General features: G+C 45.0%; 4 protein-coding genes across 4 annotated transcripts; all 4 read left to right on the top strand.

Moving 5' to 3' along the window:
* The first annotated feature begins 23,189 nt into the window (after nt 1-23,189).
* LOC136477889 (BEACH domain-containing protein C2-like) lies at nt 23,190-41,152 on the top strand. Its single transcript, XM_066476146.1, is given in 31 exon segments — nt 23,190-25,120; nt 25,520-25,929; nt 25,931-26,308; nt 26,828-27,502; nt 27,804-27,833; nt 27,836-27,940; nt 28,331-28,435; nt 28,574-28,687; nt 28,859-28,935; nt 29,204-29,285; nt 30,212-30,544; nt 31,216-31,835; nt 32,462-32,546; nt 33,544-33,738; nt 34,264-34,812; nt 34,896-35,039; nt 35,248-35,703; nt 36,049-36,197; nt 36,401-36,470; nt 36,566-36,649; nt 36,727-36,783; nt 36,869-36,937; nt 37,023-37,109; nt 37,216-37,332; nt 37,544-37,693; nt 37,822-37,882; nt 37,959-38,079; nt 39,330-39,426; nt 39,503-39,616; nt 40,336-40,702; nt 41,000-41,152. Coding segments are annotated over 31 exon segments (7,593 nt in total). The 5' UTR covers nt 23,190-23,448; the 3' UTR covers nt 41,020-41,152.
* LOC136470474 (BEACH domain-containing protein C2-like) lies at nt 41,022-42,050 on the top strand. The gene has a single exon (XM_066468310.1). It carries the CDS (start codon nt 41,022-41,024, stop codon nt 42,048-42,050), a length of 1,029 nt encoding a protein of 342 aa, XP_066324407.1.
* Nucleotides 42,051-44,690: 2,640 nt separating this feature from the next.
* Nucleotides 44,691-49,642, top strand: LOC136474525 (putative glycerol-3-phosphate transporter 1). Its single transcript, XM_066472095.1, has 5 exons — nt 44,691-44,829; nt 46,670-46,966; nt 47,024-47,451; nt 47,910-48,218; nt 48,745-49,642. Exons 2-5 carry the CDS (start codon nt 46,787-46,789, stop codon nt 49,301-49,303), a joined length of 1,476 nt encoding a protein of 491 aa, XP_066328192.1. The 5' UTR covers nt 44,691-44,829; nt 46,670-46,786; the 3' UTR covers nt 49,304-49,642.
* Nucleotides 45,351-46,344, top strand: LOC136470473 (uncharacterized). Its single transcript, XM_066468309.1, has 2 exons — nt 45,351-46,128; nt 46,265-46,344. Exons 1-2 carry the CDS (start codon nt 45,351-45,353, stop codon nt 46,342-46,344), a joined length of 858 nt encoding a protein of 285 aa, XP_066324406.1.
* Nucleotides 49,643-58,350: the final 8,708 nt, after the last annotated feature.

The raw sequence follows: 58,350 nt of genomic DNA, 5'->3' as shown, positions 1-58,350 counted from the left end.
TGCAGTCTACGGACCAACGCAGGCGGGTTCACCATGAACCGTGCCTCACCTGCGCCCGTGGATCACGGCCCGTTAGTGGCCCAGTAAGACGACGTGGCCTCACCAGCACGCGCCACGTGGCGGGCCAAAGCCCAGCCCATATCCAGGCCCAACCGGTCTAGTGTGGACCCGGCCCGTATTGACCATTGACCGATCAACATTGACAGTTGACCGGGGCCACATGTCAGCGACCCAAGAGCCCTGGCCCCACCTATCGGAACGGATGACGTTGATGACGTCATGCTGACGTCAGCAGGACCCCACTTGTCAGCTCAGAGCCGAGCCGATGACGGCATGCTGACGTCACGCTGACGTCAGCAAGCCACATGGACCAGTCACAGCATGACACGTGTCAGCCCAGGATTAATTCAGCCTTTTTCCATTTTCAGAAATGGGTTTAATCTTCGGAAATCCATAACTAATTCATACGACCTCAGAAAGATATGAAACCAGGACCAAAATTCATCTAAAATCGAGCTCTACGCAATGAACCCATGTTTGAGTGCATTTGGCTCTTTTCAATTTCCATTGCTTCTTTGTGCTATTCTATAGACGTCGCTAACGTGACTGTAATACGATCGTTTGCAGACTCGGAGGAGAATTAGACGGACGAGGATCATGAGTACCGTGAGGAGTACGGAGACGACTACACTGAAGGTGCCACATCCCACACAATCTCGTAGCACCTATTACGTATGGCTAATATAGAACTGCTATTGCTTTACTTTACTGTTATAATCAGACTATGATAGGACTTGCATGGTAGTATGCTTACTTGATGGCCTTTACCTTGACGCAACCTTACCCCTGCATACCCTGCTATTAGGCTAGACACACGCATGCTGCTATATTTCATTACTTATACTTCTACTACGCTTATACTACATTAATGCGTGGTGGAAACTGGTGTTATCTGGACTATGGGGAGAGTGCTGTGTGTGTGACTTGGGTGTGTGGAGGGTGAGGGTTGTGTCGACCAAGTTGGAGTATACGACGAGCCTGGGGCAAGTCTTGCCATGGGGTGCTACTTGGGCACCCCTGGAATGGATACCTGTGGTGGGTAAATGGTATATGAGGTGGACCTGGGTGTGAACCTGTAATGGGTGGAGCCCGAGATGGAGGTGCTGTGGTGGCATGGTAAATGGAAACCCTGATGGAGACATTCTGGCTTGGTCATCCCTAAGGACTTACTAGTACTCACATTCACCGGGAAGCCTTACGTACCACTCGCCCTATATGGTGCGGGACGGCCGGACTACTTGGTAGGATTTTTGCCACTACTGCTAGGTTGATAGCGGACAGTGTAAGGAGGTACGGGGCGCGGAGGATTTCCCCCACACCCTTCCGAGACTTCATGGAGACCTTGTGGACCTAGCTCATGACTCACAGTTTCAGCCGCCCAAGACTAGACATGGGGTGTACCAGGGCTGAATGGTAGGGTGGCATTATCCTAGGCTAGCAAGCGGCCGGAATCAGCCTAGTTGACGACGGTCAGCGAAGAAGGCAGATCTTGTGATTATGTAAAACCTCTGCAGAGTGTATGTTTGATCGATCGATACATGTGCTGACTTGTTGGCTATGGACCTTTCCTGGGTTTCACTTAAACTAGATAGAGAGATGAGTCCTTCTCTTCTTCCCCCATAAGAGAGTGCCGAACGTAGCCAGGGGCTATGGGCCTTGAGACAGTGCCGAGAGGGAGTTGGCCTGTCGACTGAGCGATGGTATGGTGGTGATGAGGTGATGACAAGGTGTGGAGATGGTGGTATATCGATCCCTGGATCAAAACCTGGCTCAGGGAAAGGGAATGGGGTGGAATATGTGTGGGAATGGTGTTAAAACTTGACCAACTATTATTATATACTTGATATGCTAAAACATAGGAAACCACAGCCTGATAGGTTCCTTTTTATTATATCCAACTTGCATCCAATTTCCACAAAGCAATGCTCATAGGGTGGGAGTGGCCAGTACAAATCGTACTGATACATTTTGGCACACAGGTTCTGCTGAGGAGTATAGCTCCGAGGAGTTTGACGGTTGAGGGGTTCGTGCCTATGCTCGAGTTTGGCGATCTTATCTTCAAGCTGTTATGAATGAATGCTACTTTTGATTCTGCTAATGCAGCGAAGTAATAATTTATGTAATTCTGCACTTTATGTACTCTGATATTATCGTGGTATGGATGTGGTATTCGACTAGAATTTGGGTAATATGATCTACAACGGTCATAATACACTTCGACTCTGTGGATTTCCCTTCGCGAAAATTAGGTCGTTTTAGTTGGTATCAGAGCCATACTTGACCCTAGGACGAAACCCTCAGAAATAGACGATAGAATAGGACATGAACAGCCCTTCTTTCGATTATATACCGACCCTGCATTTACTTGTATGCAAGGCTTATCTATTATTGACCTGCTAACACATGTTCCTTAAAACATGCAGATGGCAACAAACGTCGACTAGCCGCCTCTAGGACCGCTACCTCTGGACCACGCTAAGCTTACCTTCGACCTACGTGAGCTCGGGGGTTTTGCACAAACCCTCTGCCGAGTTCTCGTCACGTTAGGAGTCCCCGACGAGCTTGTCAAGGTCACCTGCACCGGGAAGCTAGCTCAGGAAGGAGGAATCGAAGGACCGATTATCACCTCAGTTGAGTTCCCAGCTAGCACTACCTTACCTTCTGTCCCCGCTTTCACCGAGTTGACTATAGAGGACACAGTCGAGGAGGGACTGCGAGCTATCTCACATAAGGCACTTCGCAGAGTGATGAGGGACCACTACGAGCACCTGAAGATGACCGAGTTCCGTCTACTTCCCTAGGCTCTCGACCTCAGCCTTACCCCTAGTGAGCAGAGTTTCGTAGCCGGCAGAGTTATCTTTGACGAGGAGGACAGATGCCTTTGTGTCTCAGCTATCCACCTACTAGAGCAGGATAGGTACGTGACCCAGCTGGAGCAGAGGAGACGTCAGAACTAGGCCCTTCTGTGGGAGTACTAGGAGCGAGACTCGTAGGGAGCACAGGAGCGAGCTAGTCTACTTGAGACAGTTGCCAAGCTACAGGACAAGCTCAACCGTCGTGAAGAAGTCCACAGAACTGAGGTCGCAGACTTATAGGACAAGGCCGCCGACCTAGGCAACAGGAACTGCTACCTCGACAGCAAGGTCTTGGAGTTGCAGAGAGAATTGGATGACAAGAAGGCCGAGTTCAACCGTAGAGGAGACAGAGAGAGGTCCAAGGGGATTGATATGCTGAAAATCCAATCTCGGAACAAAACCATGACTCAGGATTTAGAGGAGTTCAGGAAGAAGGCCGTTCACAACTAGGGTCACCTGATCGAGGCCCTCAGGCAGAACAAGTACCTACAAGACAAGTGTGAGAGGACATGGCAGGCTTGGCAGAAGTCTGACAGGAAGCGCCCCAGGGAGATGAAGGGTATGTGGGATCAGCTACCCAAGGAGATTCGTAGCAAGACGAAGCCTAGGGTAGAGGAGTTTGAGTTAGCCCCGACTTGCCTCAACCTAGACGCCTGTCCTACCCTACCTGGAGCCAAGCCTACTAAGGAGCTCGCCGAGGCCTTGAAGTACGTGTCCCGACTTCACAAGTCTGACGAGGAGATCGAGATCGAGAACAGTCGTATCCCAGCTGCGGTGTACGAGTTAGAGTAGATGACCCTACGTGGTCATGAGTCATGTCAGTGGCTTCCATAAGTTGTACCCCATGATGTACCCCTTATGGGATGTAATATGAGACACTATGCGTAGTACGATTCTCGCGAGTCTCCAAGTGTAGCTACTAGAGATGATGCTATGTAATAAAACCCATGTAATGAATGTTTTGGATCTTATTGCATTTTATGGATCTTATTACTTCTTTGTAATGAGTGTCGGATAGTATAAATGTTTTTCTTTAAATCGTCAAAATCATGTAATCATACTAAATTATAAGCACTTATGGCACAAGCACTAAAATTCCCATGATCTATGTTGCAGATGCCGAACTGCCGATCTGATCGCCTAATGAACCGTGGACGTGCGCCCACCCCTAAACTAGTCGAACCAAATGGGGGGCGTGGTGGCAACAACCATGGCCGTGGCCATGGCCGTGGACATGGAGGGATACCCTTCAACCTAGAGAATACCCCGCCACCTGAAGAGAACCTTCTGCCACCACCACCACCGAACCTGGCAGAAGTGATGGCACAACAGACCCAACTTCTTGTAGCTCTGGTTAACGGAGCAAACCATCGCCAGGGAGGTCAACATAATGACTTCCAAAGAAAGCCAGAAGGATTTATGAAGCTAAAGCCACCTACCTATGATGGCACCGCCCCTAACCCGCTTGTAGCGGATGACTGGCTCAAGGAGATGGAGAAGAAGCTTGACCTCACTACTTTCACCGACGATGAGTGTGTTGGAGCAGCCGCACACCAGCTCACAGGTGTAGCACGTGCCTAGTGGGATAGTTTCAGTGATTCCCATGAGAACCCTGCCAACATCTCGTGGGATGAGTTCGCCGAAGCATTCACTGAGTATCACATTTCCAAGGGTATCATGGAGGCCAAAGCCAAGGAGTTCCGCAACATCAAGATGGGAAAGGACAGGGTGACTAAGTACACTACTCGTTTCACCAACCTTCTACGCTATGCACCTTCTTATGTTGTGAACTCTAAGAAGGAGAAGCTGTACTATTACCGCAAGGGACTTAACTCGCACATCAAGCTGAAGTTTGGAGGTATTGAGAGTAACACGTTGCGTGCGCTGGTGGATCACTGCATCTAGATTGAGAAAGACCGTGCTAAAGCTAGAGAGGAGTACAGGGAGAGGAAGCGTAAGCCTGAGGAGTCCTTTTGTGGCTGTGATCGCAAGAGGTTCCACAGAGATGCACCACCTAGGGAACGCTATCACCACAATAAGGATGACAACCCTGGATCAAGTAGGGGTAGTGGAGGCTACACCACAAAATACTCCCGCCCTGCTCAGGATCGTTATACCCAGGACCGTTATGCTCAGGACCACAACACTCAAGACCATTTCAACTGTTCCCGCTCTGTGAATGAACGCCCAGCACAGAACCGCTCCGCACCAAGCACTGGAAACTGGAAGGCAACCGCGCCAACCCCTATAGGCGGTATGCCTTTCACCTGCTTTGCTTGTGGCCAGCCAGGTCACAAAGCCACTGAGTGCCCACAGAACTCAGCTGCTCAGAAGTCTTAGTTCAAGGGATCTGCTACTCATGGACGTCTCAACCATCTAGACGCCGAGGAAACACAAGCTGCCCCTGACATTGTGTACGGTATGTTTTTAGTTAATGGCAATACTGCATCAGTTCTATTTGACTCTAGAGCAACTTGTTCATACATATCATCCAAGTTTGCACGAGAACATGACCTGCCTATAACCCCATGTGAAAAGCCTATCATTACCAGTTCCCCTTTAGGAGACCTAAAGTGCACCCACATCTATAAGGGAGTGAGTCTTACCATTGAAGGTCTTATCTTTAAAGCCGACCTAACCCTGTTACCTTCCACAAACCTAGATGTCATCTTAGGTATGGATTGGTTAACCATTCACCAAGGTATCATATCTTGCTCACCTAGATACGTCCAAGTGACCCACCCATTAGGCCAAGTTATTAGATGTGAACCCCAGTCTGGAAAGTCCACCTCTATCTTGTGTGCCCTTAAAGCCAGTTCAAAATCACAAAAAGAGGAGAAGACAGTTCATGATGTGCCTGTGGTCAGAGATTATCCCGATGTATTCCCTGAAGAATTACCGGGTATGCTGTAACAGAACCGACCAATTTATAAGAGCACAAGTATGAAAACAATCACCGGAGTGATCAAACCGTCATACTTGAACCCATATAAACCCGGTAGTCAACTGAAACCATGAAGGATTTTAAATCAACTTGCATACAACCAAGATCACAGTAATTCAACATAATAAGCCACATGTTACATCCATTTCACAAGTAGTTCATAAGTACCTCATACATCAGAGTACACATAGTTATTACAAAACGAGTTCACAAATAGCGGAAGCAAAGTATTTTGACACCATCACACACACTTAGTTCAAATACAAGCCAGTTCCATAGTCATATCTAGCAAAAGCAGTAAGATAAGATAACATAGATGATCATGCCCATGATCTAGTCTTCATCCCCCGCAGGGTGGAGACAATACTTGTAGTAGCCGTTATAGAGCACGTCATCTGCAATAAGGGGGAATAAACCCTGAGTATGAGAAGGTACTCAGCTAGACTTACTCGTCGTAAACCAGAAATAAATGACACCAAGGAGTATGCAAGGCTTTATTGGTGGATCTTGCTTGGCAACCATTTTGCATAAAAGCTTTAGTGATAAGAGAGCATAATTTGATTTATGAGTAAGCAGTAAGTTAACAATATTACCTATCAACTAGATGAGCACCTGTACTAGAGCAAGTAATTGATTAACTCCAAACATTAGTAACCATATCCGGTATAATGTTGTATCATCATCATCATCGATTTAACCATCAAGTTCAATTAAGTGCATCTACGTTGCCACTGCTCAGTCAAGTTCTCACTATCCGGGAGAGACGGCGATTTGAATCGATTCGTATCCAGCTGGAGGGGTATTCCTAACACAAACCTAGGCATACCGCGCGAAGGCAGCCTTAGGTCACCTTTGGTACATCTCAGGAATCATGGCTCCGAGCAGCGCCGCACCCTCAGGGAGTCCACTCTGCCAGGTGGTCAATCTCACCTCGGACTTACGCCAATAGCTCCCCGCACATCCTTACTACCGCCAGGGTGCGCACTTTCACTTCTCGGTCTTCCGGCCTGAGTTGAGCTACTCGGCTTCGTGGTCGGAATGAGTTATCTGGCCAACTAAGTGATAGGCATGCGTTCAACATGACATGAGGACGTACAGCGAATCAGTCCTTAACCGACATAGACGGGGATAGATCCACACCCAAGACCTCCTTGCCTTGTTGCTTCTCTATCGACATCCCGCCCGGTCATAATTCATTATTAACACATGGTTATTCTCCATGATAGCAAATATAGCCAACCGTGACCAGACATTCTCCTAACATGCAGGTGACAGGAAATCACCTGACTCTTACCGGTCTAAGCATGGCTAAGCTTTGATTCGCTGCTAGACCTAAATAGGATTCAGGGTACGTATACTGGCCAAAGAATAGATATATATGCAACAAGTGTTCGCATCCAATTCCTATCACTTAATGCATCAATAAATAAAGATACTTAAAGTAACCATTTTTAAAACATAGGAGACTTAGAATGCTCCGGGGCTTGCCTTTTAGAAAAGATGAAGGTTGATGATCGGGGCACTCAAGAACTTCTTTGTTGACTCCTTCTTCGGGGGCCTGCACCTCCTGCTCCTGAGCTTGCTGTGGCTCCTCCGGAAGTACTGGCTCGAATTCTAGAAGCGTAACTCCCTTCGGAACACCTATTGCATGCATATGCATAGTATAAGAATCATGCATGCACAAGAGATGTAAGATGATGATGAAATGTATAGCCATGTATGAATGGACGCATGAAAGACATAATGATACAAGATTAACATCGATTTTTATCGAGTAGGTGCATATCTCTTTTATAAAACAAGAACGGCACACTCACCAAGTTCTAATAACCTAAGATAAAGTTGTTTATCTTCAGTAAGAGGTCTAGCACTTGCAACTAACAATTTATCTTAATTAGCCTAGCATCTAAATCATCACATCAACTCATATAAAGCAAACAAGTCAGTCACTGCACTCAACAGTTTTCAGGCTGCAAACAGCAGCTACAAGTTCGATCCATAACTGGAGTTCTACAAATCCAAATACCATGATTTAAGACTTTCTGGAAAGCTTATAAAATTGTCTACAACTTTGTTATTGACCACTTTCCTAGCAAACTAATTTATCATGGGGAACTTTATAAAGTTCCTAGAATTGTCCAGAAAGACACAACGCAAGAAATAATTATTAACTTACGTTGTAAACATACAAACGGACAAGACCAACTTTACTGACTCATCATACATGTTGAAAGAACACCAGAAAACATAGTGTCCATTCATAAATAAATTATTCTCATGTCTTTAATAATTTATTTAGAAACTTAGGTTAAATAATAAACACATATCCAAAGTATACATAAAATTCCACAAAAATTATAGTAGCTTATATATGTCTCCAATAGGCTACAACATAAATTTCACATCAATTGAGCAAGTATCTCATCCCACACAAAAATGACAAGGCATAAAGGCTTAAAATGGCATAAATAGGAAACCTTAGTGAAAAATGTCAAGCAACAGATTTCATATTTTTCCTAGTATACTTAAAGTACTAGGATGCTACCCACCAAATTTCAGGGTCATAGGATTCCTAGATAATTTACAAAAATTCACACAAGTATCAACCAATGGTAAAAGAAAAATCTATAACTCAAACACCATACATGCAATGACTCTCAAATTTTTACCAGAGCTTCTACTAAGCAAGAATAGCTTACCCACAAAATTTCATAATTTTTGGATCACAGAAACTCAAGATATAATTTAAACAAGTTTGCATGCATTTAAAAACACATTTTAAGTTCCTATTTAATTCATCCAAAATTTCTACAACATGTGCTCATGTCCTATTTTTCTTAAATACTACACTTCATTGTGATTCTACCAAAATTTTCCTCACTCCATTTGGATCTACCACTTAGGAGATGCAAAATTTACAAAATAGCATAACAAATCTGCATTTAAAATCAATTCTAAAACTCTATGAGCTATTGACAGGCGAGTCCCGCGGGGGTCAATGGACCCACCGGCCAGTCGCAGCCGAAGCAGGGGAGGTCATTGACCGGCCACCGCTCGACGATGGCGAGGAGTCCGACGAAGGGGGTGGCACCAACGTGCTCAGCACGTCGTCCCGCACCGACGGGAGTAGAAAACGGACCCCCTAGCTACAAAGGAGGAGGTCGCCGGCGGCAATGGTGGTTGCGGCGGCGCTGCGCGAGGTACGCCGGCCAACTCAGGCCATGGCGGTCCGACCTAAGCTTGGCGTAAGCATCTAGAGTTCGTAGGGAAACCAAGGGAAGGGAGAGAAAGGAGGGAGAGAGCTCCTATGGTGGTTGGCCACGGCGGGCTCAACTCCGACTCCGGCGGCAATGGAGGAGCTCTGCGGAGAAGAAGAAAAACAGCATCCACCTTGACTCTCCAGCTCAGTGGCGAGGTGGACGAGCTCTGGAGGAAGAAGATGGAGTCATGGGCTAGCTGGAGTGAGCACTGACGCGACGGCGAGCGAGCTGGGTGATGGCGTGCTCTCGGTGGCAAAGCGGAGTGGCGCTGCGCTCGGTTCTGCGTGGACTGACGAGGCAAGACGCGCACGGCGAAGCAAATAGGCGAGCTGAGGGGCGCGTGGCGTCGTCGTGGCCGCGATGGCCTGACCTGCGGGGGCAACGCCGGCGTGTGGCCGCCACTTGGCGCGCATGGCCTGAGCTCGGTCGGCCATGACTGACCGGCCGAAGCACTGTAGACGCGATTCAGTGAAAAATCGATGGAGCCTGACAATGAGTTTTCGACGATCAATAATTCTTAAACGGTGCCGATCTAGCTCTAGGTTAAGTTGACAAAGTTGGAGATTGAGGTGAGAACTACAACTCTTCCAATTGGCACTCGAGCTGATTCGGTCAGGTTAGGGAGATACAAGGCTCCAAACAATGGTACATGAAACTAAAATTCAGCTCTTGGACTTAGAAAAAATCTAAGTGTAGAATTCAACCCCAAATCTAACTTGTGGGCCATGTTTGAGAATGTTCCACACATTTTCATGAGTTGGTCCTAAAATAACTTTTGTTCCTTATATAATTTGCTACAACTTTGCTTTAGGTTGCTCAGACATGCAAACACCCTAAGTTGTACTTTTTAAACAGTCAAAGATAAGAGCTCTAGGGTCAACACAAGTCAAGATATTACTTGGAAGTGTAATTTAGGCAATAAGGTCAACATGAACATTGTTGCTAATGACATTCTAAGTGTAGCTAAGTTGTTTAAGAGGACATTTGGCACACATTTGCATAGACCACACATGAGCACACACAATTGCTAGCATAAACCAAGCAGTTCAAATAGAAACACACATGAAATGATAACATTCATAATGATATGATGCTTATGAATGAGATGATGATGCTCATGCTCAAGTGATGCAAGTGTTTTAGTGCAACCATAACACTAGGGTGTTACATATGCCACCAGACCGTGATGTAGAGTTCATCATTGATCTTTTGCTGGGAACAAGACCCATTGCCAAGAGACCCTATCGCATGTCACTTGATGAACTGGCCGAGCTCAAGAAATAGCTTGATGAGCTCATCTCGAAGGGATATATCAGACCCAGTGCTTCACCCTAGGGATCCCCTATTCTGTTTGTTAAGAAGAAGGATGGCTCAATGAGAATGTGCATTGATTACCGGAACTTGAACGCAATCACCATCAAGAACAAGTACTCCCTGCCAAGAATCGATGATCTGCTTGATCAGCTTCGAGGTGCAAAGTATTTCTCCAAGATTGATCTCAGATCTGGTTATCATCAGATGAAGATTCAAGAGGGTGACATCCCGAAGACAACTTTTGTGACTAGGTATGGGCAGTTTGAGTTCATTGTGGTATCCTTTGGACTCATGAATGCTCTCACCTACTTCATGAACATGATGAATAAGGTTTTCATGGATGATCTGGATAAGTTCGTGGTAGTATTCATTGATGACATTCTTGTTTATTCACCCACCGCCGAAGAACATGAACATCATCTGAGAACCATGCTTGAGAAATTAGCACAACATCAGCTCTACGCAAAGTTCAGCAAATGCGAATTTTGGCTATAGGAAGTTGCCTTCCTAGGCCATGTACTGTTAGCTGAAGGTGTCGTAGTTGACCCAGCCAAGATTGAAGCCGTGAAAGAGTGGGATCAACCCCGTAATGTGACAGAAGTCAGAAGTTTCTTGGGATTGGCTGGATATTATCGTCGATTCATCAAGAACTTCTCCAAGATAGCCCGTCCAATGACCAACCTTCTGAAGAAGACTAAGGAGTTTGAATGGACGTCTGAGTGCGAACAAAGCTTCCAGAAACTGAAACAGAAACTTACCACAACTCCTGTGCTAGCATTGCCTGATATCAGCAAAGATTTCGTGGTCTATTGTGATGCATCCCGTCAAGGACTTGGTTGTGTATTGATGCAAGGTAGAAGAGTGATAGCATATGCTTCCTGACAGTTGAAAGAACACGAGAACCGTTACCCAACCCATGATCTTGAGTTAGCAGCAGTTGTGCATGCCTTAAAGATCTGGAGACACTACTTGATAGGCAACAAGTGTGATATCTATACGGATCACAAGAGCTTGAAGTACTTTTTCACTCAGGAAGATCTAAATATGAGGCAACGCCGATGGCTAGAGTTGATCAAGGACTATGATATGGAAATTCACTATCATCCGGGAAAAGCTAATGTAGTCGTAGATGCTCTCAGTCACAAGAGTTACTGTCACACTTTGATCACTGAATCCGTACCACCTGAGCTCAAAGAAGAGATTGATGATTTCCAACTTGAGATGCTACCGCATGGCTTGTTGAATGAGCTCTGTATACAGTATGATCTCATATATCGCATTCGTCAAGCTTAGAAAAATTGTGAAGAGATCGAATATCTCTATGGTCTGATGAAACTAGGCTACAAGACCAACCACCATGTAGATGAACAAGGAACCATTTGGTTCAAGGACAGAATCTGTGTCCCTTCTGATCTAGCACTACGAGAGGAAATTCTATCAGAAGCTCATGATTCCAAGTACTGTATTCACCCTAGAGGTCCAAAGATGTATCAAGACTTGAAGAAACACTTTTGGTGGAAAGGCATGAAGACAGACATTGCGGGACATGTGGCATGATGTGACACCTGTAATAGAGTCAAGGCTGAACGTCAAAGGCCTACAGGTTTGCTAAAGCCTCTGGATGTTCCCGAGTGGAAATGGGAGAGCATATCCATGGATTTCATAGTTGGATTGCCCGCTCACAGAAAGGCAATGATTCCATCTGGGTGATTATTGATCGTTTGACCAAGATTGCTCACTTTGTACCAGTTAGGACCAAGACCGATGCCAAAAAATTAGTAGATCTGTATGTTGGAGCTCCCTCTAGTATTGTATCTGATCATGGTCCTCAGTTTGTGTCCCGATTCTGGGAAGCCCTGCACAAGTCCATTGGAACCAAACTTGATTTCAGTACCGCTTACCACCCACAGATAGATGGACAAACTAAATGAGTAAATCAGATCTTAGAAGACATGCTTCGCGCTAGTATACTGAATTATGTCTCTGATTGGGAGAAATGCCTACCCTATGCGGAGTTCTCTTACAACAATAGCTACCAAGCCAGTATCAAGATGTCGCCATTTGAAGCTCTGTATGGCAGACCTTGTGAGACACCTTTGATGTGGTCCCAACTAGGAGAAAGATCATTCTTTGACTCCGCTAAGATTCAGGATGCAGAAGAAGGAGTTGCTCAAGTAAAGGAGAATTTGAGAATTGCCCAAAGTCGATACAAGAGCTATGCCGACAAAAGAAGAAGAGAACTTGAGTTCAATGTGGGAGACTTCGTCTATCTCAAGGTATCCCCGCTACGTGGAACTGTCAGATTCTACGTAAAAGGCAAGCTTGCCCCTAGATTTATTGGCCCATACAAAATACGCAAGAGGATTGGAAAACTCGCTTACAAACTTGAGCTACCTGAGGAATTGGCGGGCGTACATTCCGTATTCCATGTCTCACAGCTACGCAAATGTTTGAGGGTGCCCGATGAAGTGGTTCCAACTGATACACTTGACATTCAAGACACACTTGAGTATAAAGAACATCCTATCAAAATTCTGGGCAGAGATACCAAAGAGACCTAAAGCAAAATTATTCCTATGTGCAAGATCCAATGGAGCAATCATACTGAGAGAGAAGCAATATGGGAGAAAGAGTCTGACCTCCGGCTACGATACCCTTACCTCTTCGAAGAGTACATTACGCTTTAATCTCGGGGACGAGATTCTATTAAGGGGGTAAGACTGTAACAACCCAAAAATCCACACACCAAAAATCACAACTACAAATTTTTTGTTTTAGCCTTATGTGATGTTGAGTGACATATGTAGAAGCCTAACCCTAGTTTTGGATTGGATGTGACCCAACTAGGTTAAGATCATAAGCATAGTTTGGTTTTATGCCACATGTGTAATTAAATTCCTAAAATAAATAAATCATGCATGCATCCTTAATCCCACTTGTGATTTGGATTCTTTTGCCTTATGTGATGTTTAACTAACTTACTTAATATTTATGATAAACCCTAACCCTACTTAATATTTATGATAAACCCTAACCAAATTGGCAACAAATAAAAGAGAAAGGAGGGAAGAGGGAGCAGCAGCAGCCCAGGCCTGCTCGGCCTTGTGAACTAGCCTCGCCTACCCTTTCACGCGCGTAGCCCACGAAGTCGGCCTAGCATCGCCGCCCGCACGCGCACAGCCGCTAACAAGCCAAGCCCGCTCATCAGCCATCACGCGCAGCACGCAGCCACATTGCGCCAAGCGCCTGACGACCCGACCCCGCTTGTCAGCACAGTAGCATCTTCTTCCTCTCGTCCACACATTCTCCACCATGCGACCGGGAGCCGACCAGCATGGCAGGTGTGGGCCCAGGGTCACGCAAATTGCATGACCTTGTTCCCCTTGTGCCGCACTCATGCTACCGCACGTGAGCCGTTGGATGCGCCGCATGTATCACCACCGCCTGATCGCCATCCACCATTGGAGCCCTTAGAGCTCGGCTATAAAAGCCAACGTCCATGAGCCCTAACCCTCAGCCGTTTGCCGTCGCCGCTGGTGGCACAGCACCACACAGCGTCAAGCCAAGAGAGAGGGAGGAGGGAGAAGCAAGGTGGACAAGTAAGCCGCTGCGGGGAGGACCTCGCCGGAGCTAGGAGCGCCACCCCGATCAGCTACAGCGATGTAGCTGCTCGGCACGGCACTGCATTGCCTCATCACGGCCTTGCCTCACCACTGCACCGCCATCCTACCACCACAAACCCTGCGGTGAGCCATCTTGCTGAGACCACCTCCCTAGCCAAATGGAACATGCACCGCCGTGATCGAAACCCTGTTGAAGCTTTGAGCTCCAGCCTAGCCCAACTGGTTAGCTAGGGAGACCGCCATGGCCATGCTTGCCGAGACCCAGGACGTGCCTTGCGTGCTGCCATCAGCCAAAAGGAGGACCCCAGCCATGATGTTGTACATCAAGCAGGAGCGCACATGCACGGACACGCTCACCATGCCCGAGAGCACAACCATGGCTAGACCACCGCATCTTCTACGTTGCGGTAAAGGCGATGTTGACACCTCGATTGGTTCCGCCATGACGGGAGACACACTGCGCTCACCTTAACCGATGAAGGAGCCCATCGGAGCCCTGTGTTGTCGCACCGCACATCGTCGGAGCGCCACTGCCTCTGTTTTGCCCCCACCACCGTGGCCGGAACCACTGGGAGCATCAGGAGCTCCTTCAACACGCCTGCCATGGCCGTAGAAGCACCATGGAGCTCACTCGCTCCTCTAACTGGGTTCTCGCTACCACTGCAGCCCTGTCCATGCACGCCGACGAACCCACGCCACCGATCATCATGACCAGAGCCCTAGAAAGCCCTAGCCACCATTTTGACCCCACCACTGCACTCACCAAGGCTAGGTGACGCCTTTGCCTACCTTAATTATGCACCAGTACCACCCAAGAGGCTCGCCGGTGACCTCACCGCCGGCGAGAGCCCCGTCGAGGAAGAGCAGGGGAATTTCCCCTCGACGATCACGCCGACCATGACCTCACCAACCACGACCTCGTCGACCATGATCTCATCGACCACGACCTCACCGACCATGACCTCGCCGACCACGACCTCGCCGACCACGACCTCATCGACCACGACCATGCCAACCACACCGACCACGTCCTGAGCAGCTCCGTCGAACAGCTCCAACCATGACCACGTCGTGCACGTCAACCAAACCCTAGGAAGGAGTCAGTGGACCAAGTCCATCATAGACTGGCTCTGCAGTCTATGGACCAACGCAGGCGGGTTCACCATGAACCGTGCCTCACCTGCGCCCATGGATCACGGCCCGTTAGTGGCCCAGTAAGACGACATGGCCGCACCAGCACGCGCCACGTGGCGGGCCAAAGCCCAGCCCATATCCAGGCCCAACTGGTCCAGTGTGGACTCGGCCCGTATTGACCATTGACTGGTCAACATTGATAGTTGACCGGGGCCACATGTCAGCAACCCAAGAGCCCTGGCCCCACATGTTGGAACGGATGACGTTGATGACGTCATGCTGACGTCAAGCAGGACCCCACTTGTCAGCTCAAAGCCGAGCCGATGACGTCATGCTGATGTCAGCATGCCACGTGGACCAGTCACAGCGTGACACGTGTCAGCCCAGGATTAATTCAGCCTTTTTCCATTTTCAGAAATGGGTTTAATCTTTGGAAATCCATAACTAATTCATACGACCTCAGAAAGATATGAAACCAGGACCAAAATTCATCTAAAATCGAGCTCTACGCAATGAACCCATGTTTGAGTGCATTTGGCTCTTTTGAATTTCCATTGCTTCTTTGTGCTATTCTATAGACGTCGCTAACGCGACTGTAATGCGATTGTTTGCAGACTCGGAGGAGAATCAGACGGATGAGGATCGTGAGTACCATGAGGAGTATGGAGACGACTACACTGAAGGTGCCACATCCCACCTAATCTCGTAGCACCTATTACGCATGGCTAATATAGAACTGCTATTGCTTTACTTTACTGTTATAATCAGACTATGATAGGACTTGCATGGTAGTATGCTTACTTGATGGCCTTTACCTTGACGCAACCTTACCCCTGCATACCCTGCTATTAGGCTAGACACACGCATGCTGCTATATTTCATTACTTATACTTCTACTACGCTTATACTACATTAATGCGTGGTGGAAACTAGTGTTATCTGGACTATGGGGAGAGTGCTGTGTGTGTGACTTGGGTGTGTGGAGGGTGAGGGTTGTGTCGACCAAGTTGGAGTATACGACGAGCCTGGGACAAGTCTTGCCATGGGGTGCTACCTAGGCACCCCTGGAATGGATATCTGTGGTGGGTAAATGGTATATGAGGTGGACCTGGGTATGAACCTATGATGGGTGGAGCCCGGGATAGAGGTGTTGTGGTGACACGGTAAATGGAAACCCTGATGGAGACATTCTGGCTTGGTCATCCCTAAGGACTTACTAGTACTTAGATTCACCGGGAAGCCTTACGTACCACTCGCCCTATATGGTGCGGGACGGCCGGACTACTTGGTAGGATTTTTGCCACTACTGCTAGGTTGATAGCGGACAGTGTAAGGAGGTATGAGGCATGGAGGATTTCCCCCACACCCTTCTGAGACTTCATGGAGACCTTGTGGACCCAGCTCATGACTTATAGTTTCAGCCACCCTAGACTAGACATGGGGTGTACCAGGGTTGAATGGTAGGGTGGCATTATCCTAGGCTAGCAAGCGGCCGGAATCAGCCCAGTTGACGACGTTCAACGAAGAAGGCAGATCTTGTGGTTATGTAAAACCTCTGCAGAGTGTATGGTTGATCGATCGATACATGTGCCGACTTGTTGGCTATGGACCTTTCCTGGGTTTCGCTTAAACTAGATAGAGAGATGAGTCCTTCTCTTCTTCCCCCATAAGAGAGTGTCGGACGTAGCCAGGGGCTACGAGCCTTGAGACAGTGCCGAGAGGGAGTTGGCCTGTCGACTGAGCGATGGTATGGTGGTGATGAGGTGATGACATGGTGTGGAGATGGTGGTATATCGATCCCTGGATCGAAACCTGGCTCAGGGAAAGGGAATGGGGTGGAATGTGTGTGGGAATGGTGTTAAAACTTGACCAACTATTATTATATACTTGATATGCTAAAACATAGGAAACCACAGCCTGATAGGTTCCTTTTTATTATATCCAACTTGCATCCAATTTCCACAAAGCAATGCTCATAGGGTGGGAGTGGCCAGTACAAATCATACTGATACATTTTGGCACACAGGTTCTGCTGAGGAGTATAGCTCCGAGGAGTTTGACGGTTGAGGGGTTCGTGCCTACGCTCGAGTTTGGCGATCTTATCTTCAAGCTGTTCTGAATGAATGCTACTTTTGATTTCGCCAATGCGGCGAAGTAATAATTTATGTAATTTCGCACTTTATGTACTCTGATATTATCGTGGTATGGATGTGGTATTCGACTGGAATTTGGGTAATATGATCTACAACGGTCATAATACACTTCGACTCTGTGGATTTCCCTTCGCGGAAATCAGGTCATTTCAGTGGAGTGCCATAAAACTGAAAGGATCTAGATGGTTAGAGGAGAGGGTGTGAATAGCCTATAAAAAATTCTCTATAAACTTACAAACACTAGAGCAAGGTAGTTAGTAAAATAACAAATCATAATAGTCACTATTTGACTAGCTCTATCTCACCCAAGCAAGCCCCTACACAATTTTAACAATTGAATTCTATACTAATTCACTTCACCATACAAGAGCTATCTACTAGCTAAACAAGGATACTCTAACTAGCTAAACTAGCGAGCAACTAAACTAGCTACTCTCCTACTAAAGCTACAACTAACTAGAGGGCTACTACTAGTAACAAGCAACTACCAACAAGCAAAGAAAGAATGGAAATACAAGTGGAGACCAATACCGAATTGGGCAAGAGATGAACACAATCAATTTATCCCCGTGGTCTGACTGCTTGCGTGCCAGCACCAGCAACCTACGTCCACGTTGTTGCAAGTCTTAATGTGATGATTCGAGCGCTAATAACTAGCCGCTCAAGCTAGACCCACAACTTGGGTGCCTCAAGAATCAAGCACAAGAAGCACACCAACTAGCCATGAGCATTCCACTAGAGTATCCCTTAGAAACTCTATGATGTGGGATCAAAAGCTCCCACAAATCACTGATCGGAAATGGAGAACAATCACCAACACTCCCCTCAACAATCATCGCTACTCCAAGAAAACCGCAGCCCCAAACAATAAACTATTGTCACTAGATGAAAATCAACTAAGCAAATGCCTCTTCCAATCTCAATTTGGATCAATCAACAAACAAGAGATGAGTGTCAGGTGTTCTTGAAAGCTTGCATAAGTGTTGGAATGCTTAGAAGAATGCCAAGATAGCTCACCAGGAGCCAACCAACTAATATGATATAGATGGCTAGAGGGAGGTGAATAGCCTATAATAATTTATCTACGAAGAGCACAAGACTAGAGCAAGTTGTTAGTACAAAATATGGTCCTAATAGCCACTACTTGCACTAGCTCTAGTTCACCCAAGCAAGCCCCTGCACAATTCTAGTAGCAATTGAGTTCTACTCTATGTCCCAACACCAAACATGAGTTGCTAGCTACACTAGAGAGCTAAACAAGCTAAGTAACTAAAGCTAGCTACTCAACTACAACTACTCTAGTGGACTACAACTACAAACAACTACTACACAACCACAAGATATGAAAGTAATGCAAGTGAGTAATAGCAAACCACTAAGGGCAAGAGATGCACACAAGATTTATCCCCATGGTTATGTTGCTTGCCAGCAACCTATGTCCATGTTATGGCGAGTCTCAATGTGATGAACTACGCACAAACTAGCCACTCAAGCTAGACCCACAACTTGAGTGCCACAAGGATCAGTAAAAAACAACTAGCTATGAGCATTCCCCTAGAGTTGCTCTTTGCGATCTCCTATAGAGACGAGCACAAGAGCCCCTTATAATTGCTCGATTGGAGGTGGCAACAATCACCAACAACACCTCAACGATCTCCACTCCACCAAGCCATCTAGATGGCGGCAACCACCAAGAGTAACAAGAAAACCAAGGTTGAATCTATGTACTAGTGCCACTAGATGCAAATCAACAAAGCAAATGCACTATCTCTCTCTCAATCTCAATTTGGATCAATCACTAGCAAAGAGATGAGTGTGAGGTGTTCTTGGAGGCTTACACAAGTGTTGGAATGCTTAGAATGCCAAGAGGGCTCACCAAGTGCCGACCAATAAATATATAGAAGCCCCAAGAAACTAGCCATTGGGAGCATTCTGGTTGGTTGTCTACATAGGCACCAAATTAATCTAGTGCCCATTGGACCAGCACCACCTAAAGATGCATTACATGATCAAACAACCAGGATTTAATCTTAGATTTAAACTGGGGACCACATGCTCCGGTGCTTCATAAAGTACCAGCATCGGATCAATCTGATGGCTCCCCCGCGTGTTGCCTTAAGACCAAACTAGTTGTTGGAGCTCTCAACGGCTAGTAGAGCGCATGCTCCGATGTGCACTGAACAATGGACCACCGAACTAATTTGGTATCCCCCAGAGAGGTTCTAGAACTGATTTTCCCATTGGATTAGTCTGGTGCCTAGCACCGGGATATCTGGTGAACCTGTTTGTGAAAACCCCCTATGTGAATAGTGCCCACTATTATTCCGGGGTAGGTAGTGGCTGAGCACCGAATTTATAACCATAGCCTCGATTAAGTTAAAACATTGCACTGCATACTCCGGTGACTCCCCCTAGGCACTGGATTAATCCAGTGAGTGCAAAAACCCTGCACTTAGTCACAAACTTCGCAAGTGTTTCAAATCTGCTAACTCCAATATGTTTCAACATGAACATCCCTTAGGCACTGAATTGGCCTTTCCAAAAACATTTTTCACTTGCATCTCACCACATCACTAGATCCAATGCATATGCAAAGTTAGTTCACACCTAGTGGTACTTAGATAATCGAATAGGCATTAGAGTTCCCATCTTACTAGTGCAACTATCTATCCTCAACCTAACCACACACTCTATTGCGTCCTGGTCACGCGAAAACAAAATCCCTAATATTTACCTTTGCCCTCGGGTTTGTTTCCACCACCTCATCTTATGAGCTTGCTCCATTTGAATTGATCACCATTCATCCAACTCCTAGCTTAGCTCATCATCTTGGTGTGAACTTCACCTATCTTAATCAACACTTAGCAAAAGCTTAGTCCACTAGTTGTCTCAATTAACAAAACCAAACATGAGACTTCCGCCAAAACAAACATATAGAGCTCCACCTAAACTAGACATTGGAAAGCTTCCTGGTGGGCTGTCTACATAGACACAGGATAAGTCCGGTGCCCATCAAATATGCACCATCGTAACAAGCAGTAAAAGAACGAACAACTCAGATTTGATCCAGGCTTTAAACCTCACAACGCTTTATCCGATGTTTCAATAATGCCATACACCGGATAATTCTGGTGATGTCACTCGCGCTACAGTTAAGTCAAACTAGCCATTGGGCTGCAACGGCTAGTGGAGTGCATGCTCCAGTAAGGGGCACCGGATCATTCTGGTGACCCCAAAACCTCTGGGTAGTTACACGGAGAGCTCCTATAGCCATCACCAAAAAGTTCGGTGATAAGCATCGGGAGATCCGGTGACCGCGTTCAAATCTCCTTCTGAGTGAACAATTCGCCCTATTAATCCGATGCATTCAAATGGTAAACATTGGATAAATCCGGTACTTAACCTTAGTCATAGTGAACTCCCAACATTGTAATGCATTCTTCGGTAACCCCTCTTCAGGGGCACTGGAATTTCCGGTGAGTGTAGAAAATCTGCACTAAGTCACAAACTTCACAAGCATCTCAAATTTGCTGACTCCGATATGTTCCAATATGAACTTCTTCACCTTAGGCACTGAGTTAGCTTTTCAAAAACATTTTTTACTTGCATCTCACCACATCACTAGGTCCAATACATATGCAAAGTTAGTTCACACCTAGCGGCACTTAGATAATCGCTTAAGCATTAGAGTTCCCCTCTTAATAGTACGACTATCTATACTAAACTCGACCACACACTCTATTGCGTCTCAGCCATCAAAAACAAAACCCTTAACATATACCTTCGCCTTCAAGCTTGTTTTCACCTCTTCATCTTCTCTTGGAGCGTGAGCTTGCTCCATTTGAATTGATCACCATTCATCCATCTCAGCCTTGCTCACCACCTTAGTGTGGACTTCACCTAGCTTAAACAACACTTAGACAAAAGGTTAGTCCACTAGTTGTCACTCAATTACCAAAATATCTTCAATATGCTTCTCCTAGCTTGATCATCCCTTGATCATCTCATCTCCATCAACTCTTCACTAGTTGAGCATTCTCAACACATGCACATGTCATCTCTGCTCCATGGTCGTAATGTTATGTTCACGGCGGAGCCAGCATCTTGAAGTTGGGTATTCCCACTTCCAAAAAACATCCAATACATAGCAGCATAGGTTTTAATCCAATGCATATAGCTAGAAAGGAAAGGAGGCGACGAATAGTTAGTTGTGGGCTGAATTTGTACTCGAAAAATAGCGAATTAACACCAATATACATTATACATATGAGTATATACACATATATATATAAGTGTAGCAAAATAGTTGGGTATTCCCGGGAATACTGGGGAATACCCTTCCGCCCCTGTGTTCACCTAACTTGTGGAGTAATCACCTATTCATCTCACATGAAATCCATTAATCTATCTATGGTTGTCACTTAATTAACAAAACCAAATCGAGATTTTAATAGGCCTAATGGTATTAACTCATCATATTTTTAATGTGCAGCAATTATCAAGGACAGCATCATGTATTCAGAAATCAGGATTTTTTTTCTTCAAACGCCACGCATTCCTTAAGCTCTGTAGACCAAAGTACTAATGCGAAGATTCTTCCTATATTGTTGGTTCATGAAAGCAGGGAGTCGGCTCATGCATGTTCACTTATGTTCTTCCACAAATCTAGCAGAATAATTGAATTATGTCTTTAAGTTCTTTAGAAAAAAATTAAAATATCTCAGTTTTGTTTTGTGCTAAAGTGAATGTGACTTTTTACAACTAGACTTCAACTTAAAATTTCTTCTGAAGTCACCCAGCAACGCTTAGGGAATTTTATTAGCTAATCAAGAAAATATAGGCAAGCAGCAACATGCAAACAAGCTGTCTTGTTACGGTGATAACAAGAGAGAATGCCATTTTTATATGTTTTATTTGTATTCTCTAACAATTTTTTTATATTTTGTACGTCTTTGTTCTTTATCTTTGGCTAGCGAGAAATTTAAAATATATTTAGATATCCAATTAAAGAGGCCTTTGAAAGATGTTTTTTTAATTTAAATCTCTATTTCTGTAAACAAGAAAAGATATAAAAGGCAAGTTTGGTTGCCTGCACCACCCCTCAGCCAGGCTCTCTCCATGCCGGAACAGAAGCTTATTTGGTTGGCGTATCCGTCGCCAGGCACTGTGCGTGCACGGAGACCCCGCGGCCAGGCTTCACGTGAACGCAGAAATCGGTACGCATGAGATTGGTACGGACAGATATATTTAAGTGTCAACCATGTCGGATAGGATATGATTGATATCGATATCGTAAATATATAATTTGAATATTCGGATACAAATACGACATCAGATATTGAATATTCAGACTCGGATACACCGATCTAAACTTCACTAAACAAATTCGGTCTTAAATTCGGTCTTAAACACCATGCAAATAAATAAATAAATATGCGTACCGTTTCCGGCCCTCGAAACCGGCCGTTTCCGCAGGCCAGGCGCGCGCGGTGCTCAATCTCCGTGTCCGACACCTCCTCTAGTCATCTTCTTGGATGGTGTGCACCTCTGGGAGATGCCCTTAAAACACTGTTCTGATTTGTTTCGAAAAAGGAAAACAGTACTTATATCAGTCCAGTAGCACGGCCAAAGCATTGTGGGCGGGGAGACAAACATGCTTACACAGAGGGGTGCAGTCCAAAATGCTCGCTAATCCTGCCACGTCAAGATTCAAGAAACCACTGACAGGCAGGCCTAGCTAAAAGAGATCTCTAGCTAAAAAGTGGCCGCGACCAGTGAACCCGCACCCGCAGCGACGCCATTTCTTCGCCTTCCCCGCTCGGCCGCTTCCTCTTTCTCTCTTCCTCCGCCACTCCCACGCCATGCACCGCGCCACCACCATTATTCTCGGACGAGCATTTCCCCAAAACACCGACCGTTTCTCACCGGCCTCATACCCAAATCGCAAAATTTTCGACCAAAAGAATCGCATAATTTTCCCCCCAATTTCGTCGTCGTCTCCAGAACCCCAATTTTTTTCGCCATTGTGGTTGATCCTTCCTCATTTCTCCAGTGACTCTCAAATACCTCACATTTTTCTCAAACTTTATGGAGTAAGCTTTTGAGATGGGGGAGGAGGACACCGGCGAGATGTCCGATGCCTCGCCGCCCGCGCCGTGGGAGCACGGCGTCGACGAGCGGTTCGCCGACGAATCGCTCGGCTCCTTCGACGAGGAGGCGTACACCGTCGAAGAGGAGGAGGTGTCGGACACGGAGATGAGCGCCGGTTCCCCGGCAGCCCCCTCGGATCCCTCCCCGCCGCTGCGGAGGCGCCTGGCACCGGTAGTGCCGTCGGACGTGCCCGAGGAGGTGGTGCGCGCCGTGGACGCGGTGATCATGGGCGGCGGGGTCGACCGCCTCCGTGAGATGGTCTCCGAGGAGAATGGCGAGGTCTCGCATTTCATCGTGGACGTGCTGATGGTCACCATGGGCGGCGTGGATGGACTCGACGAGGGCGCTGGCGACGGCATCGGCGCGGCCACCGGATTGCCACCCAGCATCATGTCCAGTTCGCGAGCTGCAGCGATAGCGGCCGAGCTGGTGCCATACCTCCCCTTCGGCGTCGAGCCGTCGCCGCGCACCCGCATGACCCGTGGCCTCCTTGCCACTCTCAGTGCCTGCACACGCAACCGAACCATGTGCGCCGCTTCGGGCCTCCTCGCAGTCCTCCTGGACGTCGCAGAGAAGCTGTTCGTCGGAATGGGTCAGGGCAGCAAGTGGGACGGGACGCCGCTTGTGCAGTGCATTCAGGTGTTGGGTGGGCACTCTGTCAGTGTCAGGGACTTGCATTCCTGGCTCCTTTTGATCAAGAAGGCGCTCGGCACGCGGTGGGCCACGCCGCTGACTATAGCGTTGGAAAACGCCGTGGCTAGCAGTGAGGCTAAAGGTCCAGCGGTGACCTTCGAGTTTGACGGGGAGAGCTCCGGCTTGCTGGCCCCGGGGGAGAACCGGTGGCCATTCTCGAATGGTTTTGGGTTTGCCACATGGATATACGTAGAGTCCTTCTCAGCCTCACTTGACACAGCTACGGCCGCTGCAGCATCTGCATCTGGGAAGTCATCACCTTCAGCAGCAGCGGCTGCTGCCTGCACGCTTGCAGGAGAAGGGACAAAGCACATGCCCAGGATTTTCAGTTTCCTTACTTCGGATAACCATGGTATTGAGGCCTATTTCAATGACCAGTTTCTAGTTGTGGAGAGTGGGGCTGGGAAGGGGAAGAAGGCTTCTCTCCATTTCACTTATGAATTCAAACCACGGTGCTGGTACTTTGTTGGTCTGGAGCACTCTAGCAAACAAGCTTTGCTTGGTAAGGCTGACAATGAATTGCGGTTGTATGTGGATGGGGACCTTCATGAAAGCTGTCCATTTGAGCCCCCACGCATCGTGAAACCACTGACTTTTTGTTGCATTGGGACCAATCCATCACCAACTATCGCCGGCCTTCAGCGGCGGCGGCGGCAGTGTCCATTGTTTGCAGAGATGGGACCTATTTATATATTTACCGAGCCTATTGGGCCAGAGAGAATGAGTCGACTGGCTTCCAGGGGAGGAGATGCAGTTCCCAGCTTCGGCAACGGCGCTGGTTTTCCTTGGAAAGCTACAAGTAACCACATTAGGGAAACTGCAGAGGATGGTTATACACTTGATATTGAGATCGGTGGAAGCTTACATCTTCTTTATCATCCCATCCTGCTCAATGGCCGGTTTTGTTCTGATGCTTCACCTTCTGGCTCAACAGGTCTGTGTTCAAGATGTTCCTTTTTTCTTTTCTTATGTTCACGTTGCTTTCATTGCCCATCCTGATAAATGATAGTTGAGACTCATGAACTCTTTGATTTTTGGGGAGCTTGATTATTACTTGGTCATCCTGATGCATTGTTTCTGAAATTCTGAGCTTACCATATTATTTTTCTTGGGCTATTACCTATCACACTGTAAATAAAATTCTCTTCCACAGTCCTGCATTAATCATGCCCATGTTAATTAAAAGAAAAGGTGTTTTAATAACATGGTGTTAGCCCCTTATGACCAGGGTATTCTAATGGGTGCCAAAACATATGTTGTGCAATGATAACAAACAAGTGCTTGGGCTGGTTTAAAAGTATTACTACTGATGGTACCTTACGTTGAATCTTAGGTACTCACCGAAGACCTGCAGAAGTTCTTGGCATGGTTCATATTTCTAATCGTGTGCGTCCAGCTGAATCTTTATGGGCATTGGCTTATGGGGGTCCAATGGCATTATTACCAGTGATTGTGAGCAATGTCAAGATGGATAACCTGGAACCTATACTTGGTGATTTGTCATCGTCTCTTGCTACTGCGTCTCTTTCTGTTCCTATTTTTAGGATCATTTCTGTGGCTGTTCAACATCCTGGAAATAAAGAAGAGTTATACCGTACTCATGGACCAGAGCTTCTATCTCAAGTTTTACATTACGTATTGGACACACTATCCAAACTTGAAAGTGGGAAGAAAGAGATACTGAGTGATGAAGAGCTTGTTACTGCAATTGTATCTTTGTGTCAGTCTCAAAGAAACGATCAGTGGTCAAAAGGTGCAGCTCTTTAGCACTTTGCTGTTGGACCTGAAGATGTGGAGTTCATGCAACTATATTTTGCAGAAAAAGCTTATCTCTTCACTTGCAGACATGGTTTTTGCAGAATCTACTTGCATGCGTGATGCAAATGCACTGCAAATGCTTCTTGATGGATGCAGAAGGTGTTACTGGGTAATTCATGAAGCAGATTCAATTGATACCTTCACACTTACTGGAAACAAGAGACCTTTAGGAAATGTGAATGCTCTGGTCGATGAGCTTTTGGTTGTTATTGAACTGTTGATAGGAGCAGCACCTTCTACATTGGCTTCTGATGATGTTCGTTGTTTGGTTGGATTTGTTGTTGACTGCCCACAACCTAACCAGGTAACTGCACTTGGAACTGGCAGTCTAGCACAATATTACTTGCCACATGTAAGGTAGAAATTACTCTTATCCGAGAAAAAGGCAGAAACTACTCTTGTGAAAGTTTTGCCAACACCTTTTCATGTTCGTCTTGATGTTTACGCATGGAAATACTTGGTTCTCCCACACCCAAGTTTTGGATCTTCATAGTTTCATACACACATTTCATGTCTCAGACATTTGGAGTACGTCACACTCAGACGTGCTGTCTTAGTAAATAGTATAAAGTTCTAAGGAGGAATTTGTGGTGCCTTAATTGAACCTTTGCCTGATTTTGATCTACAATATGCCCTTCAGATGCAAAAATAATTTGTTTCTAAAGCCTTTTGATATTTATGGTTTGACAATATACAATGTGTTATCATTTAGTTTTTGAGATGTGCGCTGAGCCCATGCTCTTAATCACATTGTATACATTCTTTAAGTATAAGTTAAGTAAGATATGGTTCTTATGATTTTAGTAATGTTCTACATTGGCAGGTTGCTAGGGTATTGCTTCTCATCTACAGATTGATTGTGCACCCGAACACTTCTAGAGCCAACACGTTTGCTCAGTCCTTCATTTCTCGTGGAGTAGTAGAAGCATTACTTGTTCTTTTGCAGAGGGAAGCTAAATCTGGTGATAACAATATTGTCCATAGCTGTAATGTGTCACATGATTCTGCTTCGTGGAATGAATCTTCTAAGCTTACCAATAAGGATTCAAAATTTAAAAATGCTAGTGGTGAAACAAACTGCCAGGATCATCAGATTCAATCAGTGCAGCATCATGAACCCACCTCTCATGAAACTGGAGTTGGACTTGAATCTACTAGCAAATGGTGCCTATTAAAGGGTCAGTTTCTAAAGAATTTGGGTGGCATGGATGTCCCAAATATCTCTGACAATGTGCAAAATATTGATAATGGTGATGGAGTTCTTGTTGGGATAGTCCATGTTTTGGGTGCTTTAGTTGCTTCAGGCCACCTGACTTCTACCTCGCTTGCTGTAAGACCGAAGTTACCAAGTGGTTTTCTGACTACCTCTAATGGAGAAGGAAATACCATGTTTGAAGACAGAGTATCTCTACTGCTCTTTGCATTGCAGAAAGCTTTCCAAGCAGCCCCAAGGAGGCTTATGACCAGAAATGTCTACAGGGCGTTAATTTCTTCAGTGGTATGGGTGTTTTTCAGGTGCATTATGTAGTTATGTGTAAAGGATATGTACGAGCACTGTAGTAGTGGGTCTGTATGATTGCCTTTTTTCCTTATCTTGGAATACTTGAATAAGTAAAACATCCTAGAACCTTTTTTAAAAAGCATGACTTTTAAGTGCAACTATATTCACGTATGAATTTAACTCCATCACCATTACTAATAAGTATTCAGTTATTTAACTCCGATTCACGCTATGAATTTTAAGTGCAACTGCTTTAGCTCCGGACTTCCTAAATTTATGTTTGTGTTCTTGAATGCAGATCAATGTTTCTTCATCAAAAGATAACCTAAAAATTTGCATGATTCTGGATACCATTTTAAGCACACTCCACTTTTGGTAGTCCTACTTCGTTCTCTTCCATATGCATCAAGGTCATTCCAAGCTCGTGTTATTCAGGTATATTTATTGATTTGTTAAGACTGTATTCTGTCTTAATATTTTTTCTGCATGTTTTTTTTGTGAATTTAATGTTTTATTGACATTAATAACTTGACTTTATTACATGTAATATGCTTGTATAGCTTTGTTTCTTTATCGCATTATAAACCAGATATCTTTATTTGGGTCACACTACACTAGACTAAGATCAATATCACAGCTACTCCTAACACATATGCCCCTTGATGGGAGTTATGCACAAAGTGCAACAGAAAAATCACGCATATGTTATTTCGCCTTCTGTTAATTAAAACTTGATGGTACTTTTTTTACATCAATATGTTTTTATGGCATCCCTTATTCCTCCTCCTGTTTGATCACTCATGGTGCCCTTCTACCTTATTTCAGGATCTTCTATATTTGGTTTGCAGTCACGCCAAGAACAGAAGTACAATGACTTCCATCAGCGAGTGGCCAGAATGGATATTGGAAGTTTTGATTTCTAATCATGAGGTAATATTTTTCTTTGATGAAAAATTAAAGTTTTTTTTTTGTAATGGTCATACTTTAAGAGCTCACAGATGTACTCTCTACTTTCTCCATTTTTGTCTGTTCACTTCTGTAGATTCTGATGTATAAACTGGTGTGCAGATGGGGGACAACAAGGATTCAGATGCTATAAGCATATGTGAGGTTGAAGACCTAGTACACAATTTTCTACTTGTTGTGTTGCAGCATTCAATGCGAAAAAAAGATGGGTGGAAGGTGAGATATTTTGATATCTTGTTTCTATTCAGAAGTAACATATTTTATGGATCCAAACTTCCTTTTTTACGGTAGTCTTCTGCTTGGGATTGCTCATTCATTCGCCAGACTCTTATTTGAGATGGATACTTTGTTGTAGCCTTATACCTTTGTAATGTGGCAATATTTCAGGATGTAGAGGCAACAATACATTGTGCAGAATGGCTTTCAATGGTTGGAGGAACTAGCACCGGTGACCAAAGAATTAGGTAAACAATAAGATGCTTACCAAGTTTTCCAGTTAATTATGTAGTTTCTGCATCCTGCGCTTTTTCTTTAATCTTCTAGGCATGTAGTTTTTGTGGTTCATTGGTTATCACATTCTTTTTGCTCCCCCAAGAGTACACATGTACTTTTCCCTGAGATCAAATTCAAGCTGATATCTTTTTTATTGATTTTCATATTCCTGTTCTGTTAAGAAATATGTAATGCTAATACCACCTTAGTGATATCTTGTGCTATTTTGTTCTTTTTAAGGCGCGAAGAATCATTACCAATTTTCAAAAGGAGATTACTGGGTAGTCTGCTTAATTTTTCTGCCCAGGAGCTTCAAGTTCAGGTGTTACTTCTTTTGCGAATGTTATTGAATATTCATACATGCAATTGAAATTTATTATATTTTATATGTAGTGTTCCACCAAGGAATTTGTGTGGTTGTGGTGGTATATTTTGCTGTTGCTGGATCCTACCTTTTTGACTCTTCTTTTTTTTCATCTAATGAATCTGTATAGAGTTATTGTTCCTTTTTTGGTAGGATCCTGTTAAAATTGGGAAATAATAAAGCATAGTCCTAGCCTCCTAGGTTTTATCTTGTTGGTGTATCTCATCCAGTTTGCTGTGCACATATGTGAAACAAGCTAACTCTTGAAGTTAGTACAAGAGGTTACACATTAGTTGAGCCTTGTAAGCCCTTGCAACCTTGTAGGCTGGCCCTTTTTTGTTATAAAATGGAAGGATCACTGCTTATGCAATTAAGATAAAAAGGTTAATTGTACCGGCTAGGATCAAGCAGCAGTTGCAGATGACACAACCTCTTAGACATTCTAAATCATCCTTCACTGGAGTAAGCTTCTGTTCACGATGGAGCCTGGGATTACCAAATTAGGCTGGACATAAGCATGGGCTTGTTACTAAATTGATATCATAAGACTAGCCTGAATTTTTTCAGTTAACATGGACACTCTATTGAACATAGTAACAGCTGTATTGTTAACTCCTTTCAGCGCATGATTGTGTGTCAGCGCAGTAGTAATATATTGTTGTGGCATTTCCATCATCAACGATATTACTAGAGATTCCGCTAAAAAAACGATATTACTATAGATCATGTTTGTTATATACTCTTAATGCAGTGGCCTACACTCTTCTTGATGTCTCACAGTTCAGTACTATGACATAACAAATGGTGTATCATAAGTTAATTAAAATCATGAAATTAATAACTCAGTTCATCAATGATGTTTTTTTTACTATTTGTCTTTACAGCAAACTGAAGGGATTGCTGCTGCTGCAGCTGGTGTTGCAGTGGAGGGTTTAGTGCCTAAAGAAACAAAAGTACATGCAGAGAAAGCTGCCAATGTCTCAGTAATTTTGGCTGAGAATGCAATTGTTCTGCTGATGCTTGTGGAAGATCATTTGAGGTCACGTAGTCAACAATTTTTCATGACCTGTTTAGTTGATAGTGCTGCCTCACCTGCTTCAATGGCTTCATCAGCTGTCAGTAGGTCAAATTCATTGAGTAGAACTGGCAGTGAGCATTTGGAAGCTGGGGGCTCAAGACAGTCTTTGTCCAGTGATGCTGGTGGTCTTCCAGTTGATGTATGTATATCTAGAATGGCCTTCCAATGTTTCAGCATGTTAAATCATTACATGTCAAACTTATTTCTATTTTCTGAGTATTGGTGAATTTGCAAGATGAGATGGTGTCATTCTAAATATTTTTAGTTTGTAAGAAGCACTATGGTATTGGTTAGGGAATATATAATAGATGATTGAAGTCCAACTTCAAGGAACAACCTATCATGAAGCAATAAACAATACTATTTGTTTAACCTTGTAATCAGTAAGGCCCTTAGCCATTACGGGAACCAAACATGAACTTTCTGAAGAGGCTGCATTATAATCGAAAACCCTGTTTGCAGCTTGTAGGTTCTTGATTAATATGAATGTCTGTAGCTAGTAGGTTATCTTATGATATGTTTATGGTAGTATACTGTTCTTAGTATCATTGATTTTTTTGTTGTCTATATTTTTTTCTGTGTTGCCCATTGACTGCTCTGTTTCACTGAGTTTTGGAACTCAACAAGCATAAATGTAATCCAAAAGAATACTGTGTTTACTGCAGCAATGACTTTAATTAATAGATGGTAGCCATTCACTCACTTTTGGTTACTCTTCGTATTCTCTCTTTTTTTTTTGAAATAATCTTCGTATTCTCTTTTGAAGGTTATCTTACTATATTGCTATTGTCTTTGTCAAAAAATATCCAGGTTCTTGCTTCTACGGTAGATACAAATGGGCAACTTTCTGCTGAAGTGATGGAACGTGTAACAGCAGCAGCAGCAGCTGAGCCTTATGGATCGGTCAGGCATGCATTTGTATCTTATGGGAGCTGTATTTCGGATCTTTCAGAAGGGTGGAAGTACAGAACCCGATTGTGGTATGGTGTATGCATCCCTCCCAAATCTAGTGTGTTTGGTGGTGGGGGGAGTGGTTGGGTGTCATGGAAGTCCGTTCTTGAGAAGGACTCCGATGGAAACTGGATTGAACTTCCATTAGTAAAGAAATCAGTTGCGATGCTGCAGGCACTTCTATTAGATTCTGGACTTGGTGGTTGCCTTGATAGTGGAGTTGGATTTGGGCCTGGCATGGGTGTTATGGGTGCCTTTAATCAGTTGTTAGATAGTGATCAGCCATTTTTTTGCATGCTCCGGTTGATCCTTGTTTCATTGAGGGAGGATGACAGTGGGGAAGATGACATTTTCATGAGGAACATTAGCATGAAGAATGTGATTTCAGAAGGATTAGGCTGTCAAACTGGAAGCATGCTGGGACTTGATGGTAACTCCAGTGCGTCTATGAGAAAACGTCCAGCTGCACTTTTGTGGAGGTACAATCTATTCGCTATCTTGTAGCCACAATAATCAATGTACATGAAAAGAGATATGATGTAGATGTCGTAATTTGCTGCTGTTCATTCAAATTATCGAAGTCCCTACTTCACAGGGTACTCTTATGAAAAAAAAAACAATAAAGAGAGTTTCAGTAACACCTCATAAAAATTGGAAAACAGAGTCCAGTGTGAAGCTGACAAGTGGTCCATGGGGACCTGTCTCCAATGCCATTTTCTATGTTGCATGATGTTTACGAACATTTAGGAAAAACGAGTTTTGGCAGTGGCGGAGCCTGGGCCAGGGCTAGTGGGCTACACTGGCTGCAGCGCTGGTCCAAGGCCAAAAACTCAATCGAATCCACTAAAAATTGTGCAAAAATCAAAGGTTAAAAAGGACTTGATCAGTTGAACATGTATCAATGCTGGATCAGCCCGGGGCCTAATCTATTCCTGGCCTCGCTCCTGAGCTTCGGTGCTAGTGCTGATACTTCTGTATACATCACAACCCACTCATTCTCAGTGTTTAGTCATATTCTGGAGTTACCTTTTATTAAATATTTTTTCTTTTTTTCTGTAGCCATATATATATTCACTTATGTTTGGAGTTCTTGCTCTTTTAACAGAGTGCTCGGCCCTATTCTTAATATGCCAGTTTCTGAATCTAAGAGACAACGAGTTCTGGTTGCTTCTTCTATTCTTTATTCAGAGGTAAGTTTATTTATCATTGTCGTAGAATAATAGATCTCCATCTGATGAGATATCAGTTTCCAGTGCTCTCATTCCATCTTGAATAATTTATTGAAGTCAGCACATGATGTCACATTTTTTTCTAATCATAATTATTTTCTTAAAGTGCCATGAATCATACTCCCTCCGTCCCGGAATGATAATCATATTTTATACAGGGAAAATTCAAATTTTACAAACTTTGACCAATTATTCAAATTATATACAAGTTTAGGCCATGAAACTTGTATCAATGGATTTCTATTCGAAGTGCCTCTGAGATGATATTGGTTCTTTAGCAAGTGTCAACATATAGTAAGACAAATTAATGGTCAAAATTTATGTTGTTTGACTTTTCTCTAATCAAAATACGTTTATCACTCCGGGATTGAGGGAGTATGTTATTAAGCTACTTTTCTGTTTTGGACGAATCAATAAAAGTGTTTTAATGCTTCAATGTGACCTGCATAAAAGCTGTTTGTTCATCCTTTTCTGTTAACCTTAGAATTATTTTCGTCTTGTATGAAACATAGAATATAAGGAACATCACTATCACTCGTAATCTCTCTTGTATTTTTTTATTCTTGTCTGTTCTCTTTTGAATGAATCAAATTGTCCTGATACACAGCATGTACCATGGACTGTGTTTCTAAACTCTAAAAACATATGTTGTATATCTGAAATTGATGTTTAATGCTACTCTCACTTGTCACTATAGCTTCCTTTGATTTTAAGGAAGAATGTTTGTCTATGCTTATTCAGCGCCTCTATGATCTATGATAATCATATCGTGCACTGTAGGATATCAAAACATAGCTTGCATTTTAGAATGTCTAAGTAAGGTTTTCCGTGTTAGGCCTTTTAAACTCATGGAATTATATTCTGCTACTGTCTGTTTGTTGATATTTGTTGTTTATAGCAGTAGTCGAACAAGTTTTCTTTAGCCCACATTGCTCATGAAATTTATGTATCATAACAGTTATGGCATGCTGTAAGCAGTGACAGAAAACCAGTGAGGAAAAATTATGTTGGATTGATCATGCCACCATTTGTAGCTGTCCTGAAAAGATATCGTTCTATTTTGGCTGGTATACACGAGCTTACATCTCCAGATGTGCAAAATCCACTAGTTGTTGATGATTGGGCTTCGGCAGCAGACACTTCACCTGTTGAGGTAAAAGTTAATACTTTATATTTCATGCAAGGGTGACAACTTAGGGTGCCTGGTGCTTGTGCTCATATTGTATCAGTGACTGTTGGTACTAGTGCATATTAGAAGTTCTAGCAAGTTATTTTGGAGAATCGTTATTTTTGGATCATATAATTTTCTGAAAACAACTAATTTTGCAAAGGAAACTCTGAGCTTTCTGAGAAAGCTAATTTTGCAAAGGAAACTCTGAATCTGGTCAACTTGTTTATCTTGTATTTTCATGTTCTTGAAACTGTGTGTTTTACAGACTTATTACTTATCAGTTCTCACAGCATTGCTATCTGTATTTTATTTCTGAAATATTTCACGGGATGCTTGCCTAAGTCTTCATAAACATTTAAGTGGTGATACTATTACATGCTACTTTTAATAAAAACATTGTTTTTATGTAAAGTTTGTTTTTGTATTGGATAAAGATCTCACCACTATTTTTCTTGAAAAGCCCATCTGTTCATGGTGATATTTTTGTTTCATGTTTTTTGATCTCAGGTTGGTGTTGCAATGATATCACCTGCCTGGGCTGCTGCTTTTGCCTCTCCACCAGTTGCAATGGCATTGGCCATGATTGCTGCTGGTGCCTCTGGGACAGAAACAATAGCACCACCAACCAATAAATTGCGCAGGCGTGACACCTCATTGCTTGAGCGTAGAGCAGCTAAATTGCACACTTTCTCAAGTTTTCAGATGCCTATAGATACTACACCAAGCTTGCCTACATCAGCACCAAAGAACAAAGCAGCGGCAAAAGCTGCAGCCTTGGCTGCTGCTCGTGACCTTGAGCGTAGTTCTAAGATTGGTTCAAGAAGGGGTCTTAGTGCTGTAGCGATGGCTACTTCAGGACAGAGGAGGTCTGCTGGTGATATTGAGAGAGCCCAAAGGTGGAACATATCTGAAGCTATGGGTGCTGCGTGGATGGAGTGTCTGCAGTCTGCTGACTCAAAGTCTGTTTCAGGAAGAGATTTTTCTGCCCTTTCATACAAATATGTTGCACTTCTTGTTTCCAGTTTCGCGTTAGCACGTAATTTGCAGCGAGTTGAGGTACGTTGTTATGGAATGGAACACATCCACTCTTGATATTTAGAAATTGCTATGCATCATTGAGGCAACTTTTGGGCATGCAGATGGAGAGGCGAACACAAGTCGAAATATTAAACCGCAGTTGCATGTCTATTGGACTTCGGGCATGGCGACATCTTCTTCATTGCTTGATAGAGACAAGTAGACTCTACGGACCTTTTGGAGAACTCCTCTGTAGCCCTGATAGTGTATGGTCACAGTTCTGTGTTTCCTTTACACTTCCCTGTTATACTACATTATTATGAAAAACAATTCTCCTTGCTGACCGCTTTATGATAATCTTGAACCAATTTTTTTTTTTTCATTCAGGAAAAAATTGCATCATAGAGCTAAATGACATGCATGAATTCTGTTTTCTTATCTCTGACTTTTTTCCTTTTTTTTTCTGTCACACAGATTTTCTGGAAGTTAGACTTAACTGAAAGTTCGTTAAGAATGAGAAGATTTATGAAAAGGAACTACAATTGGTTGAATCACTTGGGTGCTTCTGTTAATTATGGGGAGCAGAAGTTTCTTTGTGATGGTGCAGACGCATGCCACTCAGAAGATGGAGACTCTTTACTTAGTGTTCTTCGAATAAGTTCTTTGATTACAGTAGATGAAGGACATGAACAACAGAGAGAAAGTGAGAATATCTGCAGCAGTGTGGATGATCAACTGACAGATTCATCAACACCTGATCAGGTTTTTACAGGATCAATAGATTCAAGAAGTTCTGACTTTTCTGGTGTTCGCAACTTGGTTCGATCCACAGTAGTTACACCTGGTTACAAGACTAATAATGAGCGAATTATTATTGAACTTCCTTCAATGATGATTCAGCCATTGAAGGTTGTACGAGGAACCTTCCAAGTAAGTGTGTCCTAATGTACGTACTTTCACTGTATAGTTTACATGTATGTCAGTACTAAAACAAACTTCTGGTTGGTGTCATTACTTCTCATCATTAATGATAATGACATCTAAATCTAATTAAAACTGAAGTTTAAATAAACACGAGCATATGACAACCAATCTCTTATGCATATATACAGTTATTTTTATTTACTTTGACAGCATGATAATCAAATCTCACTAATGAGCTTAGCTACTATCACAAGTCTTTCTCTTGTGCTCTGTGTCCTACTAATCCATTTCATCTCCTAATTCAATATGCTAATGGATATCTTAAACCCTAGTTTGTAATCTTTTTCTCAGGTCACATCAAAGAGGATTAACTTCATAGTTGATGAGCATATGAGTGACAGTTACATGGATGATATTGTATCCACTAGTGGCCAATATGATCAGCAAGATAGAGATCGGAGCTGGTTCCTATCTTCACTTCATCAGATTTATAGTAGAAGGTAAATGGTTCTTTTTACCGTCTGGTACATATTGGAACTTGTTAGGTTATGATTTTCTAAGGAAAAGATTTAGTTAATGGAAATGTTTTTAGTTTTTAGATCATCTGTTACCTGCTCATATATTTCTACATTATAGAGTTAAGTAGTTAACACTAACCGCTTAGCTCTCTTTGTGTCACACTGATTTAAATGAATTACTGCAGATATCTACTACGCCAAAGCGCTTTGGAATTATTTATGGTAGACAGGTCAAACTTTTTATTTGATTTCGAGGTACATCCTTTATGAGACTCTAATCCAACTTGTTTGAACCTCATGCATGTTATAGGTGAATAACCTTTTTGGAATTGTATCTGAACTTTATCTAGGATATAGGATCACGTACACATGCTTATCGGGCCATTGTTCACACCAAACCTCCTTATTTGAACGACATTTTCCTTGCTACCCAAGTAAGTGCTCAGTGGAGTTCTGAAACCAGGAGGTTTCTTGTCCTTTCAGAGCCACTAATCTGATATGTTCTTTTTAGAGACCTGAGCAAATCTTCAAGCAGACACAGTTGATGGAGCGCTGGGCTAAATGGGAGGTACATGAACACAATAATTTCATTTCTGCAGCAGCACATCCTTTTGTGTTAGATATCAAGATCTGAGTATACTTTGCTTGTGCAGATTAGCAATTTTGAATATTTGATGGAACTGAACACTCTCGCTGGCCGCACTTACAACGACATTACCCAGGCATCTTTTTTTTACTACATGATTCTCAGTCCAAAATGTAATAATTTTTGCTACTATTCTTTATGTTCAATATCTTTTTCTGCAGTATCCTGTTTTTCCATGGGTAATAGCAGATTACAAGTCCAAAACCTTGGATTTGGAAAGTCCGTCCACATACCGAGATCTTTCAAAGGTAAATCTTGTACCCCTTTCCTTTATAGTCTGTGTTCTCCATGTAATAATACCATGTCCTGTGTTTCCATTTGCTTCACTTGTATACTTGATAATTTCCTATGCAGCCAATTGGTGCACTAAATCCTGCACGGTTGAAGAAATTCCAAGACCATTACTCTAGTCTTAAGGATCCAATCATCCCAAAATTTCACTACGGTTCACATTATTCCAATCCTGGCACGGTACATCTTTCTTATATGTCTATGCTTTCGTGTTTGATTGTGGTTTGTTTGTGCCTTTTGTTCGGAGTTGGGACTAAGATATTGTTAAGCCTTTCACTGCTCTTCAGTAATAAACCATTCTTTAGTTGATTGGCATACTTGTGTATATGATTCTTTTTGAAGTATTGCTTCATTGTAAAGATATTGAAAATTAGTATTATAACTATTGCAGGTATTGTATTATCTTGCCAGGATAGAACCTTTTAGTATCCTCTATGCTCAGCTGCAAGGTGCGAAGTTTGATCATGATGATTGTGCATTCTCTGATATCGCCGGAACATGGAACAGTGTTCTTGAGGGCATGAATGATGTAAAAGAGCTAGTAAGTTTTGGTGAAACATGTGCTTCTTGGATGTATTTTCCACTGGTTACTGTGCATTCTGCATTGTTTGGTTCAGAAGTCTATTTGGAATCTTCTACAGGAATCTGATTATGTGGGTATCTTTCTAGGTTCCAGAGATGTTTTACCTTCCTGAGGTATTTACTAATGTAAACTCAAGTGGAAGACTAGGTGAGTCTCATTTCTTTCCGTATAGATACAGATGGCAGTGAAACTGAAACCCTTAATGTTTTGAGTATTATTGCAGGCTCTGTAGCACTGCCTCCGTGGGCTGAAAATGCTGTTGATTTTATACATATGCATCGGAAAGCTCTCGAGAGTGATCATGTCTCCACGTGTTTGCATGAATGGATCGATCTAATATTTGGGTATGTTAGTTATTTATTTTTCTCGAACACGTAGGAAAGCTGCGTATCATTGTATTAATAGAAGAAAAGAGAGTCAAACATAGACCCGAATCCCACACACACACCCACCACTACATGGACACTGGATTACCGGTTAAGAAAGACAAAAAGACGACCCCATCCTTTAGCCAATTTATCCTACATGCAATTTGGGGATAAAATTCTTCTTTTTCCTATATCTTGCATGTTGGTGAAATAGCCTCGTGTTGGCATCCCCATCCTTTAGCCAATTTATCCTGGACCTGAGTCTTGATATTGTTCTCAGCAGGGATGCTAGCGCCAGTGAATGCTTCTTGAGATTATTACGTAGCCATAATTCATTAGGTTGAAGAAGCCTGCTTTCTTGAGCAATATCAAGTTGGTGGACGATTTCTTTTGCCAGAAGCAATTGGGACTTGAAGTGTCCAAACTTCTTCTGACTCCAACTCTGTAACTCTCTAGCAGTTGCCTTAAGTTTCAAAGCAAGAGTATCAAGTGGACAGTTCCTAGGCTGTACAGTGTCCCAAGCATCCTTCACCACATCTAGAAAGCCATATAGAGAGGGCCAGAAAGCTTCGAAATGAAATCTTTTCTTGCAGTCAATGATATCCTGCAGCCCAAGGATCAGGGGACAGTGGTCTGAATCATTAGAAGCAGCACACTGTAGGAGACAACCTGGAAACTGCTCTTCCCAATCCAGTATACAGAACATTCTGTCCAACCGAACAAGTGTAGGGGAAGCATTAGTGAAGGAGCTGGTCCATGTATATTTACGACCATGTAGAGGAATTTCAGAGACCCCCATATCATTTATCCATCTTCTAAACCTATGAGTTATTATGTTTCCACATGTAATTACATTTGCCTTCTACTCACTCATTTATCTAAATTTTAATTTTTGCAATATCATTCATATCCACTGCCAGCCTGCCTTCTTTAAATCACTAATTCAATCATCGTGCCTGATGCTTTTTTACTAGGATTGGTCTAGATAATTTTACCATGTTTAAGGATAGTTTCCAAATACCACTTAAGCTGCTTTAATGTCTGTCCTTTTACTTTCTATTATGATAAATAGATCCTTGGAATATGATTTCTATGTTTAGACTGTTCGCTTTATAAGAACTAACAGGAAGAAAATATTCATTGACTGTCCTTTAAGAGGCTTGTGTTGATGTCATCTTTCTCCGCATCTATATGATACACCACTTTGTCATTGAATACTTGTTCAGATATAAACAAAGAGGTAAAGAAGCAGTGGTAGCCAACAATATCTTCCCACACGTTACATATGATGGGATGGTGGACATTGATAAAATCACCGATCCAGTAAGTATTATGCATTTCGCCTTTTCAGATTTGGTGAAACTATACAAAATTTTCATCTTTTTTGAAAATGCTGAAGGTGCAACGGCGAGGTGTACAAAATCAAATATGTTATTTTGGACAGACACCATCTCAACTGCTGACAGTTCCACACATAAGAAGAAGGCCGTTAACAGAAATATTACAATTGCAGGTAAAAAATTTCAAGTATCATTTCCATGTTTCGCAAGAAAAGAAGTCCATTATTTGGTAAACATACTTGTGCATATACTATTACTATACCAGATAGATATGAAAAAATGGATCATTTAGACTCATATTTGCTGATTTATTATTATTCCCTCCATTTCAAATTATAGTTCACCTTAGATTTGTCCTAAGTCAAACTTCTCTGACTTTGACCAATTTTTAGAAAAATGTATTGGCATCTACAAATTCAAATAACTACTGTATCATGATATATTTCATGCAAATTTTAATGTAACTAATTTGCTAATGTATATATTTTGATGCATTTTCCTATAGACTTGGTCAAAGTTAGAGAAGTTTGACTTTAGGACAAAGCCAAAGTGAATTGTAATTTGGAACAGAGGTAGTAATTTCTTATTCAAGGGACAGAATAGCACATTCAGAGTTCACTTTCATAGTATGTTACATCCATCTCCATTTTTGCCTCCAGGGCATATGATAAGTTGACAGAATTTATTAGATGTTCTTTAGAATTCTAATTAAATGTGACTACTCCTAGTCCTTCATGCAATCTCAATACTAATGATGGTTGAATGACAAGTATGACCGCTTAGCTCACAGGCACCATTGTATTTTTGCATTAAACAGCAACCAATTACTTTTTAGCACCATGGTATTTCATGGTGAACTTACTGCCTCTCCGTTTTTTCTTCTTCTGTGTAGACAATATTCCGGAACCCAAGTGAAGTTAGACCTTATGTGCTTCCAAGTCCAGAGCACTGCAATGTTCCTGCTAGCATGATGCTTGTATCCAATGATTGTCTTGTAGTCATAGATTCTAATGTTCCCACAGCACATGTGGCATTGCACCATTGGCAGCCAAATACCCCAGATGGCCTAGGGGCGCCTTTCCTCTTTCATCACGGAAAAAATGCCATAAATTCTAGTGGTGGTGCAATATTTCGCATATTTAAAGGATCTTCAGGTTCTGCAGAAGACTATCAGTTTCCACGAGCTGTAGCATTTGCTGCATCTGCAGTACAAAATTCATCAGCTGTTGCTGTTACATGTGACAAAGAAGTTATAACTGGTAATTATTTCATTGCACGTCAACTTTTTTCCTTCAATGCTACTTGCTGAAAAACTGGCTTTCGTCATTCTCTTTGGTACATATTTTACTCTTTTTTTGTTTCCTATGGAACCCTCATAATTCTCTCAAGTTGAAACCTAATGTTATGGTTTCAAACAATTAGTTTTCTAATTGGTTCCTAAATAGGATGCTACATGATTTTGTCTTATCATATTGTTTTAGCTGTCTGTCCTACAATTCTAAGAACTATTGTGGTAAGCTGTTCCTGGTATCCTTATTTTCTTTTACTATAGGCAGGCATGCAGATAACTCTGTAAAGATGATCTCTCCGGATGGAGCAAGGACTATCGAAACTGCATTTGGGCATCTTGCTCCTGTGACCTGCCTCGCACTGTCTGCAGACAGTAATTATCTTGTTACAGGGTCTCGTGACACAACAGTTATACTTTGGAGGATACGTCAGGTGGGTTCTGCACATAAGAAAAATGCTCCAGAACCTCCACCATCTACACCGACAGCACCTACTAGTCCTCTAGCCACTGGTAGTAGCAGTAGCAGTGATAATAGTCCAAGCAAAACTCTAGAAACCTACAGGAGGCGGCGAATTGAAGGTCCTATGCATGTACTAAGAGGACATCTTGGAGAAGTAACCTGCTGTTCTGTTAGTTCTGATTTGGGGCTTGTTGGTTCATCTTCGAGTGTGTCTGGTGTCCTATTACATTCCTTGAGGACAGGTCGGCTAATAAAGAAGCTCGATGTGCCAGAAGCCCATTCCATATGCTTGTCTTCTCAAGGAATTGTATTGATTTGGAATGAATCTGAGAAAAGATTGTCCACCTTCACTGTTAACGGAATCCCTATTGCTACCGCGGCTGTGTCTCCTTTATCTTCACGAGTCAGTTGCATTGAGATTTCTACAGATGGACAGTTTGCTGCAATGGGAACTTGTTCAGCTAGCACTGACAATCATGACTGCAGTAATGCTCTAGAAGATGATTATGATCTTGACAAGCCCAATAGTGATGAGGATGTACAAGAATCAAATGAGACCAGGCTATCTGTTGACCCTCCCTCTATCTGCTTCCTTGATCTATACAAACTTGAGGTGAACACTGAGCACAACTTTTTTGGCTTTTGCTATGTATTGTTACCTCTGATTTTACCAATGCAAAATTCTAAGCAGTTAGGTATATACTGCCAGGTAATCCATACGCTGAAGCTGGAAGAAGGGCAGGACGTCACGGCACTCGCTCTAGACCAAGAAAACACCACCCTACTGGTTTCGACAGCTGATAAGCAGCTAATAGTCTACACGGGTCCGGCTCCAAGTACCCCAAGTGCACTATAGGTTATCACTAGCTCCGTGGTACCTGGTTGGAAAATGTAATGGAGATCAGCGCTAGCTACCTTCACGGCCCAACTGACAGGTTTGGCACTGGCACTCGGAATGAGCATAACATGTTATTATCTCTAACGTACCTTATCTGATTAGTCTCCTTGATGTTGCAGTGAGCTCGAAGAAGACAGTTCAGATGATGCACGTAGGCGACGGGCTTCTCTTGCCGTGAGCATGGCGCTGCTGTACGTAGAGTCTCCAATGGATCGTGCTGTAATACGGACTGGAACCTGAAATGGGAAACATGTAGAAGAAAGGAGAAGAGCTGCAACGTTAACCCCTGCTTTGCGTTGTGCTGCTGGTACAGAAGGGACTTAGCTCTCCAGTACAGGGACCTCGTTGACATCCTCCATGTAGTCGTAGTGAAACCTGCCACGCGGCGAACAGGATACGACCCATGACACCCGTCTGTGTAGCGGCCAAAAGATTTGTTAGAAGCAGCAACCCGAATGTAATTATTGCTAGCGCCTCGTACAAGTCGCGTTAGCTTGTTGTTAGCTACTTAGCTGTGTGCAACAGGAGCCGGCACGCAAAGATTTGTTAGCTTGTTGTCACTGCATCTGCATCTGTGTACGTACAGAGTTTCGTCCAAGAAATTGATTCGCTTTCCTTTGCACACAACTTAGACACGCAATCCATTGTTCAAATGTAGATTAGCCACGTAGTCATCATCCAGAAAGGGCGCCGATGACGTGCGCATGATTGCCCCTCGTCACATACATCAATGATCGTTTGTAAAGTGTCAGTGTATTCCGAGAACCAGATGAAAGACCTGTGGCCGTGACTTCTAAAAAGGAGCAATTGCTCCCCAAAACCAAAAGGGCAAAAGGTGAGGCAGATTTGTACCATTTATTGACACTTAATTAGTTCCCGATATCAATAAGGAACTAGATCGCTCGATGTAGGATCTAGTTGACTTAAAGTCAGGCGACGCTTGCACATGAACCTAGTGTCTCCAGCAATGAGCGCAATATGTAAGACACGTCGCCGGGGGAGTTTCGTCGTGAGCGCGATACGCAAGACACGTCAACGAGGTCCCTTAACCTGAAACCCAACACATCTGGGAGGAACCCTATCGGAGCGTGCTAGCCTAGCCGGCCTAACCATTCTAGAGCTTCGTCATCGTTGATCCATCAGCAACGACGAAGAACAAGAAGTATAGATGAGAAAAGAGGGTAACTGATAGATAGTAGATTGGTTTTTTTATCGATTGTGTGTGTTGAGCACCTTAATCAGTCGTGCCCCTTATATTTATATAAGGAGATGGTGGTCTTATATCCTATAAGGGGTCAAAAACCCTTGCAAAATATGGTAAAACGCAATTTAGATCTGAAATTGGCCTGTCAAAACTGGTCTTGGTTCCAAAACTCGTATGTCTAGTTTCTGCGGGTTTGGGAAAAAATCTTTAAAAAATCATAATTAATTCATCCGGACTTCGTACGAGACGATCTATATATATTTTTTGATAATCTTGACGAGACCAATACTATGGTGAACCCATTCTTCCATTTGACAAAGTTGGAAAACCGGACTGGTCAGACTGGTTTCAGCTAGGTCGGTCCCCGAAAAACTATTTTATTTATTCGAAATCTAAATGAGATGATGCAGGTATGCTTTTTGATCGTATCGACGATAGAAACATGATAACGGACTCTGTTGTACACTTTGGATAATTTTGGCTGTTAACACCACGACTGAGAGAGAGTACTGTGTAGTGAAGGGTATTTGTGAATCTTTTCACAGTCAACGAGATCTACCCCAGAGCCTCAGCCCGTGTTTTAGTGAAATTTGTCACTTACAAACTGCTATTTACAAACAACCTGATGATCCAAGGGCCAATTTTGTCTGGGGCAACCATGCGCCACCTAGAGTGCAGCTTTTCATGTGGCTTCTACTTCAAGGAAGAATTCATGCACGATCGGTGCTACATAAAAAGAGAATACTGGTTGATAAAACATGTGAGGTATGTAACGAGCAAGATGAAACACCTGAGCACATCATCAACGGCTGCCACATTGCGACTATGTTCTGGCAGAGGCTTCAGCTACCGCAGATGCTGCAGCTCACAACTCAATCTCTGCATACCATATCAACGAATGGAGGAATACCCACTGAAGAGTTCTCGGCCTTCATTGCGTTGGGTTGCTGGCAACTCTGGAAGACCAGGAACGCAAAGGTCTTCAGACAAGAATCAACTTCGGTTGATCAGCTCATAACGAAATGCAAGACTGCTGCTGAAGAATGGAGGTTCAGACTTCCAACAAAGAGAAAGCAAGTCGCCGACATATGGTGTAATAGATTCGAAATGGCTAGAACCGGCCAGGGCTGAAACGTAGGATCTTACGCTGTCTGAACTGCTTAGAATACGGCAACAGCCGAAGTGCTTCCTAAAACTCCCCGTTGACCGTAAAAAAAAAAAAAAATTGTCACTTACGTACAAGTTCACAAAAGAAGCCAACACGTGTGTGGTGCCGTGTCTGGCACAGCCAATTATCATGAGCTGCTAGAACAAACCGGTTGCCTCTAGAAAGGGAAGGCGATGGCAGGGCCCAGCAAGCAAAACCCTGGGAGGCACAAGAAGGCGAGGAGAGACACCCGTCAGAACAAGTTCAGGCTTCAGACTCAGGCCTCCTCGCCCAACAATCTACTGGCCGCTGCCGTAGCCGCGGCGTTACGAAAGCTGCGCTCCGCATTGCTGTTCCGGAGTCCGACAGAATCGCATCTCATCGAGGTAACCGTTGGGGTTTATTCTCCTTCCGTTGTAAGTGGTAGGTTTTGTTTACATGTGTAGAGGTGTTGGTAGTTCTGATGAGATAATGAGACTAGTCCTGTCATTTGGTTACAAGTACAGGGAAATTTGCCTTTTAAAAGGACGATTCAAATTAATTGATTGATCTGCGATTCAAAACCACTTCGGGGTTCAAAAGGATTTCCTGCAATTTAGCGGGTCCAAAAGTTTCCTCCCCACTAATTAAGAACAGGCTTTGCCCATCGTCTATTCCATCCCAACTGTATACAGGCATAAGGGTGAACTGTACAAGGAGTTTTTTTTTAGGGTTAATTGGCTATGCCATTATAACTTCTTCGTTTCTGAAGAACGTCATTACTATTCGTCTATTTTGAAGCATGTCATTATAATTCTTTGTTTCCCACAAATATGCCACAGAATACGTATGGACACGGCTTGGGCCCAGCTGCAGCGTATACGAAGACGTATACTTCATCACCCTGTCACTGACACGCGGGCCCCACATGTCATCTTCTTCTTCCTCCTCTCCCTCTCCATTCCGACGCGGCCACGGCCATGGCGAGCAGCAGCAGCACGCCAGCAGCCCGCGAGCAGCAGCAGCACGCCGAGCAGCGCCGCGGGCGAGCAAGCGGGCGAGCAGCAGCGCGCCGGACTGGGCTGGGGGCGGGGAAGGGGCCGTGCCTGGTGGAGCTCGCGGGGACAGGGTTGGGACCGCGCCTGCTGGAGCTCGCGGGCATGGGGATGGGGTCGCGCTTGTTGGATCTCGTCGGGACGGGGTCGCTGCAGCGCGCAGGGACGGGGCCACGACTGCCGGAGCCAGGGACCGGGAGCCCGCCGTCGCGCCGTCCATGGAGGCACTTGTGAAGCTCGACCTGCGCCAGATTCATGGAGGAGGAGGTGTGTCGGGCGCCAGCCATGGAGGTACTCGTGAAGCCCAACCGGCGCCGTATCCATGGAGGAGGAGGTCCGCCGGACGCCGGCCATGGAGGAGGAGGCGCCCGCCGCCGGGGAAGGCCAGCAGCACGCCGAGCAGCAGCAGCAAGCCCGCAGCAACAGCACGCCGAGCAGCGGCGCGCGGGGTCACGACAGCGGCTCGTCGGCTCGCCCGCAAGCCCGCCGCTGCCGCAGCCGACAGCGCCCGCTGTGGCCGCGTCGGGATGGAGAGAGAGAGACGAGGAGAGGAAGAAGAAGATGACATGCGGGGCCCACGTGTCAGTGACAGGGGAGATGAAGTATACGTCTTCGTATACGCCTGCAGCTGGGCCCAGGCTGTGTCCATACGTATTCAGTGTTATTTTTGTGGGAAACGAAGAATTATAATGACATGCTTCAAAATAGGCGAATAGTAATGGCGTTCTCCAGAAACGAAGAAGTTATAATGGCATACATCCAATTAACCCTTTTTTTTAATCCTCAGAACTGGTAGTACAAGGAGTTGACAGGGTGCAAGCATTTCTCGGGGAGGCGCTCAGCAACTTACATTTCATCACTGGCTAGAGCTCTGATCTACCGTCATGGCCTCATGGGCACCGGCTGAAGGCTAAGGCTGCTTCGCCTCCACTCTCCCCAATTCGAGGGGAGTGCGATTCTTTCCACTGTTATTCCTGGCTTCGGCCCTACCAACTAAGCTTCTGTCGCCCGAAACGTTTGCTTCGTGTCACCGTACAATTTACCTTGCATGTGGCAAACTGTCTTCTCGTGTTATAAATTATAAATTTGTAAATACGAAAGTTGCCTTTTGAATTTCTTCATGCACTTTCCTTACAAAATAGTACCGAATTACTACAGGAATTCTGATGTTCTGTGTCCTTGTTCTTTATAGATGGCATGTACTCAAATGGCAGTAGGATGTTACTGGCCAGGTCTCTTCCAGGCTCTAGCATTGCAGAGAAGCTGAGTTCTGCATCGCACATGCGTTCCAACTAAACAAAGTGGTACAATGCATAGAGCAAAGCCTCCTGGGATTCATCTTTTTGAGTGTGCCCAGGGGAGTCCTCTGTCCCTCAGGTCATGCCAGGCCCTTGTCTTGATATTGACATTCTTTTCTTATGCTAGCTACCGTGCAGCAAGGAAAACCATGAGTGTTGTTAAGGGTGTTCTTTATCCTAAGACATCAAATGTAGGCTTTTTGCACTGTCCTAGGTGCTTGGATGTTGATAAATTGTATACGGCTGAGAATTACGTGGTGCTCTATGGTGGCTGGGCACCATTTGATTCCAGAGATGGCACTGCACTGCTTGGGGATATTGATTTGGCATTTCTAGCAATTTATGCAATTGGGATGTTCTTTGTTGGCCATATTGGTGATCGAGTGGATCTGAGGGTTCTCCTGACCATTGGAATGATAGGAACTGGTTTTTTCACAGCTGCTTTTGGAGCTGGATACTGGCTCAATGTACACAGCTTCTACTATTTCTTGGGTATTCAGTTAATTGCTGGCCTTTTTCAGTCAACTGGGTTGCCCTCAGTGGTAGCAGTTGTTGGTAATTGGTTTGGCAAGAGAAAGAGAGGGCTCATCATGGGAATTTGGAATGCTCATACTTCTGTAGGGAACATATCAGGATCTCTGATAGCAGCTGCTCTGCTGAAGTTTGGGTGGGGCTGGTGTCGACGAAATACGTCCGGCAGTTTATCGAGGGGTATGTCCATGGTAGTAGATGAATCGGTGGAGGTGCGCGTGAGGGAACCGGACGGTGGCACAGAACGTAAGAGACAGCGATTAGACAGGTTCAGGCCGCCGACTTGGTGTAATACCCTACGTCATGTGTCTTTCGGTGGGTTGTATTGCGTATGATCAGATGCCTTAGGCTAAGCCTAGGATCCGTATGGGGATGTCGACTAGGGGACCCCTGCCCCTCCTTATATGCTCTGGAGGGGTAGAGTTACCAGAAAAATATCATATTTGGTATTATACAATATCTAATAAATAACATCTTCTTGTAGCCTTGCGGTGCACGCCGACCAGTGCCGTGCGCCGCACACCTTGATCTTGTGGGCTAGGCCACCTCTGATGGTGCGGCCCATGTCTGATCCTGTGGGTAATGGGGGTCATACCCCCACAGCTGGTCATTTGTTATTCCTGGTGCTATTATTGCATTAGTTGGGCTTATAATGTTTCTGTTCTTGCCTGCTAGCCCTGAGTCAATTGGAGCTGAGGATGATAATTTCAAGGATTCAGGTAAGAATGAAATAGGGACCCCTTTATTGGAAGGACACACAGAAGTGGCAGAAAAGGCAGTGGGATTCATTGAGGCATTCAGAATTCCTGGAGTTGTGCCATTTGCTCTCTGTCTGTTTTTCTGCAAGCTAGTCGCCTACACATTTCTCTGTCTGTCTGTATTTGTCTTTCATTTTCTTGTCACAAAGATCATGTGTGATATGATTAGTGATGCAGTAGGATTTTAGGGAACAGTGGCCTTGACGTTTGAAGAGAGAGAACGGGACATGACATAGCACATAGCAGTGACCAAACTGATAGTAGGCATTATACAACGTACATTTCATCACTGGTCTAGTGCTTGTTGACTGAAGCATTGACGTGGTACATTTTTGGCTTGGATCTGGCCAAAATCTAAACGACCCATTCCCATATTTATGTCTACAAATTGTTGTTCACTATGTAATTTTATTAATTGCATTGTCTCACTGGCACCATGACTGGTAGCGGTAGAAGTCCAAGGTTACTATGTTGCTCCTGGCAGAGTAAGGTGTCTGCGGAGTTTGTGGTTAGAAAGCTGTTAAAAGAAAAGGCAGTGTTACATGATCATCTTAGTATCCTAATCTGTGGTGATTGTGATTATTACTACCGGCACATTACAAGCGTTCAAATTCAACAACCAGATTCAATTTTGTTGTATATATTAACTGACTGCTTACCATCCTTTTTCTTCCTCCCAGCTGTTGGTGGAGAACAGACTCGACTGCTGTAGTCCTATCAACGCTGTTTGATTTAGGCGGTGTTATAGGCGGCATTCTTGCTGGCCACATCTCAGACCGTTTGGATGCTCGGGCACTGACAGCAGCAAGTTTCACATTTTCTGGGATACCAGCGCTCTTCTTATACGGTGTATTCGGGAGCATCTCGCTTTACTGGAACATCACCCTAATGTTCATCACCGGCATGCTTGTGAATGGCCCTTACGCACTCATAACCACCGCGGTCTCTGCATACCTCGGAACACATAGCTCCCTGAGAGGCAACTCCCGGGCCTTGGCCACTGTGACAGCGATCATAGATGGGACAGGCTCAGCTGGCACGGCAATTGGCCCTCTTCTGACAGGCTACATCTCTGCTAAGAGCTGGACTGCAGTCTTCACAATGCTGATGGTTGCTGCGCTCATTGCAGGCCTGCTGTTGTCAACGCTAGTCATGGCTGAGGTCTCTGCAAAACTAGAATCCTGGTGGTCAGCGGCAGCGCCAAATGATCTGCCAGTGTCCTCCGAGGGGGGAGCTTAAGATGGAGTGGGTATAACAAATCTGCTTGTGCCTTTCTGGAGATTGTTGTGTGAGGTGATGACACTGAAGAAATTGGTTAAGCCCTCAAATATCAGACCTGAGCTGGTGGTCCATGTTAAAATGAGAAAAGAAGATTGAAGCTGTACATGGCAATATGGACGCAACAGTGAATCAGTGATTGAAGTGGAATTTGGATGTTGGTAAATGTATCATAATAGAGTTTGAAAACGTGTCTTTGGTTTTTGTTTTTCCATTTTTCATACGGTTATAAATGCTCAGAATTTGGTTACTATTTCACTGCTGGTCACCGTGCAGTACAGGAGACAGGAGGCGGTTCACCGGCAGATTTGCCATCTGTAACGTTCTTTTTTTTCTTCTTTATTTTGGAAACTATGTGTTGTATTAATTTGCTGCCGTACGCGGCATCAGTCACAGGAACTCGCTGAAGCTCGCTCCCTTGAGCTGGTATCCGTATAATGTAGGCTCGGATTTGGATTTTTTTTATTTCTATATTTTAAAATTGTTTTGCATAAATATTTGTCAAAATCAAAAGTTTGCAAAACTGTACTACCTACAGCCGATTGAACAGGTGGGAAGTACTTACCGCTAGCTGAATTGGCGGAATCTCTTTTTCTCTTTCTGCTCATCTAAAAAATCATAAATTTTACATATGAAATGGGATGAAGATAAAATTTATAGGAACGAGTTGTAGTTGTAGAGAAAAAATAGATCTACAACTTTGTAGTCTATAATCTTTTATTTGAGGTCGTTTTAACACAAAAAATTGATACAAAAATTTAAATCTCCATTTGAGTATTATATTATTCTTTCATGTATCAAATTTTAAATAAAAAGTTACAAATTACAGAGTTATAGATCTCTTTTGTCTCTATAACTTTTACATAAATTTATCTTCATCCAACTTTTTGTATGTAAAAATTATGATTTTTATGATAAATTTACAGAAAAAGATAATTGAGCCGACGGTAAGTCCTTCCTGCGGGACAAATATTTTAAAAATAACGAATTTATCAACATAAAAAAAATTCCTCGGATTTGGACGGAAGATTCGGGCCCGTCAGACGGCTCATGGAGAGAAGGGAGCTGGAGTTGTTGGGCTCGCAGGCCGTCTTCGCTCATGGAACGGTAGATGGGTCGAAATGGATGGACAAAATTCTCCGGAATTAGACGGATTTCTCCTGCTCAGTGTGTTTACTACGTTTGGTTCTCCTAATTTTGTAATTTGAAAAATCCAAGAGAAGGATGACATTTTCCTCTCTTGTCGACAGGAAAAAAGAAAGAAAGGCGAAACTTGTTAACCCAAAGATCTATCGGCTCGACCAGTCTCCACAAGCCTAACACCAGACTGAACATTGAACCATGAGCATTAAAGTACGGTGCCAGAAGAATGCAAGCAGAAGCATAGTCAAGCTCGCCGCAGCAATGTGGTGTACCCTGCAGATTACTACAATACCAAGTAACGACAAACTAGTAGCAGTCTTCATACCGAAGGAAACGAAGAATATATTCCCTGCTGTACCGATCGATCGCGTATACAGTCTGCGCTTTAAGGAAAGCAGTATAGTACAGTACATTATTCCAGGTAGATAGAGGCGCCACAGCACACAAAAAAAAACTTGAACTTTCCTGCGTGACAGTTCCGGATCGAAATTCCTCATCGCTGTCTTTTTAGCGGAAGATAGCATGGCTCTGTTCGCTTGTGTCGTAATCCGTCTTTTTAGCTTGTTTTTTTAGTTGGGATAGTATTTTTCTCTCATAATAAATCAGTAGGAACAATATTTCGGTTTGTTTTTTCAACGAAACGAACGGGGCCATAAAAGTGACGTCTTGCTAGCTAGCTGCACGCGCGTTCCATCCTAAAAGCAACGAGACCGCGCGCATCAATCAGCGAGTGACATCTCCGCCCCCTTCGTCCATGACCATGATCGATCGATACACCCCTCACAGTCACAGCTCACAGCACAGTTCCGCACACAGACAGACAAGCTACCGGCGGCTGCCTGCCTGAAGGTGCACGTCAGTTTCACCGCTTCTCTCCTCTCGCCGTAACGACCATGCGATCTGCCGGCCAGGTGCATGCTGCTGGAGGCCTCGATCTGTCATGGACGCATCGACGCCAATCCCGTGTCCGTGTGCAGAACAGCACAAGCCTTGTCCGGCCTTATCCCAAGCCCATGCATACCGCACATCGAAAAGGCTAGCTAGAACAAATGATGGGTGGATGGATGGTGAGAGGCTGAGAACGAAATGGAGAGCGATGCGCGGCGAAACACGAATCACACTCGAGCAGCAATCTTTTCTGTTCTGCCGGAGATGATGAGAAGAGAATGAGCGAAAAGCCACTCGTGCGTCTGCCCGGCTCCGCGTGGAGGAGGTAGTACGTAGCTAGCCGGGTTGCCACCAAAACCAATGACCAATCGATGTTTACTGATGTGGATGAGCTCGCATTGGAGGCGTGCAGTACGTAGGAGTAGAGGAAACGACCCACTGGCCATCATCTGCTGCTCTTTGAAGTTTGACCTGAGAAAGAAATGCACAGAGCAGATGACAGGAACATGCAGTGCAGGTAGAGAGGGAGAGGGAGATTGCGAGGGTGAGGGACAAGGACAGGCACTCGCCCGCCGATCTCTGGTTTTGTTTCGTCGCTGCCGTTCCGTTTGGTGCCGCCACACAATTAATTCTGCTGTCAAAAAAGCCTCAAAGGCGCTCGATCGCGCGTGGCCCCGTGGTTGAAAGCTACTCCGTACGAGCTTTTGTCGTTGGCTTGTGTTGCTCCGAGTTGACCTGCCTCTTTGTCTGGTTGGTTAAAGAAAAGAAATGCGTGTGCACGACGCATCCGGCCATCCGGGTGTTTCATGACATCTGAACCCTCCAGGGTCCAGGAGGAGTTCCCAAGGAGCCTTCTTTCACGAGGCACTGCTTCACCAAGCCCACAAGTATATATTATTTCTTATATATATATATCTATAAAGTAGAGACATCATTTTCTCCTATTGGTATTGAGTTCCATCAGTCGTTAATCAATATACAAATATATAACTGATGACTTTCAGTGCTCCCTTTCTGTTTAAATATACACACAAGCGATCGATCTAGCAGTCCGAAGTCGTCTCGTTGCACAGCACAGGTAACAGGTGTACGTTACTCCCAGACAAGGCGACGAGATTGAGCATGAGCACACAGGACGACTGGGCCTGGTCCCCCTTCCATCCCTTTCCGGGCCACACAGCCTTTCGACTCGCGAGCATGATGAGTGCGTTCTTTCTTTCTCCGTCGACGGATCGACGGCAGTTGGTGAAAAGATTTCGTGCAAAAGGTGGCGGGGGAAGGAGGCTAGGCTAGCGTTCGGCCTACGCGCGCGCGTGCAGTCGCCGGAAGAAAAGATTGGCGATTGGGGGGCATTGGCCGATCGATACAGGTGTGAGCGTGACCATACATGGTTGGTTATCTTTCTAACTTTCTTGACCAATGACCGTGCATGCAAATCCCACAAGCCAAAAAGCCTTGTCTTTCCCGTTCTCACTGATTGATGGATTGAACCAACACTTTGCCCGCTCGTTGTTAGTGCGTTGTTGCATTGCCATGCTCAATACCAGCAAGTTAGTTCCAGTCCATGGTAGACTGGTGGTGTGTGGTAGTATTTACTTTAAGCCTTTAGGAGCTCTTTCTGTTCCTCTTGTTTTTTGTTGACCTTATGTAGCAGAGCAGAGAATAAAGTTTGGTGAGAAAGCAGCAGCCGTGAATTGCATACTGCGTGCATCGACCTTCCATCATTCCATGGGGGTTTGAACTCTCCAGTCTACTAGTATGCCGTTACCTTACGCGCGAAGAGTAGTATCGTATCAGAGCCAGACAGACAAGTGCCCTGTTTAATTCGCTGATAAGTCATGGCTGAAAGAACCGTTGGCTAATTTGTTGTGAGAGAAAAATATTATTCATTAGTTGAAAAAGTACAACAAGCGAACAGGACGAAGCCTGACGGGTCCTTATCCAAGTTGTTGTACACGATCTGGTCTCTCCCATCAACCCTTTTTTGCCGGCGCCGGGAAAAGCTCGCAGCCTTGGTTGATAAGGACAAGGGAGGCCTTTCGCTCGCTGCTTTGCTTTGCTTTGGTTCCGCTTGATCGATCCAGGCCCGGCTTTCCGTTCACGTCTCAGGACAGTATCAGCCTCAGCCAGTCAGCCATCAGGAAGGCCTGATCGCGTGTTCCTCTCCTCCTTTTGATTCCCTAGCTATCCCTCACCTTTGCAGAGCCCCGCAGGATCGATCCATAGATCTCCCTTTGACAATGCCCAGAATGAAATCTTATTAATCGATGAGCTGGTGTTACTTTACTTAATATTTAATAGTATGACTCTGTTTATTATCACTAATCTGGCTCGCTTTCTATACTCTTGACTTGAGAACGGACCACCGAGCGTGCGTGTGCCTCGCTCTGACGACGGTGATGTGAGGCACAAGTTATGGGTGGCGGTGCCGCTACACCGGGCCATCCATGTGATCGCCTTTGTCACGTCTAAACAGGCTGCAGGGACACGCTGCAGCTGCTTTAAGCAGGTCGAGCCACAGGCACAGCGGTGCACCGTAGTCGTAGCTTTCCAGCAGGTAGAGCGAACACGAACACACAGACACAGCACTAGTTCAGTTCTGTTCAGGCTGCAGGCGTGTCGGCGGCGGACCATCGCCATGTCCCTGTGGTGGTCGATGGAGCTGATTAGCTCAACCGAACCGCTGTGTGCTTTCACGGGCTAAACCAACCAAACCTATCGCGTCTTTTCTTTTCCCTTCTTTTCTCCTGATAACGTAACAAGCGCCCTGCTTCTGCAGTTGTACGCTGTGTCCCTCCCGTCTCTCGGTCGGTCTCGGCAATGTGTAGCCAGCCGTTACCTACACATCCCCTGATCTGTTTCCGCTTTCGTGCATGTAAACTGTAAAGCGAAGCGGGAGTACGGTACAGTCGCCAAAGGAAAAATGGCGTTATCGTGAAGAAAAGCAGGCAGGCAACCGTGTGCGTCCGCCTTTAACTGATCGAATTCAGCTTCTGCGCTTTCGGGCGTACACTTTTATAGTTTTATTTTCCGGCGGTAGAGTCTTACTGCTTGCAACCGGAAGGTCCCGGGTTCGAGTCGTGGTCTCCTCGTATTTTACAGGCGAGGGTAAGGCTTGCTACTGACACCCTTCCCCAGATCGCGCACAGAGTGGGAGCTCTTTACACTGAGTAGGTCCCTTTTATTATCGTTTCATTCAGTCGTTGTGGTATTCAGTAGGAACACACCAAACACAACAGTGCCTTTTTTCCCCGTTTCTGGGCGAACCCGGCACGGATGACTGGATGAGGTCTCGTCGCCGTCGACGCGATCCGGACGGAGAACCTCTCCTCTCTCGCGCGCTACCTGACGCGCGCCGTTAAGACCTACGAAACGCCGGCGCAGCTGTGCGTGCAAGTCGCTGTCGTGGGTGGAGCGCGTAGTCAGGTCAGACGGCAGGCACCAAATTCAGAAGTTCGATTGGCTTTTATAGCTGTATTACTTATTGACTTTTACTTTGAAAAATACTTGTACTTGACGAACCAGACGTACTTTGCCGTCCTCTTGTCTTTAAAGCTGCGAGTCGTGTCGCCTGAGAGGCTGAAAACATATCGCAGCGTTGCGTTGTGTTGATCAACGGAGAAGCTGGTAGAATTAGATTAGAGTGGCACGGAACGTCTGGGCCTGAGTAGGAACGCACGATCCCTTGCCTACAAGGAAACGATCTGGAGCGCTTTCCCTTGGTGTCACTCCTCCCAACAGGCAGTGGCAGGCGGACTCCATGTCATTGCCCGCGAGCCAGGGAACCCACAATCCTAACTAACCGGAATACTAGCTGGCCTATAGTACACTTACACAAGTCATCATCATAACAAAAAAAAAAAAAATCTTGGGTGAACACGCCTCGCAGCAAAATCGTGTGAAGCCGGGTGCCCCACACCCTTTCCCCCACCAGATTTGGATCTCGCCGTGCCGAGTGCCGTTCTTTTGGAACGTCCATCCATCCAAAGGCCAAAGCAAAGGCCGCCTCTTTTGCCCAAAGCCAGCCGAGCCGAGCCGAGCCCGGGTCCCCCCTCCCCCTCCCCCTCCCCCTCCCCCTCCCCCTCTCCTCTGCTGCCTGGTCCCGGTCTCGAAAGGCCGAAACGCAACGAACCATATCGCGTCGCGAAACCAGCACTCGCTTTTCGCTCCGCGCATTGCGTCACTCACTCACTCACTTGCGACGCGCCGACTGGCCGCCCGCAGGCCAAGGTGGCTGTGGCCTGTGGCACCGGCAGGCGCAGCGACCGACCCACGGCTGAAGAGAAGAGATAACAAGCGCGTCGCCGTCCGTCCCTCGCTGTAGCCGCGCGGTTTCGACGGCAGCTGGCCGCCCGCTCGTTCCGTCCAATCCAACTGTTTCGCAGCGGCAGAGGACAAGCCCGGAGTCCGGGCGTGAGGGAGAGATCACATCGTGCCGGCCGGCCTGCCTGCCGCGCGCTGCGAGTGGCCCTGGTGGCTGGCCAGCGGGGGCGCGCCCGCCCACGGACCACGGCGCCCGCCTCGCGTGTGCATCCATCTACTCGACGACTCCCTGCCTCTGCCTGCTCTGCACCGTACGTGGGCCTGGTAGGGAGATGGGCACGTATCTGTGGTCGTGGACCGGACCGCATGCCTCCAACTATGCGATGGAGCCAGCCCAGGCCCCTGGACAGGAGGAGTATGGTGTACTGTATGCACAATTGCACATCAGGACATGGACCCCCCTTCTCGCCTTGCAATCTTGCATTGCTAGTGGCCCTCCCTCTCGCTGTGCTGACGATGCATGGCCTCAGTCCTCGGTCCAATCGACGGCCACGCATCACCTGCTCGGTGGTTTTCTACTGTACCGTAGTTTCTACCACGTACTCCGTACTAGTAGATCGACGACTAGACGTAGCCTCCGTCCGTCCGGCTCCGATACAAGCAAGAATGCGGCACAAAAACACAGCCGCTTGGTCCTGGATTGCTTTTCAAATAATCCGTACTACTAGCAGTACTAATGTAATGTTCCAGCCAATCATGGCTCAGAGCTGTCTGTCAAATACTCTACTCCTACTACGTACTGTACGTTAGTAGGTAGAGCGTTTGCATCCGTGCGGACGTTGCAGTTGATCTGGACCTTGCAATAAGACTTTTACTTCCTCAGTCAAAACTTTACACTCTATCACATCGAATGCTGGATATATACATGAAGTATTAAATATAGACTAAAAATATAACTAATTACACAGATTGCGACTACTTTACGAGGCGAATCTTTTAAACCTAACTAGTCCATGATTTGATAATAAAGTGTTGCAGTAGCACATGTGCTAATGACGAATTAATTAAGCTTAATAAATCCGTCTCACGGTTTATTTACGGATTGCGTAATTTGTTTTTTTATCCGATCACCCCATATAACATCCCATGTAACATTCGATGTGACACCCTAAAATTTTAGGTTCTCCATCTAAACACCACCTAGACTGCCTAAATCGCCTTGACAAAGGAGCCATGCCAGACGGAGTGACGGACGCACCAGACCTGAACCCTAGGGCCCCGAAATTCAGCATGTCCTAGCTAACCCGATCGAGGCGGCCTCCTTTTCCTCAACCTACACTGCACTGTTCGAGAGCAATCGGACAGTGCGCGGCTTGTGCTTGTCTCTACAGGCTACAGCACAGGGACAATGCACGGAGGGTTGCTGGGCGAAAGCGGTGGCTCATAAAAGTACATTAGCTTCAAAAGAATGGATCGTCGCTGCTAACTGCTAAGCTCCTTGGATTAGCAAAAAGGCAGTCTCCAGGGTGGCAGCTGGCGTGTGCATGCATGCATGCACCGCGGCGAGGCAGAGGACACATGCGGCGGTAGGGGGGCAGTAGGGAGCAATCGATCGGGGGCGCATGGCGACATAAACAAATGTGGAGGCTGTCGTCGCCACGCTCCCGGGTTTAAAATTAAGAAATGGAGCTGTCTGTCAGAGCTTCATGATCAGGAGCACGTTCTCGGTCGCCTACTGTCTGTATTTTGAACCACCGGTCAGTAAATTAGCATATGCACGTATGATCCGGACGACGTGTTCGAAGGACAAATGATTTATACTGGCTTAGACGGAATGTCTCTACATCCGTTGCTTGGGTTATCGGTACTAGTTTATAGTAGGGGTTATAAACGGACGAGAAAGAAAGGTCTTAAGTCTGATAAAAAGATCGAACGGAGTTGAATCTTGTTGAGCTTGTTCAGCCGTGTGCTCATGCCTCTTTCCTCCATGGGACGTCCTGCTTCTCCTTTTATAGGTGAAGGGGGAGGCGAAACTTACAGAGAGAGAAAAGGAGAGAAGTGAGAGACAAGAAGGCCTCCAGGGTCACGGCGTCCTTCATCTCCTTTATGCGGTCCCGCCGGTCCTATAGATGATGATGGGACGGCTCCACGTCGCGGCCCTGTTCGTCACTGGCGCTATACGCAGGCGTCGTCAGCCGGTCACGGCACTCCACTCCGTTCCGGCGGGCGTAGTGGTCAACAGGTACTCCTGTTAGAAGCCGTACGGGGATTATGCAGCACAGTGTCGGCATGCCTGACACTGTTGGCGACGTGAGCCCCCAGATATGGACCGTCGTGGCCACGGGTCACGTCGAGACATGCCCGCTTCTCTCCCGGTGTCAGAAGTTTGACCCTGGGTCATACTCTTAGACCCGTACTGGTTGGAGGAGGTATGGATCCCCGTCGGGCGAGAGAGAACCCGCGTCTAAGGGTTCTGGCGTGACGGAGCCCACGCCCTCGGGGTTGGGTGGGACGGAGCCCGTGCCCTCAGGGTCGGACGAGACGGAGCCCGCGCCTAAGGGGTCTGGCGAGACGGGGCCCGTGCCCTCGGGGTCGAGCGAGACAGAGCCCACGCCCTCGGGGTCGGGCGAGACCTTAAATACGTCTTGAACCATCTGGGCGAATTAACGTTCGTGGCCGTTAACTTCCTCCGGGTATCCCTAATATCGATACCC

Source organism: Miscanthus floridulus, chromosome 8 (genome assembly GCF_019320115.1).
Source record: "Miscanthus floridulus cultivar M001 chromosome 8, ASM1932011v1, whole genome shotgun sequence".
Lineage (NCBI taxonomy): Eukaryota > Viridiplantae > Streptophyta > Magnoliopsida > Poales > Poaceae > Miscanthus > Miscanthus floridulus.
The sequence above is the reverse complement of the archived record's forward strand: the minus strand, read 5'-3'. Positions and strand labels throughout refer to the sequence as shown.

Coding starts and splice junctions, on each gene's coding strand:
- LOC136470474 (XM_066468310.1), top strand. CDS start 41,022: ATGATCTCTCCGGATGGAGCAAGGACTATCGAAACTGCATTTGGGCAT.
- LOC136470473 (XM_066468309.1), top strand. CDS start 45,351: ATGTCATCTTCTTCTTCCTCCTCTCCCTCTCCATTCCGACGCGGCCAC. Junction 46,129..46,264: donor GGCCCAGGCTGTGTCCATAC/GTATTCAGTGTT, acceptor TTTAATCCTCAG/AACTGGTAGTACAAGGAGTT.
- LOC136474525 (XM_066472095.1), top strand. CDS start 46,787: ATGCATAGAGCAAAGCCTCCTGGGATTCATCTTTTTGAGTGTGCCCAG. Junction 47,452..47,909: donor CTGAAGTTTGGGTGGGGCTG/GTGTCGACGAAA, acceptor ATACCCCCACAG/CTGGTCATTTGTTATTCCTG. Junction 48,219..48,744: donor TTTCTTGTCACAAAGATCAT/GTGTGATATGAT, acceptor TCTTCCTCCCAG/CTGTTGGTGGAGAACAGACT.